This window comes from Crocodylus siamensis, unplaced genomic scaffold (genome assembly GCF_052110815.1).
Source record: "Crocodylus siamensis isolate JL-2025a unplaced genomic scaffold, ASM5211081v1 HiC_scaffold_123, whole genome shotgun sequence".
NCBI classification, from domain to species: Eukaryota; Metazoa; Chordata; order Crocodylia; family Crocodylidae; genus Crocodylus; species Crocodylus siamensis.
Genome location: NW_028324533.1, coordinates 1 through 71,685, shown reverse-complemented (window position 1 = coordinate 71,685; position 71,685 = coordinate 1). Strand labels below are relative to the sequence as shown.

The 71,685-nt window shown below is 46.2% G+C and overlaps 4 protein-coding genes and 3 pseudogenes across 4 annotated transcripts; 6 read left to right on the top strand and 1 right to left on the bottom strand.

Moving 5' to 3' along the window:
• The first annotated feature begins 5,218 nt into the window (after positions 1-5,218).
• Positions 5,219-6,295, top strand: LOC149851864 (olfactory receptor 14C36-like). The gene has a single exon (XM_090030287.1). The coding sequence runs from the start codon at positions 5,219-5,221 to the stop codon at positions 6,293-6,295; it is 1,077 nt and encodes a 358-aa protein (XP_089886413.1).
• Positions 6,296-11,259: 4,964 nt separating this feature from the next.
• LOC149851863 (olfactory receptor 14A16-like) lies at positions 11,260-12,216 on the top strand. The gene has a single exon (XM_090030288.1). It carries the CDS (start codon positions 11,260-11,262, stop codon positions 12,214-12,216), a length of 957 nt encoding a protein of 318 aa, XP_089886414.1.
• Positions 12,217-20,228: 8,012 nt separating this feature from the next.
• Positions 20,229-27,074, bottom strand: LOC149851862 (olfactory receptor 14A16-like; annotated as a pseudogene).
• A 15,793-nt stretch (positions 27,075-42,867) lies between these two features.
• LOC149851861 (olfactory receptor 14C36-like) lies at positions 42,868-43,851 on the top strand. The gene has a single exon (XM_090030290.1). The coding sequence runs from the start codon at positions 42,868-42,870 to the stop codon at positions 43,849-43,851; it is 984 nt and encodes a 327-aa protein (XP_089886416.1).
• Positions 43,852-48,873: 5,022 nt separating this feature from the next.
• LOC149851860 (olfactory receptor 14A16-like) lies at positions 48,874-49,854 on the top strand. Its single transcript, XM_090030291.1, has one exon. The coding sequence runs from the start codon at positions 48,886-48,888 to the stop codon at positions 49,852-49,854; it is 969 nt and encodes a 322-aa protein (XP_089886417.1). The 5' UTR covers positions 48,874-48,885.
• An 11,673-nt stretch (positions 49,855-61,527) lies between these two features.
• LOC149851859 (olfactory receptor 14A16-like) lies at positions 61,528-62,529 on the top strand (annotated as a pseudogene).
• Positions 62,530-69,556: 7,027 nt separating this feature from the next.
• LOC149851858 (olfactory receptor 14C36-like) lies at positions 69,557-70,483 on the top strand (annotated as a pseudogene).
• Positions 70,484-71,685: the final 1,202 nt, after the last annotated feature.

The following is a 71,685-nucleotide window of genomic DNA, read 5'->3' as shown; positions in this document are numbered from 1 at the left end:
CTACTCTGCTGTTCTTCCCACGTTTCTTTAATCAGATCCAGAATTCCCTTTGGTTGCCAGCTGTTCAATAATTCAAAGGGTGAAAACCCAGTGGAGGCGTGGGGTGCCTCTCTTACTGCAAACAACAAAGGGGGTATCATTTTGCCCCAATTCTGAGGGCTCTCAACCACGAACTTTTTAAACATCTGTTTCAATGTCTGATTAAAATGTTCCACAAGCCCGTCTGTTTGGGGATGATACACAGCTGTCTTCAGGTGTTTAATCCCCAAAGCTTTACTCACTCCCTTGAACACACGTGATGTAAAATTCATTCCCTGATCAGTCAGTAGTTCTTTAGGGAGTGCTACTCAGGAAAATATCTTCAAAAGTTCATTCGCTACCGTTAGTGAAGACACTGTCCGCATTGGTACAGCTTCTGGGTACCGTGTTGCATAATCCAGTAGGACTAATATGTACTGGTTTCCTGTGCTATTTCGGGGAAGTGGCCCGACAATGTCCAATGCCACCCTCTCAAAGGGAACCTCTACCAGCGGCATGAGAATTAAAGGAGGCTTTGGGGGCAGCCTTGGGTTTACTTTTTGGCAGACAGGACACGAAGCACAATATCTTGTGACTTCCCACATCAGACCTGGCCAATAAAACTTTGCCCAAATGCATGCTTCTGTTTTGTCCCAGCCCAGATGCCCGCCCATGGGGAGCTCATGAGCCACCTTCAATAAGGCCCATCGATACCACCACGGGACCAACAATTGAGCAACCTCCCCTCCTTCTGGTTTCCCTTGCTCAAGCTGGTATCGGAGGCCATTTCTTACCTCAAACCTCGGGGTTGTCCTCATCAGTTCTGGCCTTAATACCTTGTTGTCTCTTTGGGCAAGGTGTTCCTGCAGTGCCGACTGAAAGGCCATCCCTCAGCTTTGATCTAGCTGAAAATGTTCACCTTCCCCCAAATGGGCAACATCCACCCTTTGTCCCGCTTCCTCTTTGGAGGGGCTGCTCGGTTTCACCCACAAAACCCTCCGGGGTCTCCTCACACCTCACACCAACTATCTCTTCCAGCAACTCGGGCCAATTGCAGCCCAGTACTACTGGGTAGGGTAAATGTTCCGTGACCCCCACTAACATGTGGCGGGTCTTGTTGTCTACTCGTAGGGTGACCCTCACCCTGTCAAAATCAAGGGGGTCCCCGCAACAACACTGCACCCTCACACGATCTGCGCTTCCCCTCTCCCTTGCCAGTAACACGTTGCTCTGCACTACCCTCTGCAATGAGCCAAAGTCCAGCATAGCCACTACTCTTTTTCCCTCTATTGTTGCTTCTGTCAGCAGTGCAGGTGGCTCCTCTCCTGCCCTGGGTTCGATTCGGGCTCTGTAGCTGCACAGTCCTACCTGCATTGTCGGCTGGGGTCGGGTGCTTTCGATCACAGTGGCCAACAGGGTCTGTTGTCTTATGGCTTGGTCCAGCAGGTGTTGCACCGTTCGATAGAATTGATCCAAAGCTTGTTCCTTTTTCTGCATGGGCCCAAGGGCTCTCTTCTTTACATGGTTAAACCATCATCTTATGATGCATGCTACATAAAAACTTCCCGACCAATGCACCATTGTGATAGGAGTATTGGTAGTGGAGCCTTTCTAGGGGTGACTCTGAGCTCCTGTTATGGGCCAAACACCTGCTTACTCACCTGCCATCTGTTGATCTTAATAGTTTAATTGATTGATATAATCAGAAGGAGGCTGCCAACTTTATGCGCCCCAGTGCCAGGGCCACTACCTGCGGCTCTTTTTCCTTCCTTACACTGCAGCCCAAGCATTGCACATGGTAATGACGTGGTTTTGACCTGGGCCCTGTTGTGACTTGGCCCTCTCCTTTACCTCCTTGAGGATTCTCACTGCCCCCCTTGCTCTGGGGCTTCTCACTGCCCCCTTGCTCTGGGCCTTCTCATCACTCCCTTGCTCCGGGGCTTCTCACCGCCAGCTCCAGGCTGGGGTCAATGCACCCCAAACGCTGCACCCTCTCTGGAGCCAGGGTCCACACACTACCATGGAGTTCCTATGAAGCCTCCTCCGACATCTAATAGCCTCACCTGGCCCTCCGATCTTATCAAACTACAAGCAGAAAACTCAAGCCCCTGAGCTATAACATAAAATCTAAGCCATCTGGCTAATCATTATTTGAATCCCTGCCAGGGAATTCTCCACCCAGTATCCACGAAGAGAAGCTGCCCAGGCCATCAGGCTTCTCTACTCTGCTTGCTCCGGCACAGCTCCTTCTCCCTTGGCTGCTAGCGGAGAACTGCCCTTCTGGCCTCACACCTGGGCTTAAGAAGGGCCAAGCCCTGCCCTTTCCTGTCAGCTGGCTCCATCGGTTGCCCTGGCAACAAGCAACTGTGCTGCCCTGGTGACTGGCAGCTGGGCCTCCCCCTTCTTGCCACTAAGAGTCTCTCCCAAGCTGTTTTCTGCTCTCAGGCACAGGGCACCTGAGTGCTCTGGGACAGTCAGTAAAGAGTTACAAATTTCCTGAAGGGCTTCATCTAGATGGAACGACAGACCCAAATCTAAATACACAATAAATGGTTATATTACCTCCAGCCTCTGGTTTTGACCCTACAAGTCACAGGGTGGAACATTGTGCCCAGAGACATGTGAAGTGATCTCTTTGCAGAGATGAGTGCAGGTTTTATGAGTCCCAGCCATCCTGACCTGCCTTCACTAGCCCCTGTTTCCTGTCTCTGTGTTGCCATTTTAGGCTCTGATTTTCTGGAGACTCTGAGGACATGTCTACATGTCACCCTACGCTGATGTAGCAATGCACTACGTCACCATACGGAGTGCTACACTGACATAACAATCATGTGGGTCTACACAAGATCAGCAGCTACGTTGCTGTAGTGGCACGCTCTCCTGGTATAGTTTGTCACTACAGCGGCATAGCGGGACAATCAACCCATGCACCACTTGCATGGAGCTGTAGGGGCAGCTGCTGCACTGTGCTTTAGTACTTGCAAAAGGAAAAGCTAAAGCATGGCACTGGAGCAACACCGCTGTACGATGACATGTAGACGCACCCTAAGGGAACAGAGCACTGAAGACCTCGTTCCTCAGTCTCTTCTACTGCTTTGCCAATCCCAGGTTTTATTCTTCTGCAATTAAAGAGGACCAAAGCAATGGAAAAATAACAGGATAGCTATAATGACACATATACCCGAGCATGGAGAATTACAGGGCATACAAGTTAAGAGAAAAGATACTGGGTCATCTATATCAGAGGCACTGTTATGTGTAAAATGCAGGTAGATCTCAAAGGGACTCACAACACCACCTAAGCTACCAAACTGAGCCAGCACACCTGTGTAACCCGAGCATGTTTTCCCAAATGTGACTACAGGTCTCACTGATTATTTAGATGCCTGAATATTTTAATCTGGCTCCCAGATGCTACATATCTTGGCCCAGAAGCAGGATACAATAGAGAAAAGGTGATCAAACTAAACAATCAAAATAAAACTTTCTGGCTTTAAAATACATGAATCCAGGAGGGCTTATTTCTGATGCGTGTGCTTCAAAGCTGATCTGGGCTCTAGGGAACAAGTCCCAGAAGCCCTAAGAAGAGAGATGTGGATAAATCACCTTCCGGCAGCATCAGTCCTTCCAAACTACTGAAGTTTATTGTGATCTGCAGAGACAAAATGGTTTGGATCTACTTCTGCCAGTTCAGTCTTGGAGTGAAGAGAAAGCTCCTACTAAGATATTTTGACTTTCAAAGATTTGACAGTAGCAGGAAAAAGGGAAATTAGATAGATCAGTAGCGGGAAAAGAAGCAAGGTATCCTGGCACCGGAGGATCTGTCACAAGCTGAGGAAAACGTCACAAAGAACATTGCTGTAAGTCTGTTATTGCAATTAGCTGTGGTTGGTTGGTAACAAGGGGGATGTGTGGTTTATTTAAGCACCTAAAAAAGACAGACACCTGGAAATCTATCAACATTTTAATAGCAAGGTATTCAAAATGTCTTAGGTGGTCAGAGGAAAAAAACAAAGAAAAGAAAACAGTTCCCTTTAGAAAATCAGAACTTGCTCCCAAGAACCCACATATTTCAGTGTCTTTGGAACTTGACATTTTCGGTCAAAAAGCCCCTGGAGACTGCAGATTTAAACCAAATATCCTCCCACCAATATATTTTATTTTTTGTTCTTCTACATAAACGTATGCTTTTGAAGAAATGTACATATTGCCAAACATTATGTCTTTAAGCAAAGACATTTTTAAATTCTAAGCCCCACAACAGAGCATCAGTATTCCCCAGCAACACCAGAATGCCAATCCCATCTAGTCATTGCATCCAGGTTTCGCTGTTTTTCAGAAAAAAAACACCTGGAGGAGGGATAACACCTTTGCCCAAATTAACTTGTAAAATGACAACGGTCAATGACACAAAGTGAAGACAAGAGGAAGATGGGATTGGCCTATCGTGGCACAGAGATGACCATGCTGGGGGTGGGGACCGTATAAATCAGCTTCTCGTGGCAGGCAGAACTCGTGTAGATTCAGTCCAGACAAGGTGACTCTTGGGATGCTGCCCATGTTTGTGTTGTAGGTAGCAGTGAGGAGGAATGGAGGATGTGCTAGCAATTTCTTGACCAGCATTTTATTGCCGTCACAAGTGCTGTGTTCACTGAGCCTGCTCTTGCTGTGGCCTTGTTTTTTTTCACTGTGAATCTTGTTTTTCCCTGTTGTTGCTTATTAAAAATTGAATATAAAATAGCATCCAGCCAAAACTACCATGTGGGTTTTCTATGATGGTTCATAGGCTACTGTCTCAAGGCCTCTGAACCCTATTCTGCCCTCCATGCTGGGCCCTTTGGTTTGACTGTGTCCCTCTGGTCGGCCAGCTTGATGAAGGGAGGTAGTTTTACAGCGAGATTTGAAATGGAGGGAGGGGGAAGAGGAGAATAAGGGCATGAAGCAATTAAAAGGCAAACCCTCCATGTTATTGCAGTCCCAATCAAATCACTATAAAACTTCTTTTGTCTGTAATATTCTCTTTTCATTGGTTTGGTGTTTCTATATATATGCCCACAGATAAGGACTTTTGCGCACCTTTTTTAAAATGCAGAATAATAAAAAACTAAAATAAATCTGAATGATATTACTTTCTACTAAAAAAACTTACAGCCCTTTAACATAGACTCTGTTGACAGTTTCTTCATGAGTTGTTTCCGACATGAGATGCACGCCTGTTATACTTGTTACTTTGATCCTGACCAGAACCCTTGTCTTTCCTTCACAGGCCTTGCACAAGGCATTGAAGAGGGAAATGTCCAACCAAACCACCGTGGCCGAGTTCCTCCTCCTGGGGTTCTCTGACATCCAGGAGCTGCAGATCTTACACTTTGTCACATTTCTGGCAGCATACCTGGCAGCTCTGGTGGGGAACCTCCTCGTTATCACAGTTGTAACTCTCAACCCCAAGCTTCATTCCCCCATGTTCTTTTTCTTAATTAATTTGTCTCTCCTGGACCTTGGCTCCATCTCAGTGACCGTGCCCAAATCCATGTCTAATTCCTTATTCAATACCAACTCGATTACCTACTCTGGATGTGTTGCCCAAGTGTTTTGTCTCATCGCCTTCATGGGAGCAAATTTATCCCTTCTCACAGTGATGGCATATGACCGGTACGTTGCCATCTGCAAGCCACTGCATTATGAGATAATTATGAACAGGAGAGCTTGCGTCCAGATGGCTGCTAGTGCTTGGGCTGCTGGTGCCATCAACTCTGCACTGCACAGTGGGAATACTTTTACCATACCCTTCTGCCACTCAAATATCATCAACCAATTCTTCTGTGAACTGCCCCAGCTACTCAAGCTCTCCAGCTCTGACACATACCGCAGAGAGCTGGCAGCTCTTGCCTTCAGTGTGGTTTTAGGTTTAGGCTGTTTTGCTTTCATCATTGTGTCGTATGTTCAGATCTTCACCGCAGTGTTGAGGATCCCCTCTGAGCAGGGCCGGCAGAAAGCCTTCTCCACCTGCATTCCTCACCTGACTGTGGTCTCCCTGTTTACCTCCACTTGCACCTTCGCCTACATGAAACCCACCTCCAACTTCCCATCCTCTCTAGATCTTCTGACAGCTGTTCTGTATTCTGTGGTTCCTCCAATGGTAAATCCATTCATCTATAGCATGAGGAACAAGGAAATCAAATGTGCTCTGAGAAAACAGTTCCGAAGGCAGACGCTCTCCAAGAACAGGACCTCCCTTTTTACTTTTTGTGTTTGGTTTACTACTTTGTTTCTTTAGATCTATCATTAAGTCACAAAATTAAGTTTTCATAATGTCGTGTGCATTCTGCTTATGAAACATGACAGTTCTCAGCTACATTCAGCAGTGCTAGAAAGACTGTGGTACTCAGCTGGAGTCATTTTGTGTTAACAGTTGTTGAAGTGCAAGTGAAAAAGACTGTTGTTCCTTGTGCCACCTAAATAAATCCCTTTATTTCCAAGACAATGATGACTTGTGGGGTGTGGTTTTCTAAATGGTATGATGAATGATTTGGATGCCACAAGAGAGAGCTGCCTGAGAAAATTTGCAGCTGACACAACCTGGGAAGGCTTGCAAACCCCCTGGAGGACAAGAGAGTAATATGAATGGTTTTAATAGATCAGATAACTGGGTGAGAGGTAACAGGGAGAAAGCCAGTATGGATAAACTTAAGATGCTACATCCAGGAAAAAAAATAAAAAACACAAATACAGAATGGGAGATAAGTGCCAGGGAGCCAACATTTATGTGAAGGATCCAGGAGTTTTTGGGGATCACAGCCTCAACATAAATTGGCTATTTGGTGCAGTTGTAAAGAAAGCAAGTGCAATTTTGGGGCTGTATTAAGAGGTGTAAGACACTTGAGGTGACAGTGATGTTTCTTAGTGCTGGTCTGGGCATCACTTTTTAAGAAAGAAAGGACATAGTTAGAGCAGGTATCCAGGTGGGCAAGAAACATAATAATGAAGTCTTTGAAAGATAAGCTGTATAAGAAAAGTTTGATGGAACTGGGCAAAGTTAATTAGGGCCAGATAATCTTTAGGGTCATTTTCAATGTGGATTGTATCATAATGTTCAGGATTATTGCTTCTGCAATAGACTCACAGGTCTAATGTAAGTATGTAATGAGTAAGGATTGAAGATTAAGTATGCTCCTAACCGTTGTTTAACCCACATTTAATCTTACCAAGTTAGGTAAAAATTCTAATATTATAAAAGCCTTAGTCTGCCTGTCCATAAGGCTTTATACACACTCTGACTGGCAGGGCATAGTCCCAAAGCATGAATTTCCATGGAACAACATGCATTTGGCCTGGTGGAGGAACCTTCAATAGACTCCACAGAATCCTGTGCAAGGACATTGGGAGCCAGGGCTTGGAGGTGAAAGAGCGAGAATGAGAACTAGATTTGGTAGAGTTACTCTAGATTTCTCCTTTGTAAATGACCTCAGCTTTCAAAAAAGGATGGCATGAATATATCTTGTTATCATGGAGACAATTATGCTACAAGTTGATTATATCGGTAAAGACACAGCATAATACGGAAGTCATAATAAAAATGGCAACATCCATGAGTGGATGCAGGATTTCCTAAAGTGGTGTGCAGCACACCACTCTTCAGATGATGGGGGGATAGGGTGAGGCATGGATGCAGCCGCTACATAGACATCTGGGGGCACATGACTCCCCGCCATCCCGGGCTGCATGCCCCTCCTCCCAGTGCCCCCCACATGAGCCACTCATGGCTCTGTCCCCTCCCTGCCCAGGCTGTGCAGGGCTTCACCCTCCCTCACTGCCCCTGGTGGGGGAGGAATGGAAGCCCCAGCAGTGAGGGGGGAGTGGGGATAGGGCTTGGGCTGGGGCCTCAAACTGCACAGCCCCCACAACCCTCCGCCCCTTCCCCCACCCCCACTGCTGTACATAACTGGATTGATTATTGGATCCAGCATGGAATAGAGCATGGCTTCTATGAGATCAAGAGCTGATGGGGAGCTGGGGAAGGCTTAATGCTGTCCTGTCTCAGATGGGCACTGTATTGAAGATCTGAATGTATGATACAATTAGGAAAACAAAAAAGGTCTAAAGTTATGCAAACACCAACAGCAATTATTTCAAGCTTTGTAGGTACAAGTTGATGTAAGTGAGCTTGATTAGCTGAGGGATTTCACAGAAGAACTGGTTGATGCTATTATCTTGGTGGAAAGATATACTAAAGTTGTAACCAGTGTGCAGGGCAGAATATAGAAAACCACAGATCCATGCACTGGCTGCCATTTAGATGCAAGCTCTCCTGTTCATGATTGTCTCATAGTGCAGTACAGATACAGTGTATCATCACCATGATGTGAGGAAAGGGAAGTCAGCTGCAAAGAAGAACTTGGACGTCACATCCAGCATAGAACAAGGACCTGGTGTTCAGCAGAGAAATGGTTAAGGGTTCCAGGTCTGGGATAGACAAATTCATCAGGAAGACTGCATGGAGCTGTGAAGTCCAGACAAAACTGATAAGGTCAAAATGAAATATTTAAACCAGGGAGTGTTTATGCCAAAACCAGGTCATGAAAAAAAAAAATATCTCAATTTGGGATTGGGAAAGGTTGATATTTTTAAATTTCTCCCATGATGGGATCATTGTTTCTGGCCATGGGAACATCCATGAAGAGAGCAAATTCCAAACAGCATAAATCTTCTAGCTGCTGGACTCCAACCAACCCCTGTCCCACGTGGGAGCCGCCAGTAAAGTTAGTATGGAGGCTGAAGGGCAGAGACACATATTGTCAGATCAGGCCCTGGCATCTGTCAGGTTCTGATCAAGAGAAATCAGGTCCATGAATGAGTCTCTGATTCCTTGATGCTACCTCTGGAGCCTGCCTGGCATCGGCTGTACATGGCATGAGGATTCTTGGGGATGTCTGCTTCATGTGGCACATGTGCCAGGCTAGCCCTGTGTACTAAACTGGGCCCAATCCAGGCAAACCCCCACTGACCCACCTTACATGCAGGATCCAGCATGCACAGTTCAGCTACACGTCTGCCCCACTGGGCCGTTTTCAATGTGCAGTCATTCAGTACTTCTTTTAGCAAAACTAAATGAACGTGCAGTACTCGCCAGGACTGCACTGTCCTGAAGGCGCATGGATCATTTCAAACCCTACTGCGCAGTAGCAATGAAGTAATGCTCAGGAGCTCATTGCTACTGGACAGTAGTGGCGGTATCACAGTTAGAGCCCGCCAATGCTACGTTGCCACAGGGATGAACAACATTGCTGTAGCTCATTGCTACAGTGACCTAACATCTCATATAGACACACCTAGCCTGCTGCAAATGCCACATGCCACAAATGACACGTGCCCCCGGACATGCTGCCGGGGCACGGTGACCGCCCGCAGGCAGGTGGCAGTGGCAGCGAATGGGGAGCTCTCTCAGGTAGCTCAGGTGTGGGTCGGGGAGAATGGCAAGTGCTGGCGGGCAGTCAACGACCACCAGCAGACAGCACCAGCCTCTTGGCAGTGGCCAGCGGTGATCCACAACCAGCCACAGATGCTGTCAGCAGTGTTGGCGGTCAGAGGAGGTGGGGGCACTGGCAAGTGGCAACTGCTGACACAGGCACCGGTGGTGCTTCTTTCAGGGGGGTGCACATGCACTGCACATACACCCCCTACGCATCACCAATGCCACATGCAATATGCACCCCCAGTGACCTGCTGTGGGCACCATGTGCCGCAGGCTGGCCCCTCACATCTTATGCTGTGCACGGTGCTGGGGCCAGGTTGTGTTGCATGTGGTGTGCAGGGCTAGAGCTGTACACATGGTGCAAGCACCAGATGTAGCCAGTCCACAATGCACGTTGCATGCAGTGCCTCCACGAGACCACCCTGTGGGCTTGACCTGGCAGATGGGGTCCATCTGTGTTTGACACCACTGGGTTCAAGCTGATGGTGGAAGAAATGAGGGGGACATGGGACCTGGGATGCATATGACTCAAGGGAAAGTGGTCTGAGGGGCTGTCATATTCATGACAGTAGGTACAGAACCAGGACCAAACTAATGATTGCTGAGCTAATATTTTGTCAGCATGATGCCTTGCAATGGAGCATGTTTTTCTGAATTATGGAATATATTATTATATTTAGAATTTTTTTTTTTGCACCTTACAACCTGACTTTTATTCTCAGGTTATTTTCTCATGCAAAACTACATAGGAACTAACCCAATTGCAACTTGGTGCCTCCCTGCATCCTAAGGTGCCCAGGCTGGGTCACTGGGACAACAGAGCCAGACAGAGAAGCTCAGGGCCTTCTCAGAGATCCCATGACTTGTGTTGGGAGGGAGATTAAACTAGAGCACAGCTCTGCTGTTCTGCTAACATCTGTACAGCACAGACTGGTTACATCTGGGCTTTTGCTTCTGAGCTGTGCAGGACTCCAGGGAACGAGTCCCATGAGCCTTTGGAAGAAAACAACTGAAAATTGTCATCTTGCTTCACTCCTTTTCTGCAAGGCGGGGTTGAGGTCAGCTGCACACTCAGAAACCTGGTTGGATTTACTCCAGTTGTTCAGTGACAGAGGGAGCAGAGAAAGACCTCTGGGTTATCTGTGCTTCTGGGGAGCTAGACTAGTGGTTGGTGCAGAGGAGATCGGAGAGATCAACTGGACAAGAGCAAAGGATCTCGGCAGAATATGACACAAGATGAGGAAACTTCCACAAAAACTATTTCAGTAAGTTTTCTGCATCAGTGAAGTCTCCAGGCTTAGTAAGATTCACAGGAGATTTTAAAACATTAAAAGTTTGAAAACCTGGCTAAACAAATCATACTGCATTTTATGTATAATAGATTCAAAGCTTCAAGAGTGAATGAAGACATTTTCAATGTTTTTGCTATTAATTCAGATAATGTTATATAGCATATTGGAAGCAGGGTGGGAAGAGGAGAGGGGTGGGACTGGGACCTCTAAGGAATTCATCTTTTTTATATAATATCTTATATTTCACAAATATTTGTTTCCAGAATACTGGGCTAGCATTTTATGGGTGAGATAATTTACTGAAAACAATAGACTTTCAGATGGGGAAAAGCAAAGGAAAAAATCCTGAGCTGTGACTGGGCTAGGATTCTGGAGACTATTGATGGGAATATCAAAGCCACTGAGTTTGTTACTCTCCTCATTACCACTGCCCTTTTCCATTATACCCAGGACTTGCACAGGGCCCTGGGAAGGAGGATGTCCAACTGGACGGCTGTAACCGAGTTCCTCCTCCTGGGCTTCTCTGACACTCGGGAGCTGCAGATCTTACACTTTGTCATCTTTCTCGCAGCATACCTGGCAGCTGTGGTGGGGAACCTCCTTGTTATCACTGTCGTAACTACGGACCACCACCTCCACAGCCCCATGTACTACTTTTTGGTGAATTTATCCATTCTTGACCTTGGATCCATCTCCGTCATTGTCCCCAAGTCCATGGCCAATTCTCTCTCAAACACCAGGACAATTTCCTATGCTGGATGTGTGTCCCAGGTCTTTCTCTTCTTCCTCTTCTGTTCAGCCGATCTTGCCTTCCTCACCATCATGGCATATGACCGGTACATTGCCATCTGCAAGCCACTGCATTATGAGATAATACTGAGCAGGAGAGCTTGCGTCCAGATGGCTGCTTGTGCTTGGGCTGCTGGTGCCATCAACTCTGCACTGCACACGGGGAACACCTTTAGTCTACCCTTCTGCCACTCAAATACCATCAACCAGTTCTTCTGTGAAATACCCCAGCTGCTCAAGCTCTCCTGCTCTGACACATACCGCAGAGAGCTGGCAGCTCTTGTCTTCAGTGTGTGTTTAGCTTTAGGCTGTTTTGTTTTCATCATTGTGTCGTATGTTCAGATCTTCACCGCAGTGTGGAGAATCCCCTCGGAGCAGGGCCGGCAGAAAGCCTTCTCCACCTGCATTCCTCACCTGACTGTGGTCTCCCTGTTTCTTTCCACTGGTGGCATTGCCTACACAAAGCCCATCTCTGACTCCCCGTCCCCTCTGGATCTCCTGGCAGCTGTTCTGTATTGTGTGGTGCCTCCATTGATGAATCCGGTCATCTACAGCATGAGGAACAGGGAGATCCAAGCTGCCCTGAGGAAACTGCTCTACAGGCTGATCCACTCCAAGAACAATATGTCCATATTTCTGTCATGACTTTCTCTTTCTTATATTTTTTTTCTAATTTACAAATGAAACTTCTTTTTTCATTCTATTGTGTGAATCTTACATATTAAAATTGAAGGTGATGTGTTAATTCTGTAACTTCGTACTGTCAAAGACTTGGGTTTTCTCATTTTGGTTGGCACTGTTGAAATGGAAAAGTAATGTTTCATGCATCAATTTTACTGTCTTTGCACCATCTAATATAAATCCCATCATTTGCAAGATAATGCAGAATTCAAGTCTTTTGTTTACTAATTGGTGTAATCAATTATTCAGATGACAGAATATACGGGGAAATATCCAGATGATGTGAAACTGGAATGAAGCGCAAGTACTCTAGGGGATAGGAATAGAGTTCAGATGGATGTGGATAGATTGGGGAGCTGAGCTTGAAACAGGAAGACGAAGGCCAGAATATAAATGCAAGTTGCTGCACATAGGGGAGAATTATCAAAAGTACAAATGCAGCCTGGGTTATAAATGCCTGGGTGGTATCATTGTTGAAAAGGTGGGTCACAGACTCAATATGAACCAGCAATTTCACGTAGCTACAGAAACATTCATGCAGTTTTGGGCTGCAACAACAGGAGTATTAGCTGTAAAACAAGGGTGTACCTTGTAGCCGTGTTAGTCTAAGGACACAGGCAGACAAGGTTCTTTACGTGAATCTGATACCTTGTATTATATCAACTTAAATAGTTGGAAAACATTTTCTTAGCAAGCTTTTGGGTTTAAAAGTCAGGAAAAGCACGCACCAACTGCAGATGCTTCCCCAGCCTGAGGAATGGTTTTTAAACCCAAAAGCTTGCTAAGACAGATGTTAAATATGGGAGGTGATAGCACTAGGCTTCACCTAGACTACTGCATGAATTTCTGGGCTTCACATTTGAAGAAGGAATATTAAGAAGTTAGAGAAGTTCAGAGATAGGTGATGAAAATGATAAATGGTTGTAGGGCAAGTCATGCTAAGGAGAGATGGAGAGAAGTAGGCATATTTAGCTTGCAGAAAAGGTCATTAAGAGACAGATCAGAGAAGTCTTGAAATAGCTGAAAAACTGCCATGAAAAAGAGGGTGAACAAATGTTCTCCCTTGTTGTATGGGGAAGGACATCAAGCTTCAGATGACAGCAAAGTAGATTTAGATTAGATTTCAGGGGGAAAGCACCCTTGTTTCTAGATCAGTGCAGACGTGGAGTAGACAGGGATGTTGTGGAGTGTCCTTCATTTCAGGTTTTCAGAAAGAGGATAGTCATGCTCATGGATGATTTAGGAGTAACAGTCTTGCATTTGTGCATGGGGTGGACCACATGATCCTTGAGGCCCCTTGTAACTCTGAGTTTATTATTATTATCATTGTAATAGCATCATGAATATCTTGTGGATTCAAACAGGCAACTGCGTGTGAATGGACAAGGAGACAGTCGGATTACTCTATGTCTTATTACACAATCTCTTTTATTTTCTTTTTCCTTTTGGAGGTAGGCAGACAGATGGGTGCTAGTCCTCCTAATCGTTCATGCATGTGTGAAGGGCTGGAACTTGAGTTGACATGACTAAGATTTTGTGAACTTGTCCAGTTATACTAACACAGCACTTTCCAAAGAAAAAGTGTTTTAAGGGAAATTTCCTGAGCAGCTTTGCTACTGATCACATTAAACTTTGGGGAATTAGCCCATGTATTAACTACCATCATTAAGTTTTGAATACAGCAATGTCCTATCTAAACCTCGGTATGGCAAAGTGCTTCCTCTTTCCATATCACAACGTGCTTCCTTGCCCATATCTCCCAAGTGCTCCTTCATCTTTCTTTTCCCTCCAGGCTCAGACTGCAAGGTTTCAGGGCAAGCATGAGAACTACACACATATAGGAAGTTCAGTAGGTTTTGGGCCCACAGTTAGCCATGAAACAAGCCTCTTTGCACCACAAGGAAGAGGATAGACAAGGAGAACATTCATGTAGATTTGCTTATGGTGACATCTTTATTTCTGATACAGAAAGAGGGTTTTTTTCCAAATGGCAAAAGGAATGATTCAAGGCTGAGGAAGGCACACCATTGAAGAACAGATTCTCATTGATCTGTATGTTAGACCACATCATTTTCCACCAAAGTCTTGAGGTCCAGTGTTAAGAGGGCTAGGACGTTGAAAAGTGCTCTAGCATGGTTGGATGCTTAACTACATTTGGCTGGTTTGGAAACAGCTGTCTCATTAACTCCCAGCCTTGATACTGTGTTTTGATCATAGTAAATGAGGGTTACCAGATCACCGGGACAAAAAAATTGAGGGCCATGGTTATCTGTTCACCTCTGCTTAAACAAGTAGATGCTTTAAAAAAAAAAAAAAAAAAAAAACCTGAAAGGAAGTTAGGTGCTTACTTTAAATGAGATTTAAGGTCTCAAACTCACTTGCGTATTTCAAAATATTCATAGGATCCTAGGACTGGAAGGGAGAGTATTGCTTCCTCCAATCAAATGTTCAGTCCAAATACAACAATGCTGTTCTCTGGGTCCATCTATTCATGGATTTAGCACAGTCATATGAACTCCACCACAGTCCTTGCTGGAGTTTCTTATTCCTGGGTGCAGAATTAGAGTAGATGGCATTAGATTAGCAATTTGCTCCTGCTCATCCTAGGCAGTGGGAGGCCACAGAGGACAGGGGTGAGGTGTGGGGGATGTGTCCATGACTCCTGTGTGGAGACCAGGGTCACAGTCAAGCTCAATGGTGCTGGCTTGGGGAGATGCCTTGTGCCCAACTGTGTGTGTTTGGGGGGGGGGGGGGTTTAAGCCCTGCCTGGACAGGGGAGAGGGGAGACATGAGGGCGTATACATTCTTTAGCTTCTTACCCCCTTGCATGTTCTCCCTGCAGTCCCGCTGTTGCTTAGCCACACTTTCAGGCATAAGGCATCAGAGGGCCTGGGATCCCAAGATCCGTGCAGCCGGGAGCGTCCCCCACTTCAGGACAGTTCCCCACTCGCTCTGAAACTCAGGCCTGACCCCTGTGCCCCCTGCCAGCCCACAGCTGGCACCAGGGAAGCCTGGAGCTCCCCCTGGTTCCTGCAGGGGGGCAAAGCAGGGCAGAGGGGCAGCAGAGAAAGTGCCCCTAGTATCTCCATGGGGTTTAATTTTCAGCCCCACTGATACTGGTACCTTCCAGCTGCAGACAACTTGAGGGGTCGGGAGGGGAGAGCAGTAGTCTGGCCTTCCTTCCCAAACTAGATTTGCCATGGCTTGAGGGGTAAGGACAAGGAGACTGAACTATGTCATGCATGTCGGGGGGACCCTGATCTCAAGGGGGTTGTTACTGCCTGTCCTTCAGAGGAGGACAAAGGGGTAACATATCCCTCTCAAGGCCTGTCATGGCCACTTCACAGGCAAGTGGGAAAGCCCTGTGCATGTCTTGGACTTGTCAATGCTGTAGTTTAATGAAACACAATGCGCCTATTTTGCAAAATCATCCTGGGAGCAACAATGCTGAGGGCAAGGACATGCGGGAGCAGCCACAGATGCTGCTCTTGAGGAATGAGCGGGGATGTTCATAATGACCAGTTCTGCCCTAGCTTCCAGGTCAAGAAGTTTACCCCTTTGAGGCAGTGTCTGATTGGAGACCTGTCATCAGAGGTTTTGTGTCTTTCAGAGTTGTGTCCCTATGATGTAGCTGGAGAGGACACCACAGCATGAACTGGAATTGCCAGCACACAGGAAATTCTCAGTTTCCAGCATTTTCCCAAAAAGACCACAAAATTCACAGCCTTGGAATTTTACTCACAACCAAATATTGTGAACTTATGTGATGCTGACTTTGTGCAGCAAATCCCCAGGTTAACTGTGTGCTCAGTGACCCTTTGCAGAGGCAACTCTTAAAGTAATACTGAAATCATGGAGACAGAGGAAGGAAGATGGAGAAGAACTAGAAAGTAATGGAGCAGTGTCCAGGGCTGAAGTTGTGGTGGAGGAGAAGGGAAGGGGGTGATGTTTGGGAAGAAGGATGCAAGGACCTAAGGGATGGGAAAGAGACCTGTGGGTAGGGACTATACAATGGGAGTGGGAGTTTAAAAAAGGAGAGAAATCTGAAGCAGAGAGAATTAGCCAGGAGTCTTTGGAGTATCTGAAGCTGGAACCCTATATGGAAGAAATGGATCTTGGGACCAGGAAAGTGGAATCTCATTTTTGGGCCTCCCACTACACAACTGTTGTGGACAAATAAGAGACAGTCCATTGGAGGGTAACAAAAATAGTAAGGGAGGTGGGGTATATGACTTTGTCGCAAGTATTCAGCATCCCCACATTTCAAAATGGTGGTGGGGCCCCTTCAACTCTTTCCATGTGAATGATACAGATAACTGGTGTGGAATGAGGCTGACGGACTCAGGGATGAAGCCTGGAGCAACTCCTTTCACACCTGGCTTTCCTGTTCATACCCAGCCCATGTGAACAGTGGCAAAGCAGTGTCCCTTCCTCACTTCTGTGCAAAGAACCACTGATTGCTATTCTCCCAAGACAAGCCCCTAAACAAGCAATGAGATGACCCACAAAACATCCCATCCATCTGAACTGTTCTTAGCTGATCAGGCGCACACATGCACACATGCACATGAAGCAGCCTCAGCTGAGACTATGAAATGAACTCAGGGCACCTTTTATTTCCTGGTTCCTCCTGCTTTAGATGACTGCATTGATCATTGGAGGCACCACAGAATACAGACTTTGAATCCTTTGATATAAATAATTAATGAGGTTTAAAGCCCATTGAATTAAATAGGTTTATAAAATTTAAACTGGTTCATCTTGGAGCATCACATCAGTGTTTGCAGGCACTGGGTTTTTGAAAAAATTAAACCCGGTCCCCGTCCACTGCCATAGGAGAGTGAGATGGTCCTGTGCTGCCCCCACTTAGCCTGGGGCCCCCACCCCATTCCCTACCATGCAGCTGTGGGAGCAGGCGTCTAGCATTTGGAACAAAAACAACAACAAAAAAAAAGCAGAAACAATTTGAAAGCAGCAGCAAGTCCAAGGGGTGAACTAGAATGAAGCCACAGAACCCTCTGGTGGACAAAGATGCTCATTACATGTGAGTGCCTGTGTTTGAATTCATGGGCACAACACTATTATTTGTGGTGAGCCAAACTAAACTATGTCCAAGGATTTTTAGTTTAATGCACCAGAAAGACTTTTAAAGCACCTGGAAAACCCGCTTGTGTGAAAAGTCATGCCTTTGCAGCGCACAAATGGCAAAAAATGTGGCATGTGCAAACACCCCAGGAGACCAAGGTATGAGGGAAAAGCTCAGGTATATTTTCCTTTCATTTAGCTCATAAAGGAAGAAAAGATGAAGGACACTTGGACAGATATAGGCAAGGAAGCATGTTTTAAGATGGAACAAGGAAACGCTTTGCCATATCGAGATTTCATAGGATATTGCTGTATTCAAGACTTATTTACAGTAGTAAAGATATGGGCTAATTCTACTAAGTTTAATGTGACCCGGTTCAAAGTTGATCAGCAAATCTTCCACAAAATGCTTTTTCATTCAAAGGGGCTGTTTTAGTGAAACTAGACAATCTTGCAAAACTTTCTGTCAACTCAAATTCCCACATTTCAGACATACATTAACTATCATGAAGACTAGCATGCACCTGTCTGTCCACATTCCAAAAGGAAAAAGAAAAGAAAGAGGTTGTGAGATAAGACACAATAATCCTCATCTGTCTGTCTGGCTTTTCACTTGCAGTCCACTGTTTTGATCCACTACATGTTAGTGATTCATTTTAAATAAGAACTAGCAAATCGCCCATCAACAATGACATGAGATTCATTCAACCCCCATCCGGCCCTGCATCCCTGCCCCAGCCTCACTCTCCCCGCTTTGGGTCTGACCCCACCCCTCATTCACTTCCGACCCTGTTGGGTCACCACCTCCCTGCTTCCACCCCATTCAGGTCCAACCCAACCCCATTTTCCCCCTTCCCCCCCTCCCACCCATTTGTGTCTGACCCTTCCCCACCCCCTCACCCTGGTTGGGTCAAAACATGTTCCCCCCATCCCCCCTGGATCAGGCCAGTCCCTGCCCCATGCACCACATGCACCTCCCTCCATTTTGTGTCCCCAACAGCCCCCTCTGCCCTCCCCCCTTCACATCCAACCCACTCCCCCCTTCCCCCACCATTCAGGTCCCACATGGTTCCCCCATTCAGGTCCCCAGATCATCTAGTCCACCCCCTGCCATGGCAGGAAAGAGTACTGGGGTCAAACGACCCCAGTTCCCTAACCTGTAGGTATGGTCTGGTTGTTCCTCCCCAGGTGCCCTTGCCCCCCATCCCTCAGCCCCTTTGGGTCTGACCCATCTTAGTTGCCATCAGCCCCAGTGCGGCCCAGAGTTCCAGATACTCTCCCCTCCAGGGCCCCACTTTCAGGTCCAACCCCACTATGACAGAGGGGCTTCCACTTTTCTGCAGCTGGCCAACCATTTCTAAAGTGCTCATGTCAATTTATATTTTTTTTGCCTCTGTGGAGGTGGGGTTGGGGGAGCCACCACACCAGGGGCTGCAGGAGAAGGCGGCACAGCAAAGGGGCTCCCGTTTTAACTCAGCTGGCCCTGCCCCTGGCCGCCCAGCCAATCAATAGGCACATGCGCAGTAGGGCAAAAGCTTTGCGGACAGACAGACAGACTAAGCCTTTTATTATATTACAATAATCAAGTCAAAGGGTTAGAAGGGGCCTCAAGGGTCATGTGGTGTAACCCCCTGAACAAATGCAGGAATGGCACTCCTAAACCATCCCTGATGAGTGCCTATCTAGCCTCTGTTCTGAAAACCTCCAATGACTGAGACTCCACAGCTTCCCCAGGAAGTCTCTTCCACTTCCTCGCTATTCTAAAAACAAGGGTGCTTTTTTCCCCAAAGTCTAATCTGCATGGCTGTAATCTGATGCTTGATATCCTCCCCTATGGAGCAAGGAAGACTAGCTGTTCACCCTCTTCTTCATGGCAGGTTTTCACTGTTATGATCTGCCCCTTAATTGCCTTTTCTGCAAGCTAAACATGCCTAGTTCTCTTAACCTCTCCCTGCATGACTTGCCTGCCAGCCCTTTATCATTCTTTCACCTATCTCTGAACTTCTCTAACTTCTCCATAATCCTTCTTAAAACATGAGCCCAGACCTTCACAAAATACTTTAGATGAAGCCTAACCAGCACCATGTAGACTGGCCACCACCACCTCCCATGTTTTAATCTAATACCTCTGTTGTGGCAGCTCCAAACTGCATTCAGTTTTTTGCAGCTACATCAACTTGCTGCCTCATGTTGAGATCTGTGATCCCCAGACTCCCTGAATCCTGTTCAACACTGCTGCTACCCAGCCATTTATAACCCAACCTGTATTTTGGCTTTTGATGATTCTTTCCTAGGTGCAGCACCTTGCATTTATTTCTTTACAACTCCCCCTGTTGTTTTTAGCCCATCTTTCCAATATCTATCCATATCTATGCTTATGCTATAAAGTGTTTGCAGTTCATCCCAGTTCCACCTCAGCAGCATATTTACTATATATTCTGTCATCCAAATAATTTTGGGACTTTGACTAGATCAGGGGTTCTCAATCCCTGAGCTGCAGCTGCCAGTCTGCAGCATGGTCGGCTGCCAGACCAGAAGTAGCCACAGACCGGCAAACCATGGCCCCCCACAGAGGTCCCTTCCAAAGGTAATTCCTATGATCCTTACCTTCCATTCTATGACCTTGCAACTTGGTTTGATTTATTTTAGGTGGGACAAAGAAACATTTGGATGCAAGAAATACTACTTTTCCACTTCAACAGTGTTTAATACAAAATAATCTGCATAAAGTATCATTGTCTTAGCAATGCTACAAAATTTAGCCCACCACCTTCATTTTTATAAGCAGGTTTCACATGGTAGCATGAAAGCAATTCAGCACAAAAATATATATATAAAGTAAAGTGAAGCCATGAAATAAGGATGGACCTATTATTTCTGGAGTAGTTTCCTCAAAACCTTTGCAGTAGTCTCCTCAGGGCAGCTTGGATCTCCCTGTTCCTCATGCTGTAGATGACCGGATTCATCAATGGAGGCACCACACAATACAGAACAGCTGCCAGGAGATCCAGAGGGGACGGGGAGTCAGAGATGGGCTTCGTGTAGGCAATGCCACCAGTGGAAAGAAACAGGGAGACCACAGTCAGGTGAGGAATGCAGGTGGAGAAGGCTTTCTGCCGGCCCTGCTCAGAGGGGATTCTCCACACTGCGGTGAAGATCTGAACATACGACACAATGATGAAAACAAAACAGCCTAAAGCTAAACCACACTGAAGACAAGGGCTGCCCGCTCTCTGCGGTATGTGTCAGAGCAGGAGAGCTTGAGCAGCTGGGGCACTTCACAGAAGAACTGGTTGATGATATTTGAGTGGCAGAAGGGTAGACTAAAGGTGTTCCCAGTGTGCAGTGCAGAGTACATGACACCAGCAACCCAAGCACTGGCAGCCATCTGGATGCAAGCTCTCCTGTTCATTATTATCCCATAATGCAGTGGCTTGCAGATGGCAACATACCGGTCATATGCCATGATGGTAAGAAAGGCAATATCAGCTGAACAAAAGAGGAAGAAGAGAAAGACCTGGGACACACATCCAGCAGTAGGAAATTGTCCTGGTGTTTGAGAGAGAATTGGCCATGGATTTGGGGACAATGACGGAGATAGAGCCAAGGTCAAGGATGGACAAATTACCAAAAAGGGGGAATGCAGTACATGGGGCTGTGGAGGTGGTGGTCGCTGTGAGAAAGTAACAAAGTTACAGACAGTGATAACAAGGAGGTTCCCCACCATTTTGCAAGGCTGCCAGGTATGCTGTCGAGAAAGATGACGTCTTGAAGTGTAAGATCTGCAGTATTATTGTTGGGAATATGGTTTTATGAGTATAAAGAAAATCTCCCGAGTGTCAGAGAAGCCCAGGAGGAGGAACCAATACCATCTTTCTGTTATCTCCACATTGTGTCACCGATCTTTGCCATTTGGGTACAAGAACTTTAAGCTCTTTTGGGCAAGGGATGCTTCTCACTATTCATTTGCTCATCACACTTTCTTGGGTCCCCCGATCGTAATTTGAGAGGCACTTGGATATGTCAAGTACATTTCCAGGGGGATCAACTGCAGGGCTTACTGAGTTCTCCCCACTCCAGGAATTTTTCTGGAAAACAACAAAATCTGGATGCAATGACTGAGGTGGGATTGTAATTCTGGTGTTGCTGGGCAATACTGAATCTCTGCCGTGGGGCTTAAATTTTAAATCTGTAAAGGTGTTTCATATAAAAATGTCTTTTGCTAAACATATACTTTTTCATAATACATGTATTTTCTTCAGAGCCATCAATTTATGAAGACGAACCATCAATATGGGGGTGGAGGGATAACTGGTGTGAATGTGCAGCCTCCAGGAGTTTTTGCTTGAAAAATCTCAAGTTTCCCAAACACTGAAATGTGTGGGTTCTTGGTAGCAATTTCAGATTTCTAAAGGGAGTTGTTTTCTTTTCTTTCTTTTCTTTTTCCTTTGACCAGCTAACAAATTTTGAACACCTTGCTATTAAAATGCTGAGAGCTTTCCAAATGAATGTCATTTTCAGGTTCTTAAATACCCCACACACTGTCCTTCTTGCCAAACAACTGTATTTAATTGCAATTAAAAACTTAAGCAAAGAATCTGCAGGATCTATCTTAAACTGACACAAACTTCACAAAGAATGGTGCATGATTTCCCCTCTACTGATCTATCTCATTTTCTCACACATCCCTTTTCTTAACAACCAACCACAGTTAATTTGAATAATAAACTTACAGCAATGTGAAGTTTTTCTCAGCTTGTGATCTTATCCTCCAGTGCCAGGAGTTTTGCTTATTTTCCCTCTACTGATCTATCTAATTTCCCTTTTCCCTGCCACTACCAAATCTTCACAAGTCAAAATATCTTAGCAGGAGATATCTCCACTCCAAGACTGACCTGACAGAAGTAGATCCAAACCAGTTTCTCCCTGCAGATGACTGTGAACTTTACTGGTTTGGAAGTACTGATGCTGCAGAAAGGTGATTTATCCACATCTTTCTTCTTCGGACTTCTGGGACTTATCCCCTAGAGCCCAGCTTACCTCTGAAGCACAACATCAGAAACAAGCCTTCCAGGATTCATGGTTTCTAAGGCAAAAAAAAATGTTTTGTTTTGATTCTTTAGTTTTATCATTTTTTATCTATTGTTTTCTACTTCTGGGCCAGGATATGTATCATCAGTGGTAGGCCTGTGCAACGTGGCTAGTATTCATTCCAGATTCGGGGGGCAGGAATTCCACTCAGTGATTCAAATTATTGTCCCGATTCAGTTCTGCCAAATATGTTTTGGAGATTCGTGTGCTGCCAAATTGGCCATGAATCTCCAGATTGAACAGATCCAATGATCCCACCCACTCTCCCAGCCCCATCAATGGCTGCCCCGCCGGGTCCCAGCATCCTGGCACCTTAAAAAAAAAAAAAAAAAAGGCAAAAAATCCCCACACTCACTGGCTCCTGCCAGGCAGGGGTGTGATCCTCACAGCCCCCCACCACCCCGCGCTGTGTGGGGGGATCTGCCATGAGCCCCAAGAGGCTGTGACAGCCGCTACAGCAACTGGTGAGTGCAGGTCTTTTTTCTTTTTTTATTTTGAAGTGTAAGTTAACCTGCACACTGGTTAGTGTGTATTTATTTTGTATTTGTATCAGTTAAGTATTAAATAAATGTGCAGTAACCAGAGTTACTACACAGTAGCACCAGCAAACACCTTTAATGTGATGCTACTGTGCAGTAGCCTAATACTACTGTAATAATTGCTAGTGCACTAGGCTGGGTGATATGCTAGATATCAGATCCTCAAGGTGCCAGTAGTCCTGGGATCGTCAGGCAGATCTGCTGACTGGGGTGTCTCTGGTACAGGTGTGGCCCTCACCTTGACCTCCCAAGCATTTACTCCAAGCCCAATGAACAGATGGGTTTCTTTATTATATATATAACTATATACAGGAAGAGAAAGAGCTTAATAAAAAAAGAAGGCATATATACATATATATGTTACCAATAGAGAATAATAAAACCAGTCATTCGAATACAATCTAGTAATGTAACCATAAGTGAATAATGTTCACACAGCGGGTTGCTCCCTTACACCGGACTCCTGCACTGATTACACACACCTGGTCATATCCTTTTGATTAAAAACAAAACAACAGTTTCCTTGTAGAATTAAACTTCCCCTCTCATTCTCATAAATAGCAACACATTTATTACTAAGATCCACCACTAGATGGTGTGAACACAGCTCCTGTCATTCTTCAGGCTCTGAACCCCCTTCATCAGGCTGGCCATTGTGCCGAAACCTCTGGGCAGATGGTGCAGGTGAAGGGTTTCCTCTTATCTCTTCTGTAAATAAACTGCCTGCAAATGCTACAGTATTAAATGCTTCCTCCCTCCCTCCCCCTGAGGTTTGTGCCTTCTCAGCCATTCCTCTTCTTAAGCTGTCTCCCCTCCCACGCTCACAGTCTGGCACAGGGGTTCCCCTCCCCTGGCAAGTCCTTTGTTCCTGCAGCTCCGAGCTCTCCTGGCTCAGACTGGCTTCCCTCGTGCAGGCAGTGCCGATGCGTAGGGCACCCCCTGACAGGCCACCACCTGAACAAATGCAGGAATGTTGCTCCTAAAGCATCCCTGATGAGTGCCTATCCAGCCTCTGTTTGAAAACCTCCAATGACGGACACTCCACAACTTCCCTGGGAAGTCTCTTCCACTTCCTTGCTATTCTTAAAACAAGGGTGCTTCTTCCACAGAGTCTAATCTACATCTACTTTGCTATAATCTGAAGCTTGATATATTTCCCTATGCAGCAAGGGTGAAAAGTTGTTCACCCTGGTCTTAATGGAAGGTTTTCAGATATTTGAAGACTGTTATGATCTGCCCCTTAATTGCCTTTTCTGCAAGCTAAACATGCCTAGTTCTCTTAACCTCTCCCTGCATGACTTGCTTGCCAGCCCTTTATCATTCTTGTCACCTGTCTCTGAACTCTCTAACTTCTCCATATTCCTTCTTAAAATGCAGAGCCCAGACATTCACAAAATACTTTAGATGAAGCCTAACTAGCACCATGTAGAGGGGAAACCACCACCTCCTGTGTTTTAATGTAATACCTCTGTTGTGGCAGCCCCAAACTGCATTCAGTTTTTTCCAGCTACGTCAAATTGCTGTCTCATGTTGAGTCTGTGATCCACCAGACTCCCTGGATCTTGTTCAACACTGATGCTACCCAGCCATTTATAACCCAACCTGTACTTTGGCTTTTGATGATTCTTTCCTAGGTGCAGCACCTTGCATGTATTTCTTTACAACTCACCTTGTTGTTTTTAGCCCATCCTCCCAATCTATCCATATCTATGCTTATGATATAAAGTATTTGCCGTTCATCCCAGTTTCACCTCATCTGGATATTTCTATATATTCTGTCATCCAAATAGTTAATTATACCAATTAGTAAAATAAATTCCACAATTTATAATTTGGGGACAATGACTAGATCAGGGTTCTCAATAGTGGGAATTAGACATAGATTTGGGCACAGTAACTGAGATGGAGCCAAGGTGCAAGAGAGACAAATTAATCAAGAAAAAGAACATGGGGGAATGAAGTTCATGGTTAAGAGTTACAGTTGTTATAATGAGGAGATTCCCCATCAGGGCTGCCAATTATACTGCTAAAAAGATAACGAAGTTTAAGATCTTGAACTCCTGAATATCAGAAAAGCCCAGGAGGAGGAAGTTGGTCACAGTGGTTTGGTTGGACATTTCCTTTTTCATTGCATTTTGCAAGGCCTGTGAACGAAGGACAAGGATAGTGGTCGGGATCAGAGTTACAAACACAACAGGAGGGAATCTCATGTCGGAAACAGCTCATGAACAAACTGTCAGTACTGTCTATCTTGAAGTGCTGGAAAACTGTCAGTGGAAAGTATTATTGCTGGGAATATGGTTTCCTGAGTATAAAGAAATTACACAAATTCTTTATCTGTGGACATATGTGTACGTGTGTGTGTGTGTGTGTGTGTGTATGTATGAATGTATGTATAAAACTATACCACACAAGAGAGTATTTTGGAACAAAACAAGGTTTATAATTATAAATATCAGTTTTGCAATATCTCAGAGGGTTTGCTTTTAATTGCTTCATGCTCTCATTCTCCTTATTTCAATTCTCACTATGACACCATCTCCCTTAATCAAGTTGGCAGCCCAGAGTGCGGCATTTTGTATTTGATTTTTAATAGCAACAACAGGAAAAGCAAGAAGCTCAGCAAACATCAAGGCCACAGGAAGATCAGGCACACTGAACACAGCACTTGTGACTACAGTACGATCCTGGTCAATAAAGTGCTACCACCCCCCTTTCCTCTTCCCTGGTATATAAAGCATAGAGATAGACAGTATCCTAAGTGTCATCTTGTGTGAAATGAATCTATACCAAATTCCGCCTGCCATGTGGTTATTAGCTGATTTATATGGTCCCCGTCCCCATCTGGACAGCCATCTCTATGCCAGGATAGGCCAATACCATCTTTCTGTTATCTCCACATTGTGTCATTGCTCTGTGCCATTTGGGTACAAGAACTTGAAGCTCTTTTGGACAAGGGATGCTTCTCACTATGCATTGGCTTATCACACTTTGTTGGGTCCCCTTATAATTTGAGAGGCACTCGGATATGTCAAGTACATTTTCAGGGGGATCAACTGCAGGGCTTCCTGAGTTCTCCCTGCTCCAAGAATTTTTCTGGAAAACAACAAAATCTGGACGAAATGACTGAGGTGGGATTGTAATTCTGGTGTTGTTGGGCAATACTGAATCTCTGCCGTGGGGCTTAAAATTTAAGCCTTTAAAGGTGTTTCATATAAAAATGTCTGTTGCTAAACATTTACTTTTTCATAATATATGCATTTTCTTCAGAGCCATCAATTTATGAAGAAGAACCATCAATATGGAGGTGGAGGGATAACTGGTGTGAAGGTGCAGCCTCCGGGAGTTTTTGCTTGAAAAATCTCAATTTGCCCAAACACTGAAATGTGTGGGTTCTTGGTAGCAATTTCAAATTTCTAAAGGGAGCTGTTTCTTTTCTTTCTTTCCTTTTTCCTTTGACCAGCTAACAAATTTTGAACACCTTGCTATTAAAATGCTGAGAGCTTTCCAAATGAATGTCATTTTCAGGTTCTTAAATACCCCACACACCTCACTTCTTGAGCAGCTGGGGTATGTCACAGAAGAACTGGTTGATGATATTTGAGTGGCAGAAGGGTAGACTAAAGGTGTTCCCAGTGTGCATTTCTGAATAAATGCCACCAGCAGCCCAAGCACCAGCAGCCATCCGGACTCAAGCTCTCCTGTTTATTATTATCCCATAATGCAGTGGCTTGCAGATGGCAATGTACTGGTCATGTGGCATGACGGTTAAGAGTGCTGAATCACCTGAACAAAAAAGGAACAGGAAAAACACCTGGGACACACATCCCGCATAGGAAATTGTCCTGGTGTTTAAGAGAGAATTGGCCATGGACTTAGGGCAATGATGGAGATGGATCCAAGGTCAAGGATGGACAAACTTACCAAAAAGTAGTACATGGGGCTGTGGAGGTGGTGGTCTGTAGTTACGACAGTGATAACAAGGAGGTTCCCCACCACAGCTGCCAGGTATGCGGCGAGAAAAATGACACAGTTTAAGATCTGCAGCTCCCGAGTGTCAGAGAAGCCCAGGAGGAGGAACTCAGTTACAGCCGTCCAGTTGGACATCTTCCTTCCCAGGGCACCATGCAAGTCCTGAGTATAATAGAACAAGTGCAGTGGTAAGGAAGAGAGTAACAAACTCAGTGGCTTTGATATTCTCATTAATAATGTCTCCAAATTTCATGTTAGGAATGTAGATATTCCATTTTTTGCCCTATGGATAATTTGATTTTAATAAATTACTTTTCCCTAACAGGACCTTACATAAAAGGAAATAGTATAAGATTCCATTTAAAAAGTGAAGAAAACGTTAGCCTACCCTCAACACAGATTTTTTTTTCTGTAAATCTGAAAGTATAATTTATCAATCTCACCTAGACAATGTATGCTGGAAACAAATACATGTGAAATAAAATATTATATAACATTTGATTGCCTTAGAGGTCCTAGTCACAACCCACCCTCCACACTACTCCCTATAAGCTGTATATGTTTATCTGAAATAATAGCAAAAACATTGAAAATGTCTTCATTCACTCTTGTAGCTTTGAATCTATTGTGCATAAAATGCAGTATGATTTCTGTTGCCAGGTTTTCCAACTTTTATATTCTTAAATCTCTTCTGCATCTTACTAAGACAGGACACTTTACCGATGCAGAAAACTTACTGAAATTGTTTTTGTAGAAGTTTCTTTTCCCTTGTGTCATATTCAGGCTTCCCCTGCCAAGACCCTTTGCTCTTTGCCAGTTAATCTCTCAGATCTCCTCTGCACCAACTAGGTCCCCAGAAGCACAGATAACTCAGAGGACTTTCTCTGCTCCCTCTGTCACTGAATGTCTAGATTAAATCCAACCAGGTTTCTGAGTGTGCAGCTGACCGCAACCCCACCTTGTAGAAAAGGACAGAAGCAAAACAGCAATTTTTCAGTTGTTTTCTTCCAAAGGCTCATGGGACTCGTTCCCTGGAGTCCTGCACAGCTCAAAAGGAAAAGCCCAGATGTAACCAGTCTGAGCTGTACAGATGTTAGCAGAACAGCAGAGCTGTGCTCTAGTTTAATCTCCCTCCCAAGACAAGTCATGGGATCTCTGAGAAGGCCCTGAGCTTCTCTATCTGGCTCTGTTGTCCCAGTTAGCCAGACTGGGCACCTTAGCATGCAGGAAGGCACCAACTTGCAATTGGGTTAGTTCCTTTGCAGTTTTGCATTAGTACATAACATGACACTAAACGTCAGGTTGTAAGGTGTAGGAAGTCTACAGGCCAATGAGAGGTAAAGCACTGCTCGACCTGGTGCTGGTAACCAGGGATAACCTAATCAGTGACCTAACGATCGAAGGGAAGCTGGTTGATAGTGACCATGAGCTGATCACCTTCACCATCCGCCATAAATTTGGCAAGTCAGTTAGTAATACAGAAGGCCAAAATTCAGAAAAGCTGACTTCAGCAAGCTAAGGAAGCTTGTCCGTGAGGCCCTAAAAGGGCCACAACCCAAAGGGAAGGGGATTCCAAGATGAATGGATGCTCCTCCAAGGAGCACTCCTGGATGCACAAGAAAAGTGTATCCCGTCTCAGAGAAGAGGCAGCAAAAGGACACAGCAGCCCCCTTGCTTCTCCATGGAACTAGTGGACCTCCTGCATCTTAAAAGAAAGACCTACAAAGGATGTAGGACTGGAACCACCTCCAAGGAGGAATATTCTGCACTTGTCTGGTCCTGCAGGGAGAGAATCAGGAAAGCAAAGGCTGTGATGGAACTCCAGCTAGCGTCAAGTATCAAGGACAATAAAAAGTCCTTTTTTAGGTATGTGGGGAGCTGGAGGAAAAGCAAGGGCAACGTTGGCCGGCTGGTAAAACAGATGGGATAACTGACAAGCAACACCCATGAAAAAGTAAACTTTCTAAAGGGGTACTTTGCATCAGTTTTCAGCAGTCCCATGGGATTCCCCTGCCCACTATGGGACAGGGAGGCCTGGGTGAGGGAGATTCCTTACGCTCCATCAAAGCTGACCTCATGAAAGAACACCTTGAATAGCTGTATACCTTCAAGTCAGCTGGCCCTAACCGTTTACATCCGAGGGTACTCAAGGAGCTGGCAAGCGTTATTGCTCATCCCCTTGCACAGATCTGTAAGAACTGCTGGCACTCTGGTGAAGTGCCCGGGGACTGAAAGGAGGCCAATGTGGTGCCTATCTTCAAGAAAGGGAGGAAAGTGGATCCGACATACTACAGGTGTATCAGCCTGACCTCTGTCTCGGGGAAGGTCTTGGAAAAGATTACCAAACAGGCCATCCTTAACAGATTTGCTGCTGGCAACATCCTGAGGGATAGCCAGCATGGGTTTGCTGCGCGTAGTTCTTGCTTGACCAATCTCATTTCCTTTTATGACCAGGTGACCTATCACCTGGACAAGCAGGAAGCGATTGATGTAATATATCTTGACTTCAAAAAAGCCTTCGATCTTGTATCCTATGATCACCTCTTGGCAAAACTGGCCAGTTGTGGCCTTGCCTCCACCACGATCCGCTGGCTGGGAAATTGGCTCCGTGCTCGGACGCAGAGGGTGGTGGCTGACACAAGTCAATTGTCGTGGTGTAATGTGACCAGCGGGGTCCATCAAAGCTCTGTCCTAGGGCCTATACTATTTAACATCTTCATTAATGATGTAGACATTGGTGTCAGAAGCAGACTGGTCAAGTTCACTGATGGCACCAAACTCTGGGGTAAAGCATCCACACCTGAAGACAGGAGGGTGAACCAGGCAGAACTTGAGAGGCTCAGAAAATGGGTGGATGAGAACCTGATGGTGTTAAACGCTGAAAAATGCAAGGTTCTCCACCATGGGAGGAAAAGCCTGCAGCATGCTTATAGGCTCAGCAGTGCTATGCTGGCTAGCACTACGGATGAAAGGGACTTGGGGGTCATGACTGACAACACGATGAACATGAGCCTTCAGTGTGATGCTGTGGCTAGTTAAGTGAGCAAAACACTGGCTTGCATCCACAGATGCTTCTTGAGCAAATCCCAGGATGTCATTCTCCCATTGTACTCTGCCTCGGTGAGGCCGCAGCTGGAGTACTGCATCCATTTTTGGGCTCCACAATTCAAAAAAGATGTGGAGAGGCTTGATAGAGTCCAGAGAAGAGCCACACGCATGATCAGAGATCAGGAAAACAGACCTTATGATGAGAGGCTGAGAGCCATGGGGCTCTTCAGAGTTGAACAACACAGGCTCAGGAGTGGTCTGGTGACGACACAGAAGTTTATCAGGGGTGCTCAGCAGGATCTGGGGAAATTTTTGTTCACCAGAGTGCCCAAAGGGATGACGAGGTTGAACAGTCACAAACTCCTCCATGACCATTTCAGGCTGGACATAAGGAAGAAACTCTTTACTGTCCGAGCCCCGATGGTTTGGAATAGACTGCCACTGGAGGTGGTTCAAGCACCTGTTTGAACATCTTCAAGAGACATTTGGATGTTTATCTTGCTGGGATATGAACCCTGCTGACTTCCTGCCCCTGGGGTAGGGGGTTGGAATTGATGATCCTCCAGGGTCCCTTCCACCCCTAGCGTCTAATGAAATCTATGAAACTTATGTAATATCTTTCCTAAATGTGACTATAAACTTTACTGACTTTTTAGATGTCTATCTCAGTCTGGCCCCCAGAAGCTATGTATCCTGGCCCAGAAGCAGTTAACAACAGATAAAAGGTGAACAAAGTAAAGAATCAAAACTTTAAAATATATGAACCCAGGAAGGCTTATTTCTGATTCTGTGCTTCAGAGGTAAGCTGGGCTAGCTCATAATGCCCATTGGAGACTAGGAAGTCTAGCTCCTACTGCTTGTTAACCATGCTCCTGGCATTAGTGTACAGGCACCTGAGTCTTCCAATTGAGACCCTGGAATTTTTTGTCACAGCATAGGCGACTGGTGCTGCCTTGGTCGGGGGACACATGCCCCCCCTGTGATCAGTGCCACTGAATCAGGGGGTGTTCTGCTGTGGCCGATCCTGCCAACTGGAGGGGGTTCCCCCCGCAACCAATTCCATGACAGCCAATCTCCACGGTCAGTCACGGCAGCCGCTTCAAGGAGTGGCCGCAACCACTTCTGAGAGTGGCTACAGTGATCAGCCAGCACTTACAGGGGTGGGGCATCAGTGCGCCCACCTCCCCCGCTGCCCATCGCCTAAGCAGCAAGCATGGCCAGTCAGGAGGTGCACCGGTGCTCTCAAGGGGTACATGTGCACCCCCTATGCATCGCCACTGTGTCACACTGAGGGTGAACCGTTCCTTCAGATCTTGCAAGAGTGCCTTACCTAGTGTCCCCAAGTAAGTCCCAGAAGCCCTAAGAAGAGAAATGTGGATAAATCACCTTCCTACAGCATCAGTTCTTCCACACCAGTGAAGTTCACTGTCTATCTACAGAGAGAAACTGGCTCTGCTTCTGCCAGTTCAGTCGTGGAGTGAAGAGAAAGCTCCTACTAAGATATTTGACTTCTGAAGATTTGGTAGTGGCAGGGAAAAGAGAAATTAGATAAATCAGTAGAGGGAAAATAAGCAAACAATCCTGGCCCTGGAGGATCTGATCACAAGCTGAGAAAAACTTGACAAAGAACATTGCAGTAAGATTGCAATTGCAAGTAACTGTGTTTGGTTGGTGATAAGCGGGATGTGTGGTATTTCGGAAAAAAGACACACAACTGGAAATTTCAGAACCTATTCAGCTTGTCAAAGAAAAAAAAGGAAAAGATAACAGCTCCCTTTAACTGAACTTTCTCCCAAGAACCCACATCTTTCAGGGTCTTTGGAACAATCAAAAGCTCAAGACTGTAGATTTAAACCTCCTGCACATATATTTTATTTTTAGTTCTTCTACATAAACTTATGTTTTAGAAATAATGCATACATATTGAAAAACATGTCTTTAAGACAAGACATTTTTAAAAGAAATATCCTTCCAGGCTTAAATTCTAAGCCCCACGGCAGAGATTCAGTATTGCCCAGCAACACCAGAATTACAATCCCACCTCAGTCATTGCATCCAGATTTGTTGTTTTCCAGAAAAAATGCCTGGAGGAGGGAGAACTCAGTAAGCCCCACAGTTGATCCCCCTGGAAATGTCTTTTACATATCCGAGTGCCTCTCAAATTAGGGTGGGTGACCCAAGGGGACCCAACAAAGTGTGATGAGAGCTTAAAGAGCTTGTAAAATGACAAAGATATGACATGAGATAAGAGATCCCTTGCCCAAAAGAGCTTCAAGTTCCACATTGTACCCAAATGACAAAGGGGACCCAGAAAGTCAATGACACAATGTGGCCCAAATAACAAAGGTCAATGACATAACAGGAGGATGGTATTGGCCTATCCTGGCTTAGAGATGACTGATCCAGATGGGGATGGGGACTATATAAATCTGGATAATAACCATGGCAGGCACTATAGATTCATTTCAGACAAGGTGACACTTAGGATGCTGTCTATGCTTATGCTGTATATAGCAGGGAAGAGAAAAGGGGGTGTGCTAGCAGTTTATTGACCAGCATCTTATTGTAGTCACAAGTGCTGTGTTCAGTGTGCCTCGCCTTGATGTTTGCTGAGCTTCTTGCTTTTCCTGTTGTTGCTCTTAAAATCAAATACAAAATGCCACACTCTGGTCTGCCAACTTGATGAAGGGAGATGGTTTCATAGTGAGATCTGACATGAGGAGTATGAGAGCATGAAATAATTAAAAGGCAAACCCTCTGAGATATTGCATAACCAATATTCATAATTATAAACATTGTTTTGTCATGAAATATTATATTTTGGGTGGTTTGGTTTATATATATATAAAACACACACACACACACACACATATATACACATACACCCACCACACACACAGATAAGGACTTCTGTGGAAAATTTCTTTATACTCAAAAAACCATATTCCCAGCAATAATACTTTCCACTGACAGTTTTCCAGCACTTCAAGATAGACAGTACTGACAGTTAGTTCATGAGCAGTATCTGATATGAGATTCCCTCCTGTTATGTTTGTAACTCTGATCCTGGCAACTATCCCTGTCCTTCCTTCACAGGCCTTGCACAATGCACTGAAGAGGGAAATGTCCAACCAAACCACCGTGACTGACTTCCTGCTCCTGGGCTTTTCTGATACTCGGGAGCTGCAGATCTTACACTTTGTTATCTTTCTAGCAGCGTACTTGGCAGCCCTCATGGGGAATCTCCTCATAATCACAATTGTAACTCTTAACTATGAACTTCATTCTCCCATGTTCTTTTTTTGATTAATTTGTTCATTGTGGACCTTGGCTCCATCTCAGTGACCGTGCCCAAATCCATGTCTAATTCCCTATTGAACACCAGGTGGATCTCCTACTCTGGATGTGTTGTCCAAGTGTTTTGGTCTCTTCTGCTTCTTGGGAGCAAATTTATCCCTTCTCACTGTTATGGCATATGACCGAAACATTGCCATCTGCAAGCCACTGCATTATGAGATAAATAATGAACAGGAGAGCTTGCATCCAGATGGCTGCCAGTGCTTGGGCTGCTGGGGTCATCTACTCTGCACTGCACACTGGGAACACCTTTAGTCTACCCTTCTGCCACTCAAATACATCAACCAGTTCTTCTGTGAAATACCCCAGCTACTCAAGCTCTCCTGCTCTGACACATACCGCAGAGAGCTGGCAGCAATTGTCTTCAGTGTGTTTAACTCTAGGCTGTTTTGTTTTCATCGTTGTGTCGTATGTTCAGATCTTCACCGCAGTGTGGAGAATCCCCTCTGAGCAGGGCCATCAGAAAGCCTTCTCCACCTGCATTCCTCACCTGATTGTGGTCTCCCTGTTTCTTTCCACTGCTGGCTTTGCCTACATGAAGCCCATCTCTGACTCCCCGTCCCCTCTGGATCTCCTGGCAGCTGTTCTGTATTGTGTGGTGCCTCCATTGATGAATCCGGTCATCTACAGCATGAGGAACAAGGAGATCCAAGCTGCCCTGAGGAAACTGCTCCACAGGTGATCCTCTGGAACAATATGTCCATCTTTGATGACTTTGCTTTACTAACTTTTTTTTATAATTAACTCATGAAATTATTGTTTTCATACTATAGTGTGCAGCACTATTTACAAAAAATAAAGGTGGTGGGTTAAATCTGTAACTTTGTACGTAGAATGACACTTGACTTGGGTCAATTTTGTGTTAATACCATTGAAGCAGGAAAGTAATGTTTCATGCATTCAATTTTACCATCTGCACCACCTAAAATAAATCCCATGAATTGCAAGATGATGAATGGAAGACTTTTGTTTACCAGTTGATGTAATCAATTATTTGGATATAGGCAAATATCCAGATTCTGTGAAGGTGGGATGAACTGCAGACACTTTAGAGGACAGGCACAGAATTCAGATGGACCCGAATAGACTGGGAAGCTGGGCTAGAAACAAATGAAGGATGAAGTCCAAGGAAAGAAATGCAAGTTGTTACATGTAGGGATCTTTCACGAATAATTGAAAGCACAACTACAAGCTGGGTTATAAATGGATTGTGTGGCAGCATTGTCGGAAAGGATCTTGGGGATCTGGTAGATCAAAGACTCAACACGAGTCACCAATTTGATGTAGCTACAAAAACATGAATGCAGTTTAGGCTGCAACAAGTCAAGTATTAGTTAGAAAACATGGGAGGTGATTGGGATCGGTGCTTGGACCCATGCTATTTAATATATTCATTAAGAATGTGGACGAGGGAGTGGAAAGTTCAATGATTATGTCAGCAGACATTACCAAGCTGTGCGGATACATGGGCATACCATAGGATAAGGGCAAAGATCAGGATGACCTTGACAGGCTGGATTTATGGGAGGAACAAAGTCAGATCAGGTTTAACAGGGAGGCAGAAGTGCAAGGTCTTTCCCTGAATAGGAATAAACTTCACCACAACTATACCGTGGGTGGTGGTCCACTGCCTGGCACAGCATCCAAATCAGACCTGGGGGTCACGATCACCGGAACATGAATATGAGCCAACAGTGTGTCGAGGCTGTCTGAAGGGAAAGCCTTTGGTGTGCATCAGCCGATGTGAGGCCAATAGATGGAGTACTGTCCCTCCTAGTCATCTGGGTGCTGGGCACACACTTCAAGAAGAATGTGGATAAGGTTGAGGGGGTACAAAGATGGGCCACTGTATGGGTAAGGGCATGGAGAGTAGGCCCTATGAGGAAACTCCGGGAACTGGGCCTGTTCAGGCTGAGTAAGAGAAGGCTGAGAGGTGACTTGATACCTGCCTACAAGCACATCAGGGGGAGCATCAAGAACTAGGAGAGCAACTATTCAGGAGTGCACCTGAAGGGAGGATGAGGACCCATGGGCATAAACTAATAGAGGGTAACTTCAGGTTGGACATAAGGAAAAACTTCTTCTCTGTAAGGGTCACCAGAATCTGGAACACACTCCCCGCAGAGGTGGTGCAGTCAACCTCCTTGGAGGTGTTCAAGATGAGGCTGGACAGGAGCACATCTGAGCCCAATAACTTCCTGCCCATGGCAGGGGACTGACTTGATGAGTGCACAGGTCCCTTCTATGTTCCATGATTCTGTAGTGTCAATCTATGTGCTGCTGGTTAGGCTTCATCTAGACTATTATGTGAAGTTCTGGGCTCCATGTTTTTAAAAAAATATTGAAAAGTTAGGGAAGTTCAGAGATAGGTGACATGAATGATAATGGGTTGGAATGCAAGCCATGCAAGGAGAGGTTGAGAGAACTAGACATATTTAGCTTGCAGAGAAGGAAACTAAGGGGGCACATCACAGCAGAAATATCTGAATAAGTGCCATGCAGTAGTGGGTGAAAATCAACAGTTCTCCATTGCTGCATAGGGAAGGATGTCAAGCTTCCAATTCAAGCAAAGTAATTTTAGATTAGATTTGAGGAAAAAAAGCACCCTTGTATTCAGAGTAGTGAGGACATTTAATAGATTGCCCAGGGAAGTTGTGGAGTCCCCTTCTTGGAGGTTTTCAAGAAGAGGTTGGATGGGCATGGGCCAGGGATAATTGTAGAGTAACATTCTGACATTTGTGCTGGTGTGGGACCACATGATTCTTGAGGCCCCTTCTATTCTATTGTTATTAATTGTGATTCTATTATTATTAATTGCATCACTAATAGGTAGGGTGATTTAAACAATGGAGTGCAAGTGAATAGACAGTGAGACAGTAGGAGTATTGGATGTCTTATTACACAACCTCCTTTTTTTCTCTTTTTCCTTCTGTAGGGCAGACAGACAGACAGATGGGCACCGGTTTTCATGATATTTATGCATGTGTGAAGTGGTTGACCTCAAGTTGGCATTAAGAAGGTTTTACCAAATTATCTAATTTTACTGAAACAGTACTTCCCAAAGAGAAATGTTTTGGGATCCAATTGGGAGTGTGACCACATTAAACTCAGTAGAAAAAGGCCATATGTCAGCTATAGTAAATAAATCTTGAATGATCCCTCTTGGCCACTATGAGATCCAGCAGACCCTTACCTCTTGTCAGCCAGTAGACTTCTTGAGTCAAGTAGAGCTCCTCAATGAAAGTGAGGAAGTGTTGCAACCAATCAGATTTGGCTGAATGCTCTTCCCATGAGATATCAGGGTGGTTGAAGTCACTCATGATGACCATGCAGTGAAAGTGTGCAGCTTCTCCCAGTTCCCTAGCCAATTCATGGTCAAGCTCTTCCTCCTGGTTAGGAGGTCTGTAATAGACTCCTACAGTTATATCACCTCCACATGTTCTCCCCGTATTGTAACCCAGAGGGTCTCAAGTTGCCCTCCTTGGGTGCCAGTCTCTGCTTGTAGTGAAGTGTACTGCTCCTTCACATAGAGTACACCCCTGCCCTTCCTTGCAACACAATCCCTCCTGTACAAGGTAAAGGCATCAAGACCTGTGGTCCAGTCATAGGTGGAGTCCCACCAGGTCTCCATTATCCCTATGAGATCGTATTCATTTTTGGTTACCAAAAGAGCCAGTTTCTCCTGTTTGACCCCATGCTCCTGGCATTTGTGTACAGGAAGCTAAGCCTGCCATCGGAAGCTCTGGGATTCCCGGTGCTCTTTGAAGAGTCTCATCCTGGGGCTGGGGTAGGAGTGAGATCCTTTGTGTTACCTGACCTCCTCATTCTGTGGTTGCCCTGATTCTTCCAGGGCTTGCACAAGTGATAGTCTGCCCGTGCCCTGGCGATCTTAGTTTAAACATCATGGCATCCTTGGTTTAAAGAATGGCATCATCAGTATTTCCTTCCAATATTAAATGGCAGGAAAAGAGTTTCTGTAGATTTCTGGATGGGCACATCCCCAGTAAAAAACTATATTAATGCTGGTTGGACCTACTGCATGTTTAGCCATCTGTTAATATGAACCTACAATCTTACATATGTGTCCTTTTTTCATGTTAAACCCAAGTGGCTAAATACATGAATGCTGTATCAATTTTAGCATGATGGAAAGGCATTTTGGAAGACGAGGACTTACAGTATTTCCTAAGACAACCTATGACTGAATAATATATCACATGTTGACCCTGTTGATGTTGTTGGGAGTGACCATTTTGTTTGAAGAGTTCTGATTTTGAGCAATGCATTTTTTCACTGAATGGTGAATTGAAGCACATGCATGTCCAAGAAGAGGGTGATGGGGTTCAAACTTCCTCTGGCCAAGATGGTTCTGGAAGCAGATCGCTCAGTTTCCAAGCAACTGAGTATGAGGCTGAGTAATGAGAAAGTGCTCTGAGTACTAGGTTGGTGGAAAAGAGGTGAGTTCTTCTTCCTCCATTTTGCCTAGTTTTAGGACACCTGACATGCACCTAAGGGTCACAGACCCTTTCATTGCCATGATGACATGTTTTTGAATCCCAAATCTTTTGGTTGGATGAAGATGGCAATGTACATATCTCTTTCAAAATGGTGGCCATACCCAGACCGTACTTTTTTGTGAGGAAGGCAGCTACACTTCAGAGACCGCCAACTGAGCCATTGCAGCTTGTGAGAGCTGCAGTTTCTGATTCTGGTCTTGTCAGACCTAGGGCATTGGGCTCTGGCTGCTTTCTGACCACGTCTACATGAGACTGACTGAGCAGTAGTTACTCTTTATACAAGTACTAAATGACTGCACAGGAAATGGAGTACTGCTGAGTTGCACCAACTCATGGCTTTTTCTTGACACTGACTGCACAGTAGCCTGACACCACCCAGCAGTAGCATCACATCATGTTTTCTGCCATGAGACAGTACTGTGCAGTAGTCACGGGCTACTGTGCAGTCAACATTTCATGTAGACATGGCCTCTGAGAGTGTCACACCAGGTCCCAGGCTCCCAGATGTGGGCATCACTTGGAGTTGAAGGGGGCAGGCAGAGGGAGCAGATGGCAGGAAGGAGCCAGATGAGGAGTCAGGAGGTCAATGTGAGAACGGGTGTGTGGGGGAAGCTGAGTCAGGAAGCCGGAGGACCAGGAGGAGAATGGAGTAAGAGGGCAAGCCAAATCGTGAAGCCAGGAAAGCACACAGAGAGCAGGAAGAGGCACAAGGTATAACCGCCAGGAAGGTTGTCTGAGTTCATGTTGAACCCTGTTGTCCAGACATTTCCTGCTCCAGGTCAGGACTTGAAACAGCAGTGCAGTGAAGTGGGGGAGTGACCAGTCACTCTGCTGGTAGCAGGGGAGTGGGCAGAAGGGTTGGCCCTCCTGGAGGGGTCTGCACAGGCTTCCCCAGCCTGAAGGGTCAGCTGGAGAGGCTGTAGGTTGGGATGAACAGGTTGGGATTCAGATTTGAGGCTTTGGCCTGACAGAAAACAAGGGAACTGTAATTTAGTAGAGTTACAAATTTCCTGAAGGGCTTGATCCAGATGGAACGACGGACCCAAATCTAAATACACAATAAATGCTTATATTACCTCCAGCCTCTGTTTTTTCCCTACAGATCACAGGGTGGAACATTGTGCCCAGGGACATGTGAAGTGATCTCTTTGCAGAGATGAGTGCAGGTTTTATGAGTCCCAGCCATCCTGACCTGCCTTCACTAGCCCCTGTTTCCTGTCTCTTTGTTGCCATTTTAAGCTCTGATTTTCTGGAGACTCTGCAGACATGTATACATGTCACCCTACAGTGATGTAGCAATGCACTAGGTCACCATACAGTGTGCTACAGTGACATAACCATCATGTGGGTCTACATGACATCAGCAGCTGCGTCGCTGTAGTGGCACGCTCTCCTGGTATAGTGTGTCACTAGGGGGGCATAGTGGGACAATCAACCCGTGCACCACATGCATGGCACTGTAGGGGCAGCTGCTGCACTGTGCTTTAGTACTTGCAAAAGGAAGAGCTAAAGCATGGCACTGGAGCAACACTGCTGTACATGACATGTAGACGCACCCTAAGGGAACAGAGCACTGAAGACCTCGTTCCTCAGTCTCTTCTACTGCTTTGCCAATCCCAGGATTTATTGTTCTGCAATTAAAGAGAACCAAAGCAATGGAAAAATAACAGGATGGATATAATGAAAACCCAGATGGCACTGTTATGTGCAAAATGCACCACGTGCATGGCGCTGTGGACCACGGGTATAGAGGGGGGACACAACAGTGGGAGTCTACTACAGACCTCCCACTCAAAGTCCTGAGCTTGACCAGGAATTCCCCTGGGAACTGGCTGAGGCCGCTTGCTCCAGGACCTTGGTTGTCATGGGTGACTTCAATTACCCGGACATCTCCTGGGAAGATCACTCAGCAAAATCTGAGCGGTCGCAAAGCTTCTCTCGTGCGTGCCTGGTACTGGCTACGGGGGATGACCTAATCGGTGACCTAGTGATGGATGGGAAGCTGGGTGACAGCGACAACGAGCTGATCACCTTCACTATCCACCATAAAGCTGGCAAGTCAGTCAGCAACACAGAAGCCCTTGACTTCAGAAAAGCTGTGACCCCAGGGAGACGGGAGTTTGGTTGCTTCTCAAGGAAGTGATCCTCAATGTACTTCCTGCAGCTAAAAAGGAAAGCCTACAAAAGGAAAGGACAACAAAAAGTCCTTTTTCAGATATGCGGGGAGCCGGAAAAAGCAAGGGCAATGTTGGACCCCTGCTAAACCAGATGGGGCAACTGACAACTGACGCCAGGAAAAAGCCAATCTATTAAATAGGTACTTTGCATCAGTCTTTCATCAGTCCCATGGGAGCCCATGCCTGCTATGGGACAGGGAGATCCAAGGGTAATGGGGATCTGCTGGATACCTTCAAGTCAGCCAGCCCTGAGCAACACTGCTTCAAAAAGGGGGAAGAGAGGACCCGGCTAACTACGATGAGGGGCAACCAACATGGGTTCAGGTCTTGTCAGACCAACCTGGTGGCCTTCTATGACCAGGTAGATGCACCCTGGCCACTGTGGTGTTGACTCCACACAGTCAAGGGAACAGAGCTCTGCCCTCGGGCCCGCACTGTTCAACATCTGAAGACCATCGTTCCTCAGTCTCTTCTACTGCTTTGCCAATCCCAGGTTTTATTACTTCTGCAATTAAAGAGAACCAAAGCAACATGGAAAAATAACAGGATGGATATAATGACACATATACCAGAGGATGGAGAATTACAGCAGCATAAGAAGGTTAAGAGAAAAGGATACTAGGTCACCTTCTATTAGAGGCACCTACATATGTGCTTATCTTGCTGGGATCCTATGACCCCAGCTGCCTTCCTGCCCCTGGTACTCGATGATCTCAGGTCCCTTCCAAGGGACTCACAATGAACCACCTAAGCTATCTATGAAACTGAGCCAGCACATCTGTGTAACTGTTTTCCCAAATGTGACTACAGGTCTCACTGATTTTTTAGATGCCTGAATACTTTAATCTGGCTCCCAGATGCTACATATCTTGGCCCAGAAGCAGGATACAATAGAGAAAAGGTGATCAAACTAAACAATCAAAATAAAACTTTCTGGCTTTAAAATACATGAATCCAGGAGGGCTTATTTCTGATTGTGTGCTTCAAAGCTGAGCTGGCTCTAGGGAACAAGTCCCAGAAGCCCTAAGAAGAGAGATGTGGTTAAATCACCTTCCTGCAGCATCAGTCCTTCCAAACTACTGAAGTTTATTGTGATCTGCAGAGACAAAATGGTTTGGATCTACTTCTGCCAGTTCAGTCTTGGAGTGAAGAGAAAGCTCCTACTAAGATATTTTGACTTTCAAAGATGTGACAGTAGCAGGAAAAAGGGAAATTAGATAGATCAGTAGCGGGAAAAGAAGCAAGGATCCTGGCACCGGAGGATCTGTCACAAGCTGAGAAAACGTCACAAAGAACATTGCTGTAAGTCTGTTATTGCAATTAGCTGTGGTTGGTTGGTAACAAGGGGGATGTGTGGTTTATTTAAGCACCTAAAAAAGACAGACACCTGGAAATCTATCAACATTTTAATAGCAAGGTATTCAAAATGTCTTAGGTGGTCAGAAGGAAAAAAAAAGAAAGAAAAGAAAACAGTTCCCTTTAGAAAATCTGAACTTGCTCCCAAGAACCCACATATTTCAGTGTCTTTGGAACTTAACATTTTCAGTCAAAAAGCCCCTGGAGACTGCAGATTTAAACCAAATAATCCTCCCACCAATATATTTTATTTTTAGTTCTTCTACATAAATGTATGCTTTTGAAGAAATGTACATATTGCCAAACATTATGTCTTTAAGCAAAGACATTTTTAAAAGAAATCTCTTTCCAGGCTTAAATTCTAAGCCCACAACAGAGCATCAGTATTCCCCGGCAACACCAGAATGCCAATCCCACCTATTCATTGCATCCAGGTTTCGCTGTTTTCCAGAAAAAAACACCCGGAGGAGGGATAACTCAACATTGTAAATATCCAAGTGCCTCTCGAACTAGGGTCAGGGGACCCAACCAAGTGTGATGAGGAAATGCATAGTGAGAAGCATCCCTTGCCCAAAGAGCTTAAAGTTCTTGTACCCAAATGACAACAATCAATGACACAAAGTGAAGGCAAGAGGAAGATGGGATTGGCCTATCGTGGCACAGAGATGACCATTCAGCCGGGGGTGGGGACCATATCAATCAGCTTCTCGTGGCAGGCAGGACTCGGTGTAGATTCAGTCCAGACAAGGTGACTCTTGGGATGCTGCCCATGTTTGTGTTGTAGGTAGCAGTGAGGAGGAAAGGAGGATGTGCTAGCAATTTCTAGACCAGCATTTTATTGCCTGTCACAAGTGCTGTGTTCACTGAGCCTGCTCTTGCTGTGGCCTTGTTTTTCCACTGTGAATCTCGTTTTTCCTGTTGTTGCTATTAAAAATTGAATATAAAATGCATCCAGCCAAAACTACCATGCGGGTTTTCTACGATGGTTCAATGGCTACTGTCTCAAGGCCTCTGAACCCTATTCTGCCCTCCATGCTGGGCCCTTTGGTTTGACGATGTCCCTCTGTTCGACCAGCTGGTGAAGGGAGGTAATTTTGAAATGGAGGGAGGGGAAAGAGGAGAATGAGGACATGAAGCAATTAAAAGGCACAACCTGTGTGTTATTGGAGTCCAATCAAATCACTATAAAACTTCTTTTGTCTGTAATATTCTCTTTTCATTGGTTGCTGTTTCTATATATATGCCCACAGATAAGGACTTTTGTGCACCTTTTTTAAAATGCAAAAAAAATAAAAAATTAAAAAAAATCTGAAAGATATTACTTTTTACTAAAAAAATTACAGCCCTTTAACATAGACTCTGTTGACAGTTTGTTCATGACTTGTTTCTGACATGAGATGCACGCCTGTTATACTTGTTACTTTGATCCTGACCAGAACCCTTGTCTTTCCTTCACAGGCATTGAAGAGGGACATGTCCAACCAAACCACCATGACCGAGTTCCTCCTCCTGGGCTTCTCTGACATCCAGGAGCTGCAGATCTTACACTTTGTCACATTTCTGGCAGCATACCTGGCAGCTCTGGTGGGGAACCTCCTCGTTATCACAGTTGTAACTCTCAACCCCAAGCTTCATTCCCCCATGTTCTTTTTCTTGATTAATTTGTCTCTCCTGGACCTTGGCTCCATCTCAGTGACCGTGCCCAAATCCATGTCTAATTCCTTATTCAATACCAACTCGATTACCTACTCTGGATGTGTTGCCCAAGTATTTTGTCTCATCGCCTTCCTGGGAGCAAATTTATACGTTCTCACAGTGATGGCATATGACCGGTACATTGCCATCTGCAAACCACTGCATTATGAGATAATAATGAACAGGAGAGCTTGCATCCAGATGGCTGCCAGTGCTTGGGCTGCTGGTGCCATCAACTCTGCACTGCACAGTGGGAATACTTTTACCATACCCTTCTGCAATTCAAATATCATCAACCAGTTCTTCTGTGAAATACCCCAGCTGCTCAAGCTCTCCTGTTCTAACACATACCACAGAGAGTTGGCAGTTGTTGCCTTCAGTGTGTTTTTAGCTTTAGGGTGTTTTGCTTTCATCATTGTGTCGTACGTTCAGATCTTCACCGCAGTGTGGAGGATCCCCTCGGAGCAGGGCCGGCAGAAAGCCTTCTCCACCTGCATTCCTCACCTGACTGTGGTCTCCCTGTTTATCTCCACTTGCACCTTCGCCTACGTGAAACCCACCTCCAACTTCCCATCCTCTCTGGATCTTCTGACAGCTGTTCTCTATTCTGTGGTTCCTCCAATGGTAAATCCATTCATCTATAGTATGAGGAACAAGGAGCTCAAATGTGCTCTGAAAAAACTGCTCCAAAGGCAGATGCTCTCCAAGAACAGGACATCCCTTTTTACTTTGTGTGTTTGGTTTACTACTTTGTTTCTTTAGGGCTATGATTAAGTCATGAAATTAAGTTTTCATAATGTCGTGTGCATTCTGCTTATGAAACATGACAGTTCTCAGCTACATTCAGCAGTGCTAGAAAGACTGTGGTACTCAGCTGGAGTCATTTTGTGTTAACATTGTTGAAGTGCAAGCGAAAAAGTCTGGTGTTCCTACAAATCCTTTTAGTTCCAAGGTGACAATGACTTGTGGGATGTGATTTTCTAAAAGGTACGATGAATGATTTGGATGCCAGAAGAGAGAGAGGCCTGAGAAAATTTGCAGCAGACACAACCTGCGAAGGCTTGCAAACCCCCTGGAGGACAAAAGTGGAATAGGAATGGTTTTAATAGATCAGATAACTGGGTGAGAGGTAACAGGGGGAAAGCCAGTATGGATAAATTTAAGATGCTACATGCAGGAAAAAGTAATGAAAAGCACAAATACAGAATGGGAGATAAGGGCCAGGGAGCCAGCATTCATGAGAAGGATCCAGGAGTTTGTGGGGATCACAGCCTCAACATAAATTGGCAATTTGGTGCAGTTGTAAAGAAAGAAAATGCAATTTTTGTGTTGTACTAAGAGGTGTAAGACACTTGAGGTGACAGTGACATTTCTTAGTGCTGGTCTGGGCTTCACTTTTTAAGTAGGAAAGCACATAGTTGGAGCAGGTATCCAGGTGGGCGAGAAATGTAAGAATACAGTCTTTGAAAGCCAAGCTGTATAAGAAAAGTTTGATGGAACTGGACAAAGATATTTAGGGCCAGATACTCTTTAGGGTCATATTTAATGCTGATTGTATGATAATGTTCAGGATTACTGCTTCTGCAATAGACTCACAGGTCTAATGGAAGTATGTAATGAGTAAAGACTGAAGAGTAAGTATGCCCCTAACAGTTGTTTAATCTACCTTTAATCTTACCAAGTTAGGTAAAAATTCTAATATTATAAAAGCCTTAGTCTGCCTGTCTGTAAGGCTTTATACACACTCTGACTGGCAGTGCATAGTCCCAAAGCATGAATTTCCATGGAACAACATGCATTTGGCCTGGTTGAGGAACCTTCAATAGACTCCACAGAGTCCTGTGCAAGGACATTGGGAGCCAGGGCTTGGAGGTGAAAGAGCGAGAATGAGAACTAGGGGGATCTAGGTATTTCTCTGTCAACTGCCAGTGATGAAGTCCAGACAAAACTGTGCTGCTTCTTTTCCCTGCCCAGCTACAGTCAACCGCACAGAGTATGAAATATTTTGGGAGTGTTTAGCTCACGAAAAAAAAAAGTGTTTAGTTCTCAATTTGGGGAAAGGTTGATATTTTTAAATTTCTCCCATGATGGGATCATTGTTTCTTGCTCTGGAGACATCCATGAACATCAATGAAGAGAGAGAATTGCAAACAGCATAAATCTTCTAGCTGCTGGCCTCCAACCAACCCCTGTCCCACGTGGGAGCTGCCAGTAAGTTAGCGTGGAGGCTGAAGGGCAGAGACACATATTGTCAGATCACGCCCTGACATCTGCCAGATTTGGATCAAGAGAAATCAGGTCCATGAATGAGTCTCTGATTCCTTGATGCTACCTCTGGAGCATCCTGGCATGGGCTGTACGTGGCATGAGGATTCTTGGGGATGTCTGCTTCATGTGGCACATGTGCCAGGCTAGCCCTGTGTACTAAACTGGGCCCAATCCGGGCAAACCCCCATTGACCCACCCTACATGCGGGATCCAGCGTGCACAGTTCAGCTACATGTCTGCCCCACTGGGCCGTTTTCAATGTGCAGTCATTCAGTACTTCTTTTAGCAACAACTAAATGAACGTGCAGTACTCGCCAGGACTGCGCTGTCCTGAAGGTTCATGGATCATTTCAAACCCTACTGCGCAGTAGCAATGAGGTAATGCTCAGGAGCTCACTGCTACTGGACAGTAGCGACGGTATCACAATTAGAGCCTACCAACGCTACGTTGCCACAGGGATGAACGACATCGCTGTAGCTCATTGCTACAGTGACCTAACATCTCATATAGACACACCTAGCCTGCTGTGAAATGCCACATGCCACAAATGACACATGCCCCCGGATGCTGCCGGGGCACGGTGGCCGCCCGCAGGCAGTGGCAGTGGCAGATAGGGAGCTCCCTCAGGTAGCGGTGTGGGCGGGGGGTGGGGGGAATGGCGAGTGCTGGTGGGCAGTCGGCAACCACCAGCAGACAGCACCAGCCACATTGGCAGTGGCCAGCAGTGATCCGCAACCATCCACAAATGCTGTATCGGCAGTGTTGGCAGTCTGGAGGGGTGGAGGCACTGGCAAGTGGCAACTGCTGCCAAGCATCTGCTGGTGGTGCTTCTTTCAGGGGATGCACATAACACCCCCTATGCATCCCAATGCCACATGCAATGCACCCCCAGTGATCTGCTGTGAGTAGCATGTGCCGCAGCCTGGCCCCTCATATCTTATGCTGTGCCAGGCTGGGGCTAGGTTGTGTTGCGTGTGGTGTGCAGGGCTAGAGCTGTACACGTGGTGCACGCACCAGATGTAGCCAGTCCACAATGCACGTTGCATGCAGTGCCTCCATGAGACCACCCCTGTGGGCTTGACCTGGCAGATGGGCTCCATCTGTGTTTGACACCGCTGGGTTCAAAAAAAGCTAATGGTGGAAGAAATGAGGGGGAGCTGGGACCTGGGACATGTATACAACTCAAGGGAAGGTGGTCTGAGGAGCTGTCATATTCGTGACAGTAGATACAGAACCAGGACCTTACTAATGATTGCTGAGCTAATATTTTGTCAATGTGATGCCTTGCAATTTTCTTTGCCTGAGTTATGGAATATATTATTTATATTTAGAATTTTTTTTTTTTTGCACCTTACAACTTGACGTTTACTCTCAGGTTATGTTCTAATGCAAAACTGCAAAGGAACTAACCTAATTGCAAGTCGATGCCTCCCTGCATGCTGAGGTGCCCAGTCTGGCTCACTGGGACAACAGAACCAGATAGAGAATCTCAGGGCCTTCTCAGAGATCCCAAGACTTGTGTTGGGTAGGGAGATTAAACTAGAGCACAGCTCTGCTGTTCTGCTAACATCTGTACAGCTCAGACTGGTTACATCTGGGCTTTTCCTTCTGAGCTGTACAGGACTCCAGGGAGCGAGTCCCATGAGCCTTTGGAAGAAAACAACTGATAAATTGTCATCTTGATTCACTCCTTTTCTGCAAGGCAGGGTTGCGGTCGGCTGCACACTCAGAAACCTGGTTGGATTCACTCCAGTTGTTCAGTGACAGAGGGAGCAGAGAAGGACCTCTGAGTTATCTGTGCTTCTGGGGAGCTAGACTAGTGGTTGGTGCACAGTGTGGCAGAAAGCCACCTTGTTTCTCCCCAAAATCTCTGCCCTGTGACACTGTGACTAAAATCTCTAAGCTGCAACCATTTGATTAGCATGGACCCAGCACACAGGGGACCACACCCTCGGCCTGTCTCTTTAGGTAACCTGAGCTGGCTGCATTCCTGAGGGCGGGGGGGGGGGGGCGGAAACCTGCTCCCTCTGCCTAGGTGACTTGCATCAATTACCTGGGTCGGGGGTTTCTACCTGGGGAGCTGGAATCTGCCCAGCAACTAGTGATGTATTTCAAATTGGTTGACTGACAGCCAGCTGGGACTGACCTCCACTGGACCAGGTGAATGAGGTCACAGGGGCTATATAGGTTCGGGGGGGGAAGGAGGCTCGCTCTCTTTTCCGCCATGAGGTGAAGCAGCAGCAAAGCAGGGGAGACAGCGAAGCCTTACCATCTGGACCTAGCTCTCTCTCTCACCCCCAGACTCCGGGGGGAAACTGGAGAACTCTGGAAGATGCTTGTGAGTAAGCTACTCAATCAGATTAGATATCTAGCTGGCAGTAACACAGATGCATAATCAAAAGGCTACATCAGCCACACTGTTTGCTCTTTAGGATTTCTAAGAAATTGCTAAACCCTGTACCCTAGTTTACCTTATCCCCTGTAAACAATAAAGTTCTCCTTTTTGACTGGTGTGGGAGACTTATTGAGGGGTGGGTCTAAATTATGCGTAAGAGACCCCTTAGGTCTGCGGACTAGGGGAGACTTTGCTTTTTGCCCCCTGACTTGGGGAAGTGCCCCAAGTGCCTGTACCGGGTCAAGTACTCATCGGACTATTAGGCCTGTGTTTCCCCGAGGACACAGGGCCGAGACAGTCCCTTCTCGGGGTGGTGGTGTCAACGTTACCAGGCTAGCGAGTGTGCTCCGGGAGAGGGGTCAGCCGAGCATAAGGCGCCCCTAGGGAGGCGCTCGGAGCCTGGAAGGTGGGCGGGCGCAGGGAGGTGGGCGGCTCAACGCAGGAGCGCCCCTTACTGCACCCGCCACACACAGGAGATCTGAGAGATCAACTGGACAAGAGCAAAGGATCTTGGCAGGGGAAGCCTGAAGGTGACACAGGAGAGGAGGAAACATCCACAGAAACTATTTTAGTAAGTTTTCTGCATTGGTGAACATTATGAGTTGGAAAACCTGGCAACACAAATCATACTGCATTTTATGTATAATATATTCAAAGTTACAAAAGTGAATGAAGACATTTTCAATGTTTTCGCTATTAATTCAGATAATGTTATACAGCATATTGGAAGCAGGGTGGGAAGAGGAGAGGGGTGGGACTGGGACCTCTAAAAAATTCATCTTTTTTATATAATATCTTATATTTCACTTATATTTGTTTCCACAATACATTTTATGGGTGAGATCTATTGAAAATGATAGACTTTCAGATATATAGCAAAGAAAAAAATCCTGAGCTGTGACTGGGCTAGGATTCTCTTCACTTTCTAAATGGAATATCAAAATATTTTAGTTTACGTAGGATCTTGCCAGGGAAAAATAATTTATGAAAATCAAATTTTGCACGGGGCAAAAAATGAAATATTTACATTCTTAGCATGAAATTTGGAGACATTATTGATGGGAATATCAAAGCCACTGAGTTTGGTACTCTCCTCCTTACCACTGCCCTTGTTCTATTATAGCCAGGACTTATGCAGTGCCCTGGAAGGAAGATGTCTAACTGGACGGCTGTAACCGAATTCCTCCTCCTGGGCTTCTCTGACACTTGGGAGCTGCAGATCTTACACTTTGTCATCTTTCTCGCAGCATACCTGGCAGCTGTGGCGGGGAACCTCCTTGTTATCACTGTTGTAACTACAGACTCCCACCTCCACAGCCCCATGTACTACTTTTTGGTGAATTTGTCCATCTTTGACCTTGGATCCATCTCCGTCATTGTCCCTAAGTCCATGGCCAATTCTGTCTTAAACACCAGGACAATTTCCTATGCTAGATGTGTGTCCCGGGTCTCTCTCTTCTTCCTGTTCTGTACAGCCGATCTTGCCTTCCTCACCCTCATGGCATATGACTGGTACATTGTCATCTGCAAGCCACTGCATTATGAGATAATTATGAACAGGAGAGCTTGCATCCAGATGGCTGCCTGTGTTTGGGCTGCTGGGGTCATGTACTCTGCACTGCACACTGGGAACACCTTTAGTCTACCCTTCTGCCACTCAAATATCATCAACCAGTTCTTCTGTGAAATACCCCAGTTCTCCTGCTCTGACACATACCGCAGAGAGCTGGCAGCAATTGTCTTCAGTAAGTTTTTAGTTCTGGGCTGTTTTGTCTTCATCGTTGCGTCATATGTTCAGATCTTCCCCGCAGTCTGCAGGATCCCCTCGGAGCAGGGGCGGCAGAAAGCCTTCTCCACCTGCATTCCTCACCTTACTGTGGTCTCCCTGTTTCTTTCAACTGGTTGCATTGCTTACACAAAGCCAGCCTCTGACTCCCCGTCTGCTCTGGATCTCCTGGCAGCTGTTCTGTATTGTGTGGTGCCTCCATTGATGAATCCAGTCATCTACAGCATGAGGAACAAGGAAATCCAGGCTGCCCTGAGGAAACTGCTCCAAAGGCTGATCCTCTCCAAGAAGAATATGCCCATCTTTCTGGCATGAATTTCTCTTTCTTATATTTTTCTTTTCTAATTTACAAGTGAAATTATTATTTTTCATTCTATTGTGTGAATGTTACATATGAAAAATGAAGGTGGTGGGTTAATTCTGTAACTTCGTATTGTCAAAGACTTGGCTTTTATCATTTTGGTTGGCACTGTTGAAGTGGGAAAGTAATGGTTCATGCATCAATTTTACTGTCTTTGCACCATCTAAAATAAATCCCATCAATTGCAAGATAATGAAGAATTCAAGTCTTTTGTTTACTAATTTGTGTAATCGATTATTTGGATGACAGACTATACGGGCAAATATTTAGATGATGTGAAACTGGAATGAAGCACAAGTACTTTAGAGGATAGGAATAGTGTTCAGATGGATGTGGATAGATTGGGGAGCCATAAGACAAAGGCCACAAAATAAATGCAAGTTGCTGCACGTAGGGGAGAATTATCAAAAGCACAAATGCAGCCTGGGTTATAAATGGGTGGTATCATTGTTGAAAGGTTGGGTCACAAACTCAATATGAACCAGCAATTTCATGTAGCTACAGAAACATTCATGCAGTTTTGGGCTGCAACAACAGGAGTATTAGCTGTAAAACAAGGGTGTACCTTGTAGCCGTGTTGATCTAAGGACACAGGCAGACCAGGTTCTTTGAGTGAATCTGATACCTTTTATTAGATCAACTTAAGTCCTTGGAAAAAAATTTCTTAGCAAGCATTTTGGTTCAAAAAAGGGCTGCCAAACAGGGGAGAAAAGCTCAGTTAGCCTCCGGAGCGGTGAGAGACGCGTGGGTGAAGCCCGCTGTGCCCTCGCTCCCCTGAAGCCCCCCATACACCCCCTCAGCAACCACAGAGCCCCCTGCCAACCCCCAGCACAGCCAGAGGTAAGTGGGCTCGTGGTGGGAAGGGGTTAACTCCTCGCTCCCTGGGAGGAGGCGGTTGCGTGGAGCCGGCCGGGTCAAGCCCCCGCCCAGGCCCCTACTTGGCCCAGCCCCCAGGGAGCCATGCGACCGGAGCCGCACGAATAGACTGCGTAAATAGGTGCTCGAATTAGCGTGGAGTTTGTGCAGGAGAGGGCGTGGGAGGGCACGAGACCCTGCCTGCGAACCCCCAAGAGTAGTCAGCCCCAGCCGTAGCCAGCCTACCAGAGGCATGACACGGATGGGCATGCACCTCACCACGAGGGTCCCCTCAGGCTCTGCGGCCCCCCCATTGGGCACCTCAGAGACGGCCACCCAGATGGAGCCCATGGTTCCGGGCTCCACGCAGACGGAGCCCCTGGCTCTCAGGCATGGAGGCTGCTTGTCCCTTTTTCAGGCTCTGGGGCCCGGGAGCATGGCCACCTCCCCTTTTAGGGTCTGCTCCCTACTGGGGTCTCTGGCGAGCCAACTGGAGGAGCTCCAGGCCACAGTCCAGAGACTGCGTGCCATCGGGGACTGTAAGCAGGAGATAGACTCCTACTGCCAGGCCCTTCTCCCCCGGGAGCCACAGGGTAGAGCACCGTCTCCCTCCAGGACTAAGGAGGACTCTGGGACCTCCTGTTCTGCCCAGTCAGGGGCATGGACCAAGGTGCTCAAGGGCCCTAAGGCCCACCACACCAAGGCCCCTCCCTCGCCGGAGCTTAGCAACAGGTTTGCACCTCTTGCAGCCCCAGCAGAGCCTGCTCAGTTGCCAGCTCCTGCAGGCAACCCAGGCTCAACCACAGCTACTGCCCCCCGCTCTCCCCAAGACAAAACGAAAGGTGTTTGTTGTGGAAGATTCCATCCTGCAGGGGACTGAGGGGGCAATCTGCTGCCCCGACCCCTTAGCCAGGGAAGTCTGCTGCTTCCGGGGGCCCGCATCCGAGATATTGCGGAGAGGATCCCAGAGCTCCTCCGGCCCACAGACCACTAACCCATGCCCCTTATTCACGTGGGCACCAATGACACAGCTCAGAGCACCCCCAGCCAGGTCATGAGGCGCTACAGGGATTTGGGAGCGGTTCTTAGGGGTCTGGGAGCTCAGGTGGTGTTCTCATTGATCCTCCCAGTCTCAGGCTATGGGCTGAGGAAGGAGAGGAGGATCCACGCTAGGAACCAAAGACTACAGTGCTGGTGTCACTGGGAAGGCTTCAGCTTCCATGACCACAGTCCACTCTTTGGTGAGAGAGGCAGTGAGCTGCTGGGAAGGGATGGCCTCTACCTCTCTCCACTGGGGAGGAGGCTCTTCTCAGCCAGGCTGGCTGACCTGCTCCATCAGGCTTTAAACTAAGCCTGATGGGGGATGGGGGGACTACCGCCAATGCTGGCCCACTGAGCAACCTTTGCAAAGCCAGCAGGACCAAGGCACTTAAGGGAGCCCACCCCACCCCAGCCCTGGAATGAACTGTAGGCAAGGCACAGGCCCCCAGCAGGACACTTGCATGCCTATACACAAATGCCAGGAGCTTGGGGAATAAATACATATAAACATGATGTCATAGGGATAACGGAGACCTGGTGGACTCCACCCATGACTAGGCTATACATTGTATAAATGGCTATACATTGTACAGGAGAGATCAAGTGGACAAAAGGGGCGGGGGTGTAGCTCTCTATGTCAAGGAAGAGCCATGTGTCCTGCAAGCCAACATTGGCATCCACGGTGGATGAGCTTGAGACCCTCTGGCTTAAAATCTGTGGGGAAAGAGACACAGGGGACACTATGGTTGGAGTCTACTACAGACCCCATACTCCAGGATCAAGACCTTGACCAAGAGTTTCCCAGGGAACTGGCTGAGGCTGCATGCTCCCTGGCGTGGTTGTCATGACAGATTTCAACTATCCGGACATCTTGTGGGAAGAGCACTCAGCCAAATCTGAGTGGTCGCAAACCTTTCTCTTGTGCGTGGATGAGCTCTATCTGATGCAGGAAGTCTACAGGCCAATGAGAGGTAAAGCACTGCTCGACCTGGTGCTGGTAACCAAGGATAACCTAATCAGTGACCTAATGATTGAAGGGAAGCTGGGTGATAGTGACCATGAGCTGATCACCTTCACCATCCGCCGTAAAGTTGGCAAGTCAGTCAGTAATATGGAAAACTAAAATTCAGAAAAGCTGACTTCAGACAAGGTAAGGAAGCTTGTCCGTGAGGTCCTAAAAGGGCCACAACCCAAAGGTAAGGGGAGTCCAAGACGAGTGGATGCTCCTCCAGGGAGCACTCCTGGATGCACAAGAAAAGTCTATCCCGTCTCAGAGAAGAGACAGCAAAAGGGCACAGCAGCCCCCTTGGCTCTCCATGGAACTAGCAGACATCCAGCATCTTAAAAGAAAGACCTACAAAGGATGGAGGACTGGAACCACCTCCAAGGAGGAATATTCTGCACTTGTCCGGTCCTGCAGGGAGAGAATCAGGAAAGCCAAGGCTGCAATGGAACTCCAGCTAGCTACAAGTATCAAGGACAATAAAAATTCCTTTTTTAGGTATGTGGGGAGCTGGAGGAAAAGCAAGGGCAACATTGGCCCCTGCTAAAACAGATGAGATAACTGACAAGCAATGCCCATGAAAAAGCAAACTTTCTAAATGGGTATTTGCGTCAGTTTTTCAGCAGTCCCATGGGATTCCCCTGCCCATAATGGGACAGGAAGGCCTGGGTGAGGGAGATTCCTTACCCTCCATCAAAGCTGACCTCATGAAGGAACACCTTGAGAAGCTGTATACCTTCAAGTCAGCTGGCCCTGACAATTTACACCCCAGGGTACTCAAGGAGCTGGCAAGCATTATTGCTCAGCCCCTGGCACAGATCTTTGAGAACTCCTGGCACTCTGGTGAAGTGCCTGAGGACTGAAAGGAGTCCAATGTGGTGCCGATCTTCAAGAAAGGGAGGAAAGTGGATCCGGCATACTACAGGTGTATCAGCCTGACCTCTATCTCGGGGAAGGTCTTAGAAAAGATTATCAAACAGGCCATCCTTAACAGATTGGCTGCTGGCAACATCCTGAGGGATAGCCAGCATGGGTATGCTGCGGGTAGGTCTTGCTTGACCAATCTCATTTCCTTTTATGACCAGGTGACCTATCACCTGGACAAGCGGGAATCGATTGATGTAATATATCTTGACTTCAAAAAGCCTTCAATCTGGTATCCCATGATCACCTCTTGGCAAAACTGGCCAATTGTGGCCTTGGGTGCACCATGATCCGCTGGCTGGGAAATTGGTTCCGTGGTGGGACCCAGAGGGTGGTGGTTGACAGAAGTCAATGGTCATGGTGTACTGTGACCAGCGGGGTCCCACAAAGCTGTGTCCTAGGGCCTATACTATTTAACATCTTCATTAATGATGTAGACATTGGTGTCAGAAGCAGACTGGCCAAGTTCACTGATGACACCAAACTCTGGGGTAAAGCATCCACACCTGAAGACAGGAAGGTGAACCAGGCAGAACTTGACAGGCTCAGGAAATGGGTGGATGAGAACCTGATGGTGTTTAACACTGAAAAATGCAAGGTTCTCCACCTTGGGAGGAAAAGCCTGCAGCATGCTTATAGGCTCAGCAGTGCTACTGCTGGCTAGCACTATGGATGAAAGGGACTTGGGGGTCATGACTGACAACACGATGAACATGAGCCTTCAATGTGATGCTGTGGCTAGTTAAGTGAGCAAAACGCTGGCTTGCATCCACAGATGCTTCTTGAGCAAATACCAGGATGTCATTCTCCCATTGTACTCTGCCTCGGTGAGGCCGCAGCTGGAGTACTGCATCCATTTTTGGGCTCCACAATTCAAAAAGGATGTGGAGAAGCTTGATAGAGTCCAGAGAAGAGCCACACGCATGATCAGAGGTCAGGAAAACAGACCTTATGATGAGAGGCTGAGAGCCATGGGGCTCTTCAGAGTGGAACAACGCAGGCTCAGGAGTGGTCTGGTGGCCACCTACAAGTTTATGAGGGGTGCTCACCAGGATCTGGGGCAATGTTTGTTCACCAGAGTGCCCAAAGGGATGACAAGGTCGAACAGTCACAAACTCCTCCATGATCATTTCAGGCTGGACATAAGGAAGAACTTCTTTACTGTCCAAGACCCGACGGTTTGGAATAGACTGCCACTGGAGGTGGTTCAAGCACCTATTCGAACACCTTCAAGAGACTTTTGGATGTTTATCTTGCTGGGATGTGAACCTCGCTGACTTCCTGCCCCTGGGGCAGGGGGTTGGAATGGATGATCCTCCAGGGTCCCTTCCACCCCTAGCATCTATGAAATCTATGAAACTTATGTAATATCTTTCCTAAATGTGAGTATAAACTTTACTGACTTTTTAGAAGTCTATCTCAATCTGGCCCCCAGAAGCTATGTATCCTGCTCCAGAAGCAGTTAACAACAGATAAAAGGTGAACAAAGTAAAGAATCAAAACTTTAAAATATATGAACCCAGGAAGGCTTATTTCTGATTCTGTGCTTCAGAGGTAAGCTGGGCTAGCTCGTAACACCCATTGGAGACTAGGAGGTCTAGCTCCTACTGCTTGTTAACCATGCTCCTGGCATTAGTGTACAGGCACCTGAGTCTTCCAATTGAGACCCTGGAATTTTTTGTCACACCATAGGCGACTAGTGCTGCCGTAGTTGGGGGGGCACATGCCCCTCCTGTGATCAGTCCCGCCAAATGGGGGAGTGTTCTCCTGTGGCCAATCCTGCTGACTGGAGGGGGTTCCCCCATGTGGATGATCCCATGACAGCCAATCACTGAGGCCAATATCTTCAGCTGTTTCCAGGCTGCAGCTGCAGCCAGTTCTGGGAGTGCAGCAGTGATCAGCCAGCACTTGCAGGGGTGGGGCATCAGCGCTCTCACCTGTTCCCCTGCCCATCACCTAAGCGGCAAGCACAGCCAGTCAGGGGGTGCACCGGTGCTTTCAGGGAGTGCATGTGCACCTCCTACGCATCGCCACTGTGTCACACTGAGGGAGAACCATTCCCTCAGATCGTGCAAGAGTGGCTTACCTAGTGTCCCCAAGTCAGTCCCAGAAGCCCTAAGAAGAGAAATGTGAATAAATCACCTTGCTATAGCATCAATTCTTCCACACCAGTGAAGTTCACTGTTATCTACAGAGAGAAACTGGCTCTGCTTCTGCCAGTTCAGTCGTGGAGTGAAGAGAAAGCTCCTAAAATATATTGACTTCTGAAAATTTGGTAGTGGCAGGGAAAAGAGAAATTAGATAAATCACTAGGGGGGAAATTAGCAAACAATGCTGGCACTGGAGGATCTGATCACAAGCTGAGAAAAACTTTCCATTGCAAGAAGATTGCTATTGCAAGTAACTGTGTTTGGTTGGTGACAAGGGGGATGTGTGTGGTATTTCAGAACTGAAAAAAGACACACAACTGGAAATCTATCAACATTTTAATAGCAACATATTAAAAAACTATTCAGCTTGTCAAAGGACAAAAAAGAAAGAAAAGATAACAGCTCCCTTTAGAAAATCTGAACTTGCTCCCAAGAACCTACATCTTTCAGGGTCTTTGGAATTGGAGATTTTCAATCAAAAGCTCATGGAGACTGCAGATTTAAACCAAATAATCCCCCTACACATATATTTTATTTTTAGTTCTTCTACATAAACTTATGTATTGTAATGCATAATGAAAAACATGTCTTTAAGAGAAGACATTGTTTATAAGAAATATGCTTGCAGGCTTAAATTCTAAGCCCTGTGGCAGAGATCATAAAGTTCTTGTACCCAAATGACAAAGATCAATGACACAATGTGGAGATGAGAGAAGGATGGCACTGGCCTATCATGGCATACAGATGACTGTCCAGATGGGGATGGGGACCATATAGATCGGCTAATGACCATATGGCAGGCACTACTCCGATTCATTTCAGACAAGGTGACACTTAGGATGCTGTCTACATTTATGCTGTATATACCAGGCAAGAGGAAAGGGAGGTGCTAGCATTTTATTGACGTGCGTCTTATTGTAGTCACAAGTGCTGTGGTCAATGTGCCAGTTCTTGCTGTGGCCTTGATGTCGTGCTAAGCTTCTTTCTTTTCCTGTTGTTGCTATTAAAAATCAAATAGAAATGCCACACTCTGGTCTGTCAATTTGATGAAGGGAGATGGTTTCATAGTGAGATCTGAAATGAGGAGACAGCATGAAGCAATCAAAAGGCAAACCCTCTGAGATATTGCATAACCAATATTCATAATGATAAACATTGTCTTCTTCTGAAATATTATCTCTTAGGTGGTTCAGTTTTCTATATATATGCCCACAGTAAAGGACTTCTATGGGATTGCTTTATACTCAAAAAAACATATTCCCAGGAATAATACTTTCATAGTTGGTTGAGTCAGAAGGGACTTGAGCAGATGATCAAGTCCGACCCCTGCTACTGGCAGGAAAGGATGGTGGGGTCAAACGACCCCGGCTAGGTGGTTATCCAGCCTCCTTTTGAAGACCCCAAGGTAGGAGCCAGAATCACTTCCCTTGGAAGTTGGTTCCAGATCCTAGCCACCCTGACTGTGAATTAGTACCTCCTGATATCTAGCCTGCATCTACTCTCCATCAACTTTTGACTGTTTTCCTTCATTACTCCCAGGTAGGGGCAACAGGGACTAGGGGCAACAGCCTGACTCTCCCATTACTGTGCTGGTCCCCTTTGGTCAGTTTATAGACAACCACCAGATCCCCACTCAACCTTCTCTTGTGAAGGCTGAACAGGTTCAGGTCCCGTAGGCTCCTCTCATAGGGGCTGGCTTGCTGCCCCCGATCATGCCTGTGGCCCTCCCCTGGACCCTCCCCATGTTGTCCACATCCCTCCTGAAGTGCGGCACCCAGAACTGGATGCAGTGTTCCAGCTGCGGCCTGGCCAGTGTCACACAGAGGGGGAGGATCACCTCCTTGGACCTGCTCGTGATCCATCTATGGATGCATGACAAGGTGCGGTTGGCCTTCCTGACTGTATCCTCGCATTGTCGGCCCATGTTCATCTTGGCATCAATAGTGACTCCAAGATCCTTTTCTGCCTCTGTGCTGACAAGAAGGGAGTTCCCCAGCCTGTAGCTCAGCTGCTGGTTCTTCCTCCCCAGGTGCAACACTTTGCACTTGTCAGTGTTGAAACCCATCCTGTTCTCATTGGCCCACCCCTGTAGCCTGTCCAGATCTAGTTGTAGCTTTTCCCTCTCCTCTAGTGTGCCCACTTCTCCCCACATCTTAGTGACAATTTTAGAGGACTTAAAGATAGACAGTACTGAGAGTTTGCTCATGAGCTTTTTCTGACATGAGATTCCCTCCTGTTATATTTGTAACTCTGATCATGACCACGATTCTTGTCCTTCCTTCACAGGCCCTGCACAATGCGCTGAATAGGGAAATGTCCAACCAAACCACAGTGACTGAGTTCCTACTCCTGGGCTTTTCTGATATTCAGGATCTCCAGATCTTACGCTTTGTTATCTGTCTAGCAGCATACTTGGCAGCCCTGGTGAGGAATCTCCTCATCATCACAATTTTAACTCTTAACTACAAACTTCATTCCCCTTTGTTCTTTTTCTTGATTAATTTGTCCATCATGGACCTTGGCTCCATCTCAGTTACCATGCCCAGGGGTGATCAGTAGCGGGTGTACGCAGGTACATGTGCACCCCCGAGCATGGTGGTGTACCTCCCACAAAAAGGTTCTGCTGACAGTGTCAGTTGGTGCCTGCAAGCAATCATTGCTCACCACCCCACCACCGACACCACCGGCAATCTGTGTGGGCAGTCCGCAGTTGCTGCTGGTTGCTGCCACCACTGCCAGCAGTGCTTGTGGGTGGTTGCCAACTCCATGTTGGTGTTGTCAATCCTCCGCTGCCCCCCACTTTAGGGAGCAGCACCAGCAGCATCTGCGGGAGCTCCATGCTTACCACTGCTGCTCTCTTGCTACCACCACCATGCTCCCACCACCACCAGCTCAGCTGTGCCCTGCCAGTTGCTGGGGGCCCATGGAGTTCATGATACTCAGATTTCCAAAGAGCTTATCAACTATCTAAGAAGCGTAAGACCTAACTCCCACTCCACCTGTGGCTAGTGCCCTGCTGCCTCTCCCCCAATCTTACTTCTGGCGACTGGCTTGTGGAAATGGTGGAATCTGTTCATTCAACTTTTTCAAGAACCAATAAATAAAGCATCTGTCTTAAAAGCATGAAATCTGTCAGGATGGGATCATTGCTTCTGGCCAGAGACAGGAAATAAACAGCATAAATCTTGTCCACTGAAGTGGGAGTACAGTCTGATCCAGAGACTATTGCCACATGCTCCATCTGTGGCAGCCTAATGTCCATGGAGTCATGATCCCTTGATGCTGTAGCCTGGCATGGCATGAGCCTGCACGGGGATGTCTGCTCATGTGGCACCTGTGCCAGGCTACCTCTGTGTGCTAGATTGGGGGTTTGTCGGGATTGGGCCCATTGACCACACTACACACAGGATCCAGTGTGCACAGTCAGCTACACATCTGCCCCACTGGATAGTTTTTACTGTGCAGTCATATAGTATTTGCTTTAGCAAGAATTAAATGAATGCGCAGTACCTGCCAGGACTGCAGTCCTGAAGGTGCAGGGGTCATTTCAAACTCTACTGTACACTATCAATGAAGTAATGCTCAGGAGCTCATTGCTACTGCACAGTAGCAGCAACATCATGGTTAGTGCCTGCCAACACTACATTGCCACAGGGATGAACAACGTCACCGTAGCTCATCGCTACAGTGACCTAGCATCTCGTATAGACACACCTAGCCTGCTGCAAACACCACATGCCATGAACGATGCGTGCCCTGGAAGGTGGGGGGGCACAGAGACCACCCACAGGCGATGGTTGTAGCAGCGAACAGGGAGCTCCCTCAGGCAGCCATGGTAATGTCGGTGGTGGGGGCGGGGGGAGAGGCAAGCACTGATGGGCAGTCAGCGACCATCCTCAGATGCCACCAGCCACGTTGGCAGTGGCCAGCAGTGATCATCCACAAATGCTGTCGGCAGTGTTGGTGGTGTGGCACTGGAAAGTGGCAACTGCCCACAGGTGCTGGCAGTGCTTCTTTCAGGGGGTGCACCCCCAATCTCAGGGGGTGCACATGCACCCACATACACCCCCTACGCATTGCCAATGCCACATGCAAAATGCACCCCCAATGACTGCTGTGGGCACCATGTGCCGCAGGCTGGCCCCTCACATCTTATGCTGTGCACGGTGCTGGGGCCGGGTTGTGTTGCGTGTGGTGTGCAGGGCTAGAGCTGTACACATGGTGCAAGCACAGATGTAGCCAGTCCACAAAGCACGTTGCATGCAGTGCCTCCACGAGACCACCCCTGTGGGCTTGACCTGGCAGATGGGGTCCATCTGTGTTTGACACCGCTGGGTTCAAGGGAAGCTGATGGTGGAAGAAATGAGGGGGAGCTGGGACCTGGGATGTATACAAGTCAGGGGAAAGTGGTCTGAGGGGCTGTCATATTCATGACACTAGGTTCAGAACCAGGACCCTGCTAATGATTGCTGAGCTAATATTTTGTCAATGCCTTGCAATGGAGCTTGTTTGTCTGAGTTATGGAATATATTCATTATATTTAGAATTATTTTTTTTTGCACCTTACAACCTGACTTTTATTCTCATGTTATGTTCTCATGCAAAACTACATAGGAACTAACCTAATTGCAAGTTGGTGCCTCCCTGCATGCTAAGGTGCCCAGTCTGGCTCAACTGGGACAACAGAGCCAGATAGAGAAGCTCAGGGCCTTCTCAGAGATCCCATGACTTGTGTTGGGAGGGAGATTAAACTAGAGCACAGCTCTGCTGTTCTGCTAATATCTGTACAGCTCAGACTGTTTACATCTGGGCTTTTCCTTCTGAGCTGTGCAGGACTCCAGGGAATGAGTCCCATGAGCCTTTGGAAGAAAACAACTGAAAAATTGCCATCTTGCTTCGGTACTTTAATACAAGGCAGGGTTGAGGTCAGCTGCACACTCAGAAACCTGGTTGGATTTACTGCAGTCATTCAGTGACAGAGGGAGCAGAGAAAGACCTCTGAGTTATCTGTGCTTCTGGGGACCTAGACTAGTGGTTGGTGCAGGGGAGATCTGAGAGATCAACTGGACAAGAGCAAAGGATCTCAGCAGTGGAAGCCTGAATATGACACAAGAGATAAGAAAGCTTCCACAGAAACAATTTCAGTAAGTTTTCTGCATCAGTGAAGTCTCCAGGCTTAGTAAGATGCAGAGGAAGATTTAAAAACATTCAAGTTGGAAAACCTGGCTACACAAATCATACTGCATTTTATGTATAATAGATTCAAAGCTACAAGAGCAAATGAAGAACATTTCAGTGTTCTTGCTATTAATTCAGATAAAGTTATACAGCTTATTGGGAGTGGGGTGGAGGGTGGGGTGGGAATGGGACCTCTAAGGAAATCAAATTTTCTATATTATCTTTAATTTCACATATTAACTTTTATTTTCTTTTATAATTTATTAAAATCAATTTATGTAAGGTCTTGTGAGGGAAAAGTAATTTATTAAAATCAATTTATCCATAAGGAAAAAATGGAACTATCTACATTCCTACCATGAAATTTGGAGACATTATTGATGGGAATATGAAAGCCACTGAGTTTGTTACTCTCCTCCTTACCACTGCCCTTGTTCTATTATAGCCAGGACTTGCACGGTGCCCTGGGAAGGAAGATGTCCAACTGGACGGCTGTAACCAAGTTCCTCCTCCTGGGCTTCTCTGACACTCGGGAGCTGCAGATCTTACACTTTGTCATCTTTCTCGCAGCATACCTGGCAGCTCTGGTGGGGAACCTCCTTGTTATCACTGTTGTAACTACGGACCACCACCTCCACAGCCCCATGTACTTCTTTTTGGTAAATTTGTCCATCCTTGACCTTGGCTCTATCTCCATCATTGTCCCTAAGTCCATGGCCAATTCTCTCTTAAACACCAGGACAATTTCCTATGCTGGATGTGTGTCCCAGGTCTTTCTCTTCTTCCTCTTTTGGTTCAGCTGATATTGCCTTTCTTACCATCATGGCATATGACCGGTACATTGCCATCTGCAAGCCACTGCATTATGGGATAATTATGAACAGGAGAGCTTGCATCTGGATGGCTGCCTGTGCTTGGGCTGCTGGTGCCATCGACTCTGCACTGCACACTGGGAACACCTTTAGTCTACCCTTCTGCCACTCAAATACCATCAACCAGTTCTTCTGTGAAGTGCCCCAGCTGCTCAAGCTCTCCTGCTCTGACACATACCGCAGAGAGCTGGCAGCTCTTGTCTTCAGTATGTTTTTAGTTCTAGGCTGTTTTGTTTTCATTGTTGTGTCGTATGTTCAGATCTTCACCGCAGTGTGGAGAATCCCCTCGGAGCAGGGCCGGCAGAAAGCCTTCTCCACCTGCATTCCTCACCTGATCTGTGGTCTCCCTGTTTCTTTCCACTGGTGGCATTGCCTACACAAAGCCCATCTCTGACTCCCCGTCCCCTCTGGATCTCCTGGCAGCTGTTCTGTATTGTGTGGTGCCTCCATTGATGAATCCAGTCATCTACAGCATGAGGAACAGGGAGATCCAAGCTGCCCTGAGGAGAACTGCTCCACAGGCTGATCTGCTCCAAGAATAATATGTCCATGTTTGGACATTTCATGACTTTGCTTTACTTTCATTTTTTTATGATTAACTCATGAAATTATTGTTTTCATAATGTGGTGTGCAACCTATTACAAAAAATGAAGGTGGAGGGTTAATGCTGTAGCTTTGTAAGGACAATGACACTTGACTTGATCATTTTGTATTAACACTGTTGAACTGGAAAGTAATGTTTCAGGCATCAAATTTACCATCTGCACCACCTAAAATAAATGCCATCAATTGGTAGATGATGAATGGAAGACTTTTGTTTACCAGTTGATGTAATCAATTATTTGGATATCCAGATTCTGTGAAGTTGGGATGAACTGCAGATACTTTAGAAGATAGGAACAGAATTCAGATGGATCTGGATAGACTGGTAAGCTGGGCTAGAAACAACAAGACAAGGTTCAAGGAAAGAAACACAGTTGGTGTACCTAGGGGAGAATAATCAGAAGTACAGATACAAATTGGGTTATAAATGGCTGGGGGGTATGATTGTTAAAAAGGAACTGTGGGGTCTGGTGATCACAGACTCGATATGAATGAGAAAGTTGATGTACCTACAGAAACTGTAATGCAGTTTTGGACTGCAACAACAGGAGTGTTAGATGTAAAACGTGGGAGGTAATAGTGCCACTCAACATGGTGCTAGATAAGCTTCACCTAGACAACTGTGTGAAAGTATGGGTTTCATATTTTAAGAAGGAATATGAAGAAGTTAGTAAAGTTCAAAGATAGGTAACAAAAATGATAAATGGTGTGGTTAGCCTTCCTGACCATGTCCTCACGTTGGCAGCCCATGTTCAGTTTAGAATCGCTAATGACTCCAAGATCTTTTCTGCCACTGTGCTTTCAAGAAGGGAGTTCCGCAGCCTGTAGATAGGCTGCTGGATCTTTTTGCCCAAGTGTCATACCCTGCACTTGTCAGTATTGAATTCCATCCTATTCTCATCCACCTACCTCTGTAACCTGTCCAGGTCCAGTTGTATCCTGTCCCTACATTCTAGCATGCCCAACTCACTGCAAATCTTGGTGTCATCAGTGAATTTGAGCAGAGGGCTTTTCACCCCATTGTCCAAGTTGCTAGTAAAGAAATTGACACAGTGCGGGCCTGAAGACTGAGGCCTCGGGGACCCACTGCCCACATCCCTCCAGGTTGAATATGACCCATCCACCACCACTCTCTGCCTGCGGCCTCTCAGCCAATTTGCTACCCATCTGACTGTGTAGGCATCAGTGCCACAGTCACCTACCTTTTTAATGAGAATGGGGAGGGAGACAGTGTCAAAGGCCTTCCTGAAGTCCAGAAAGACTACATCCATTGCGACACCTGCGTGCAATGCTTTTGTGACCTGATTATAGAAGGCATTCAGGTTGGTCTGACAGGACCTCCCATAATGAACCCATGCTAATGAACCCATGCTGGTTGGCCCTGTCTGCAAGGTTTCAGGGCAAGGATGAGAACTGTTGAGCATCCTCCCCCCTGCTGGTCCCTCCGAGATGTGCTCCTGGAAAATTTTTTTCCAAAAATATTTTTTCTCCCAAGTGCTCCTACATCTTTCTTTTCCCTCCAGGCTCTGACTGCAAGGTTTCAGGGCAAGGATGAGAACTACAGAAATTAGGCAGCTTCAGTCAGTTTGATGCCCACAGTAGACCATGAAACAAGCCTCTTTTGCACCACAAGAAAGAGGATCCCCAAGGAGAACATCCATGTAGATTTGCTTATGGAGACATTTTTATTTCTGATGCAGACAGGGGCTATATAAGTTAAGACTGCCCAGGAGGATCCAGAGGGGATCTCTACCAGGGGTTGTTTTTCCAAATGGCAAAAGGAATGATTCAAGGCTGAGGAAGGCATACCATTGAAGAACAGATTCTCATTGATCTGTAAGTTAGGGCACATCATTTTCCACCAAAGCCTTGAGGTCCAGTGTTCAGAGGGTTAGCACATTCAAAAGAGCTCCAGCATTGTTGGATGCCTAAATACATTTGGCTGGTTTGGAAACAGCCATCTCATTAACTCCAAGCCTTGATACTGGGTTTTGATCATAGTAAGGGAGGGTTACCAGATCACCAGGAAAAAAAATTCAGGGGCATAGATATCTGTTCACCATTGCTTAAACAAGTTGAGGTTTTGTTTTTTTTAAAAAACAAACAAACCTAAAGGAAGTTAGGTGCTTACTTTAAATGAGATTTAAGGTCTCAAACTCACTTGCCTGTTTCAAAATATTCATAGGATCCTAGGACTGGAAGGGAGAGTATTGCTTCCTCCAATGATATGTTTGGTCCTAATACAACAATGCTGTTCTCCAGGTACATCTATTCATGAAATTATCACAGTCGAATGAACTCCAGCACAGTTCTTGCTGGAGTATTTGTTCCTGGGTGCAGAATTAGAGTAGATGGCATTAGATTAGCAATGTGCTCCCAGTCATCCTAGGCAGTGGGGGGCCACAGAGGACAGGGGGTGGGGTGGGAGACCTGTCCATGGCTCCAGTGTGGAGATCAGGATCTCAGTCCAGCTCATGGTTCTGGCTTGGGGCAATGCCTTGTGCCCAAGAATGTGGGGAGTGGGGGGGTGTTAAGCACTGCCGGGATCAAGGAGAGGGGAGGCAGGAGGGGGAAGCAGCACCAGGCCTTTCCTGTAGGCTTTATTAAAGATGCCATCAGCATGCCTAGGTGGGAAATGAAGATCACATTTAATGAAGATGATTGAAGGCCAGACCCACGGAGGGTGGGTCGGGGAGGGATCATGCTCTTGTCCTGCTCAATGAGGTCCCCCAACAGGCTGGTGGGTCTGAGCCTGGTTCCTCCTCTCCCCACTGCAGCACTGGTCAATTTAAAGGGGGTATACATACACAGGGTGCAGCCCCCAGCTATTCCCAGCCCGGTTCAAGGGAAGGCTAATTTCAGTATCCCCCTGCAGCAGGGACGTGTGAGCTTCTGCTGCTTTCAGATCTGCTCAGAAGACAAGGGCTTTGCCCCAGCTCAGAACCCTCTAATTATGTTTTCTGGCATGCAGTACAAGGTGTATACATTGTCCAGCTTCTTACCCCCTTGCATCTTCTCCCTGCAGTCCCAGTGCTGCTTAGTCCCCACTAACAGGCACAGGGCATCACAAGGCCTGGGATCCCAAGATCCGTGCAGCTGGGAGCTGTCCCCTACTTCAGGACAGTTCCCCCCTGTCTCCAAAACTCAGGCCTGACCTTGTGCCCCCTGCCAGCCCAGGGCTGGCACCAGGGAAGCCTGGAGCTCCCCTTGGCTGCTGCAGGGTAGGAACAGTCCTGCACTCAACTGCTCCCCCTGGGAGCATATTTGTTCCTGACTCAGGTGCACATGTATACACATACCCAGGTGCAGTTTAGCGGGCTGATAGTTTTTACCATGCAACCATATTTTGTCATATTGTGCTGAGATACTACCGCACAGTACTGTAACAGCTGCACAGCTTCCTGAGCTGCAAGCTCAGTGGGCATGCCAAGTTTGGTTCCCTTTGCAGAAAAGCCAGAAAATGCTTGCACTGGGTCCTATGGCTTTTCCAAGCAGGAAAATACACTCTGCACCATGCATGCTTTTTACTGGCCCATTTGCAATGTAATCAGAGCCCCCACTGCAAGCTGAGGGCTCTGATTGATTGTGCTTGCACGTTAAAGTATCCATAATGTGGGAAAGGAGGAGAAGAGGATCCAATTCCAGCTTTGAGAGGGAGGGGAAGAGGCACAGCCCCCACTCCCTCACTGGAACGGGAACTGAGACTTGCTCTGGAAGCTGACATCAGGACAAGGAAGAGCCTATATAGCACCATCAGAAGCTAATCTCCTCACCAGGCAGTGGAGCTGTGCAGCTTCTGGACACAGGTGTTCCCCAGGAGAAGAGGGAAAGGGAATGGCCAGCCTCAGGTGATAGGCTGTTTGGGAGCTGCCAGGTCAGAACCCTGCAGGCATGGGTGACTGGTGCCACCTTAGTCAGGGGGGCACGTGCCCCCCCAGTGACCAGTCTGTGACTGCAGGGGGTGGAGGTCCCCTCACGGCCAGTCTCACCAATTGAGGGGGAGGCCCACACTGCCAATCATGTCAACTGGGAAGCAGCCACGGCACTCCTGGAAATGGTCGCAGTGCTCCTGGAAGTGGCCACGTCACTGAAGAAGTGGTTCAGAGCCTCAGAAACAACAGAAGCTGGGCCACACCATCTAGCGGCAGATCCTAGCAATAACTGTGTTGCTATTTATTACAATGAGAGGGGAGGTTTAATTCTAAAAGGAAACTGTTTTTTGGAGGAGGGGTTTAATCAAAATGATATGACCAGGTGAGTGTAATCAGTGCAGGAGTCTGGTGTAAGGGAACAAGCACCTGCGTCAGAATTATTCACTTACAGTTACATTGCCAAATTGTATTCAAATGATTGGTTTTATTATTCTCTATTGATAATTATATATGTATATATGCCTTCTTTTTGATTAATCTGTCTCTCTTCCTGTATATAGTTATATATGTAATAAAGAAAGACATCTGTTCATTGGGTTTGGAGTAAATGCTTGGGTGGTGAGGGTGAGGGCCACACCCCAGTCAGCAGATCTGCCTGAGGGAGATCCCAGGGCTACTGGCACATTAAGGATCTCAAATCTGGCATATCACCTGGCCTCATGCACCGGCGAAGTTTACTGTAGGTTTAGGCTACTGCACAGTAGCATCACATAAAAAGTGTTTGCTGGTGCTACTGTGTAGTAACTCTGGTTACTGCGCATTAATTTAATACATAACTTATACACGTACTAAGTAGATATGCAGCAACCACTGTGCAGTAGTGTCTTGTGTAGACGCACCCACTGGGCACCTTTTTTAATGCACAGTAACCTTGAGGTTAACTGACACTTAAAAAAAAAAAGCCCTGCACTCACTGGCAGCTGCAGCAGCAGTCATAGCCTCTGGGGGCTCATGGAAGAGCCCCCACACAGAGCGGGGTACTGGGGGGCAATGGGAATAGAATCACTGTCCCCAGAACCGGACAAATCTGAATCCGAAGTGAATACTTGCCACTTCACACAGGCTTATCACAGCTGATACATATTCTGGGCCAGAAGTAGGAAACAATAGATAAAAGATGATCAAACTAAAGAATCAAAACAAAACTTTTTTTGCTTTAAAAGACATGAATCCAGGAAGGCTTGTTTCTCATTCTGTGCTTCAGAGGTAAGCTGGGCTCTAAGGAACAGATCCCAGGAGCCCTAAGAAGAGAGATGTGGATAAATCACCTTCCTGCAGCATCAGTCCTTCCAAACCAGTGAAGTTCACTGTCTTCTGCAGAGAGAAACTGGTTTAGATCTACTTCTGTCAGGTCAGTCTTGGAGTGGGGAGAGAGCTCCTACTAAGATATTTTGACTTGTGAAGATTTGGTAGTGGCAGGGAAAAGGGAAATTGGATAGATCAGTAGAGGGAAAATAAGCAAAGCCTCCTGGCACTGGAGGATGAGATCAGAAGCTGAGAAAAACTTCACATTGCTGTAAGTTTATTATTAAATTAACTGTGGTTGGTTGGTAAGAAGAGGGATGTGTGCAGAAATTAGATAGATCAGTAGAGGGAGAATAAGCAAAGCATCTGGAGGATCTATTGTAAGCTGAGAAAAACTTCACAAAGTATGTTGCAGTAAGTTTTTAATAGCAATTAAATTCAGTTGGTTGGCAAGAAGGACGGTGTGTGGGGTATTGAAAAACCTGAAAATGACATTCAGCTGGAAAGCTCTCAGCATTTTAATAGCAAGGTATTCAAAATTCCACTTAGCTGGTCAAAGGAAAAAGAAAAGAAAGAAAAGAAAACAGCTCCCTTTACAAATCTGAACTTGCTACCAAGAACCCACACATTTCAGTGCTTCAGCAACTTGAGATTTTTCAATCAAAAGCTCCTGGAGGCTGCACATTTACACCAGTTATCCCTCCACCCCCATATTGATAGTTCTTCTTCATAAATTGATGGTTCTGAAAAAAATACATGTATTGTGAACAAATATATGTTTAGCAAAAGACATTTTTATAAGAAACATCTTTCTAGGCTTAAATTTTAAGCCCCATGGCAGAGATTCAGTATTGCTCAGCAACACCAGAATTACAATCCCACCTCATTCATTGCATCCAGATTTTGTTGTTTTCCAGAAAAAATGCCTGGAGGAGGGAGAAATCAGTAAGCCCCACAGTTGATCCCCCTGGAAATGTTTTTACATATTCGAGTGCCTCTCAAATTAGGGTTGGGGGACCCAAAAAAGTGTGATGAGAAAAGGCATAGTGAGACGCATCCCTTGCCCAAAAGAGCTTCAAGTTCTTGTACCCAAATGACAAAGGTCAATGACACAATGTGGACATAACAGAAGGATGGTATTGGCCTATCCTGGCATAGAGATGACTGTCCAGATGGGGATGGGGACTATATAAATTGGAAAATAACCATGGCAGGCACTAGATTCATTTCAGACAAGGTGACACTTAGGATGCTGTCTATGCTTATGCTGTATATAGCAGGGAAGAGAGAAGCGGGGTGTGCTAGCAGTTTATTGACCAGCATCTTATTGTAGTCACAAGTGCTGTGTTCAATGTGCCTCACCTTGATGTTTGCTGAGCTTCTTGCTTTTCCTTTTGTTGCTATTTAAAATCAAATACAAAATGCCACGCTCTGGTCTGCCAACTTGATGAAGGAGATGGTTTCATAGTGAGATCTGAAATGAGGAAATGAGAGCATGAAATAATTAAAAGGCAAACCCTCTGAGATATTGCATAACCAATATTCATAATATAAACATTATTTTGTCATGAAATATTATATTTTGGGTGGTTTGGTTATATATATATACACACACACACCACAGTTAACGGATAAGGACTTTTGTGGAATTTCTTTATACTCAAAAAACCATATTCCCAGCAAGAATACTTTCCACTGACAGTTTTCCAGCACTTCAAGATAGACAGTACTGACAGTTAGTTCATGAGCAGTATCTGATATGAGATTCCCTCCTGTTAAGTTTGTAACTCTGATCCTGGCAACTATCCTTGTCCTTCCTTCACAGGCCTTGCACAATGCACTGAAGAGGGAAATGTCCAACCAAACCAGTGTGACTGAGTTCCTGCTCCTGGGCTTTTCTGATGTTCAGGGAGCTCCAGATCTTACACTTTCTTATCTTTCTAGCAGCGTACTTGGCAGCCCTGATGGGGAATCTCCTCATCATCACAATTGTAACTCTTAACTATGAACTTCATTCTCCCATGTTCTTTTTCTTGATTAATTTGTCCATTGTGGACCTTGGCTCCATCTCAGTGACCGTGCCCAAATCCATGTCTAATTCCCTATTGAACACCAGGTCAATCTCCTACTCTGGATGTGTTGCCCAAGTTTTTGTCTCAGTTCTGGTTCTTGGGAGCAAATTTATCCCTTCTCACTGGTTATGGCATATGACCGATACATTGCCATCTGCAAGCCACTGCATTATGAGATAATAATGAACAGGAGAGCTTGCATCCAGATGGCTGCCAGTGCTTGGGCTGCTGGTGTCATGTACTCTGCACTGCACACTGGGAACACCTTTAGTCTACCCTTCTGCCACTCAAATATCATCAACCAGTTCTTCTGTGAAATACCCCAGCTGCTCAAGCTCTCCTGCTCTGACACATACCGCAGAGAGCTGGCAGCAATTGCCTTCAGTGTGTTTTTAGTTCTAGGCTGTTTTGTTTTCATCGTTGTGTCGTATGTTCAGATCTTCACCGCAGTGTGGAGAATCCCCTCTGAGCAGGGCCATCAGAAAGCCTTCTCCACCTGCATTCCTCACCTGATCTGTGGTCTCCCTGTTTCTTTCCACTGCCGGCATTGCCTACATGAAGCCCATCTCTGACTCCCCGTCCCCTCTGGATCTCCTGGCAGCTGTTCTGTATTGTGTGGTGCCTCCATTGATGAATCCGGTCATCTACAGCATGAGGAACAGGGAGATCCAAGCTTCTTTTTGAGGAAAGTACTGCAAAAGTTTTGAGGAAAATACTCCAGAAATAATAGGTTCATCATTCTTTCTTATAGAAATGAAGGTGGTGGTCTAAATTTTGTAGCACTGTAAGGACAATGATACTTTACGCAAATCGTTTTGCATTGACGCTGTTGAAGTTCAAAGGTATTATTTCATGCATCGTTTCATGTTTCTGTGTCCCACCTAAAATGAATCCCACCAATTGCAAGGTTGAAAGTGGGATGAACTGCAAACACTTTATAGGATAAGAATAGATATGGATAGATTGGGAAGATGAGCTAAAAACAACAGGGTGAATTGTAAGGAAATAAATGCAAGGTGCTGCACCTAGCAAAGAATAATGAAAAGCCAAAATACAGGTTGGGTTATAAATGGCTGGGTAGCATCAGTGTAGAACAGGATCCAGGGAGTCTGGCAGATCACAGACTCAACATGAGGCAGCAATGAGATGTAGCTGCAAAAAACTGAATGCAGTTTGGAGGTGCAAAACAGAGGTATTAGATTAAAACATGGGAGGTGATGGTTTCCACTCTACATGGTGCTAGTTACTTTTCATCTAAAGTACTTTGTGAAGGTCTGGGCTCTGCATTTTAAGAAGGAATATGGAGAAGTTAGAGAGTTCACAGATAGGTGAAAGAATGATAAAGGGCTGGCAGGCAAGTCATGCAGGGAGAGGGTGAGTGGGCTTGGACCTGAAGGGTGGAGAGTGAGCTGGGGGAGGGGTGCAGGGCTGGATGGAGGTCTGTTCCCACTGGCCATGCTTCCCCCATCATTCTTGGTGGGCAATTTGCTAGTTATTATTTAAAATGAATCACTAATATGTAGTGAATCAAAACAGTGGACTACAAACACAAAGGCACTCAGAGACATGAAATAAGCGTTTTTGTCCACCAGATGGTGCTGTGACTTCTTTGTAGTTCACCCCTTTGAATTGCTGCAGCTTTTTTGTGTGTTTATTTTGTTTTTTTCCCATGTACCAGATCCCTGCTCCCACAGCTGCATAATAAGGCATGAGTTGGGGGCCCTGGGTTAGTGTGGGGAAGGGCAGAACCGTCTCCCTCTTCTATGGCACTGGCCAGGGACCCAGTTTAATTTTTTCAAAAACCGAGTGTGTGCAAACACTGATGTGATGCTCCAGTATGAATCAGTTTAAAATTCATAAACCTATTTAATTCAATGAGTATTAAACCTTGTGATGTGTACAGAGAGCT

Bases quoted from the DNA above. Each gene is read 5' to 3' on its own strand.
- LOC149851864 (XM_090030287.1), top strand. From the start codon at position 5,219: ATGAGATGCACGCCTGTTATACTTGTTACTTTGATCCTGACCAGAACC.
- LOC149851863 (XM_090030288.1), top strand. From the start codon at position 11,260: ATGTCCAACTGGACGGCTGTAACCGAGTTCCTCCTCCTGGGCTTCTCT.
- LOC149851861 (XM_090030290.1), top strand. From the start codon at position 42,868: ATGTCCAACCAAACCACCATGACCGAGTTCCTCCTCCTGGGCTTCTCT.
- LOC149851860 (XM_090030291.1), top strand. From the start codon at position 48,886: ATGCAGTGCCCTGGAAGGAAGATGTCTAACTGGACGGCTGTAACCGAA.